Raw genomic sequence first — 71600 nt, 5'->3', positions numbered from 1 at the left:
CAGGCCCCGCAGCTGACTCAGGTCGGGACGCACCGGCCAACACGGGGACTCGTGCGCTGCAGGCAGCTGAGCTTGGGCTGGGAACTGGATGTGCTCATCTCAGCCTCCCGAGCACGCCGCCCGGTCCTGATGCCTGGGGTGGGCAATCCTGCTTCGGAAGGTCATAGGGATGAATGAAGACTTGGTAAGTTCGTGGACATGCTGGGACTGAAGGTCACAGACAGAGGCTCCGATGTGGCCTCTTCCTCCTGCGCTCACAGGCAAGGTTCCTGCAGAAGCACAGAAGGTCACCTCAACTCACATGAGCCTCACATGAACCAGCCATGAGACGTGGCTGATGAAACAATTTTAATGCAACCTCAAGACTGAGTTAGCAGCAGTCCAATGCTAGAGGGAAAGCCAGCTGATATGGGATTCTTCCTGCTGCAACCATGTCTCCAACATCCCAAAGGCCATGCCCAATTCCAAGGGAAGTGATCTTTCCCACACAGAGCCTCTCCCTTTTGTTCTGTTGACAGGGTTTTCTTCCACCACAAAAATTCTTCCCATCTCCACTGTCCTCCTGGGGATCCTCCCTGTCCCACGTGCCAGCCCCCTCAACCCCAACATATTTCTATTTCCCCCAAATCCCTATTACAATATATTGTACTTACATTTTTTACCCAATATTTTCATTATTTATTTACATGTCTTATTTATCAAAAGAATGTCAGCTGCAAAGCACTGATCAGAGGCAAGTGGTTTTCATGATTTTTGTTGTACTTGCTTCCTTGCACATTTCACAGGCTTCGATTATCATCTTCTAAAGGCCAGTAAGAGACCAAAGTTGTTTCTTTTCTTTCCTCTGACATTATGCACTACGCCCAGCTAGTTGCTCTGGGAAAAGAGCAGAAGTCACTTGTCCACGGCTGACTCAGACATGTACAAGCCACAACAGGAGGAAGGAGACAGACTGGCAAGGAGCAGGAGCCAGCATGCTCTCCAGGCCAGGGGCTGGGCATTGAAACAACTCTGAGTATATAGATTCATGTACATAGCTCGCATGAGAATTAAGCAACCAAAAATATAAACAAATAATTTCCCAGAACAGGAAATACAAATGCCCAAGAAAATAACCAAAGCTGTGCCATCTCCCTTAATAGGAAGGAAAATGCAAATTGAGCAAAATGAGCCTCCATTGCTCATTTATCACCCTAGCAAAAGACAAACAGGTCATGTTCAGTGTTGGCAAGAGGAGGAACATAAATTTTAAAATGCATTTTACAATACTGATCAGAATTTTTGAAACATATATGCCCTAAGTACTCACATTTCTAAGAATATGCTCCTCAAAATTACTCTTTCCATGTTGCCAGGATATTGGCTGAAGGATGCTCACAGTGCCATGAATTTTTATTAGTAGAAATCAGAGATGACCTACATCTCTGTCAAAATAAGTATATTTACATAAACAACATCTATGCTCTGGTGCTTCATAGTCATCACACAGATGAAGTATATCTCTTTCTGTGGATATGGAAAAATAACCCACAATATATTGTCAAATTTAAAAAGCAAGTTGCAAAACAGTAACTAGGGTATAATTCCTTTTTTCTGTGGAAAAAAAAAGACATATGTTCTAGGTTTCCACATTCATATAAATGCACATGCAAATTTCTACATAACTACATGTGCAAAGACAAAAACAAACATACAAACAAAAACAGGTCTGAGGGGCAGCCCCAGTGGCCCAGCGGTTTAGCGCCACCTTCGGCCCGAGGTGTGATCCTGGAGACCCAGGATCGAGTCCCACATCAGGCTCCCTGCATGGAGCCTGCTTCTCTCTCTACACCCCCCTCTCTCTCTGTCTGTCATGAATAAATAAATAAAATCTTCAAAAAAATAAAATAAAATATTTAAAAAAAAAAACAGATCTGAGAAGAAAACCCCCCACACCTGTGGTTTCCCCTAGGGAGGTAAAACAGGAAGGGACTTTTTACGCACCTCTATGTATTGTTTAAATTTCCTTTCAGCCTTTATGTAAAACTTATGGCTTTTTTTCAAATAGAAAATAAGCCCAACAAAAGTAGAGGCTTTTAAAAGTTGTTATAAAATGTTTGAGTATTTGCGGAAGCAGTCATCAAACTTCAGAGACTGCATGCATGAATAATCTATTTTAAGTATTCTTTAGAACTCTATGCTCACAAAATTATTCACATATATTTGTGTCAGTTACAGAAACCTGAAATCCTGTGTGGTTGCCCAGAACAGTCACTTCCATGTTGTAGATGCGATAAGAAAGGAACTAAAAGAAAAATAAATGTCTCTGACACTTTGCTTTTAAAAAATCGACACCCCAAGCATAGGGCTCTCAAAACAATTCACCTGATGGCTGATTGATGCTCTAGGAGTTGCACATTCAAGTGCCACTGGACAGGGAAGTAACCAGGTGAGAAGATTGGTGCAGCCAGTTAGAATGAGCAGGTGAGCAGGTGAGCACCCTGGGATGTTGGGAGGTGTGCTGCCCACAGCTAAGAGCTCTTCCCGCCTCCAGCCTGACTGACAGGACAGGCGGGTTATCCTGGATCTCCTAGCATTTCTAGAGAAAGCAGACATCAGAATTTTTCGTTGCAATGCCCCCAACTTTTACATTTTAACAACTAATTATTTAAAATAGTAAGTGCTATGCTGGTAAATTGCAAAGGCCAAACAAGACCTGTCTCCCACAGGATTTGGCCAGCTGGATTTCCCACTTGCCATATTTGGGTTCCACTGTCCTCACAGAGTTTCAGGGGACTCATTCCAACACATCTTAATGACCCACATCAGTCCACTCTTCTTTCATCAGCCTTTGGCCATGGGACTCTAGGACATCAGAGTTCAGAGATGGTTTAAAAATATCTCATTGGAAAAAAAAAAAAAAAAAGAAATATCTCATTGGGGGCACCTGGCTCAGTGTGTTAAGTTTTTTACTTCAGCTCAGGTCACAACCCCGGGGTCCTGGGATTGAGCCACAGGTAGTGTGAGTCTGCTTCTCCCTCTCCTGCTGCCCCTCCCCTGCTTATGATCTCTCTCACAAAAAAAAAAAAAAAAAAAAATTTAAAAAGAAATATCTCATTAAAAATATTGAATTAATCTATTCTCTCATTAAAAATCATTTTGGGGAACACCCATGTGGCTCAGTGGTTGAGCATCTGCCTTCAGCTCAGGTCATGATCCTGGGATCCTGGGATTGAGTCCCACAATGGCTTCCCTGAAAGGAGCCTGCTTCTCCCTCTGCCTGTGTCTGCCTCTCTCTGTGTCTCTCATGAATAAATAAATAAAACCTTTTTTAAAAATCTCTCATTTTTCATTGTAGTCAAATATAACATAAAACAATTTTATGTGTACAATGCAGTGGCATTAATTACATTCACAGGGTTGTACAACCATCACTACCAGCTATTTCCAAAATTTTTTAATACCCCAACAGAAACTCTGTATTCCTTACACCCCCCAGCACCTTGTAACCTCCAGCCTGTTCCAAGCACCTCAACTGTTTGCAATCACCTATTTGCCTTTTGCATCTGGCTTATTTCACATCACATGATGTTTCCAGAGTCCATCCACATGGTACCATGCATCATAGCTTCATTCCCTTTGCTGGCTGAAGCATACTCCACTGTATACCGTCTATTGTGATTTTTTTTTTTTAGGTGGGCTCCACGCTCAATGTGGAGCTTGAACTCATGACCCCAAGATTGAGAGTCACACGCTCCACCAATTGAGCCAGCCAGGTGCCCCAGTATTGTGGTTATAGTAAGAAACAAACATATATTTGGTCTTCATTTCCCTTTCAGGCATGAGAGCTTCTAAAACCTCAGAATTTCCCAAACTGTGAGAACAGTCAAGGTGTCTTTTGTTATGTTAGTGAGTGGCTTTTGGGTAAGCCCCTTGGTCACCTGAGGATGAGAACTAGTTGCCAGGGCAACCAACCAGGAGATTTGGGGTTGGAAATTGCAGTCCCACCCCCTGATGTCAGGGAGAGAGGGTCTGTAGGACCTGTAGGTAAAAATGCCCACCTGCGGCCAATGGTTACATCAACCATGCCTACGTAATGAAGTATAAAGTATCCATCAATAACCAAAGAGGACAGGTTCATAGAGCATCCAGGGTGACACTGTGGGGATCAGGGCGATAGCCATGTCCCGAGATGGTATAGCTCCGTGCCCTCCCCCACCCCATTCCCACTGATCCTGAGTTCTGTCCTTTTATAATAAGCCAATAATTCAGTGAGTAAAAGGGTTTCCTGAGTTTAGTGAGCCAGTCTAGCAAATTAATCCAACCCAAGGACAGGCCACGGGAACCTCTGGTTCACAGCCAGTGGGTCAAAAGCACAGCTAAGCTGACTGGCAGCTGGCCTCTGAAGTGTGTGTTTGTTGGGAAGCTGGGACTGAGCCCTTACCTGTGCAGTCTGATGTTCTCTCCCCATAGGCAATGTCAGAAGTGAGTTAAATTGGACCCCCCGCTGGTGTCTGAGCACTGCTTGTTGGTGTCGGAAATTGAGCTTAGAACATTTTCTACGTGTCTACCACGTTTGGTTTATCTGTTCCTCTGTTGATGGGTTGTTTCCACTTTTCAATGCTGTCAAAAATGCTATGAATATTGGCTTAAAAATATCTGAGTCCATTTTTTATTCCTTCAGTCTATACCTAACAGTAAAATTGTTGGATTATAGGATAATTCTATATTTAACTTTTTGAGGAACTGCCAACCTGTTTCCCACCATTGGTACCATTTTACAAACCCACCAGCAATGCATGTAAATCCCTTATTTTAAAGGTGAAGAAATCAAGGGTAAAACTGGTTAAATAACTTGACCATATTTGACAGAAAGTCAACTGTAGAGCAGATTCCAGAAACAAATAACTTGAGTCCCAATACAATCCTCTTTCCAAGGTTAACACCGCTGAGATGTAAGTCAGATGATTAGGCAAATGGCAGTGATGTCTGCACAAAGACTGGACCATTGGAAAGAGACTCTTTAAAAAAATTTTTTTTCAAATAAAAAAGAAAGGAAAGAGACTTCTTGGTATATTTGGGGAAAGAATTTGAATAAGCTCTAGATTTTGTTCCTCATATAGAATTTTTAGTCTCTTCTTCCTCAGGTCTAAGCTCTAAGAGAAGATTAAATCATGCTTGTCTCTTGCCTAGTACCTAACTGTAGTCATAGGCACATATTTTATCATTATTACATTTACAGTTCTAAAATAAGGGCTTAAAATATTAATTTAAATGCAATAAGTATTCGTTTTAGAAAAAATGGCAAATTTACAAAAGTGGGGAAAAAAAAGATTACATAGAGAACCATCTATCAGAAAAATTACTACTAAAGCCTGAGTACTTTTTCCGTTTTTTTTTCCCTAAAAATGGTGTTTTTGTTTGATATATATGGTTGGAATTGCAAACTCTTAAAGTTTAAGAAAATTATTGCAATATGGGGGAGGCACGCTTAAAAAATAGATTAAGGAAAAATAGATACTCAGTTCTAGGAAAGGGCCCGATATACCACTAGTGGTTCCTCCTACCAACTCAGCAGCCCTCCTAGTCTTTTGGCATCCCTTTTGGTGGTATGTTATTACTTAACTGTTTATAGAAAAGTTTTATTTATCCAAATATAAGAGCCTCATAAGCTTGGCCATATCTTATACTATTTTGTTCCTTCCTCCATGCTACAACTACAGTTGGTGCTCAGCAAAGAAGTTTTGGATGATTTTCACTGATTTCATATCACCCTCAAGGTGCAACATTCCTCTGAGTCTTCAGTAAGGGGTAACCCAACCCAGGCCCTACAGGGCTTCCCACTCCACATTCAAAAATTAGTTCAGCCATCAAAGGCCATTTAAATATCGTTTGAGGGGCACCTGAGTCACTTAGTCAATTGGGCATCTGACTTTTTATCTCAACTCAGGTCATGACCTCGGAGTCCTGAGAGTGAGCCCTGCATCAAGCCCTGCATCCAGCTCCAAACTTAGCAGGAGTATACTTGAGGTTCTCCCTCTCCCTCTGCCCCTCCTCCTGCTTGCTCACACACTCTCTCTCTCTCTCTCTCTAAAATGAATAAATCTTCAAATGTCATGTGAATCTTTTGTTTGCCTAACTTGAAGAATACTGAATGGGATTCAACACATAACCCATAATAACACTTCTCCCCCCAGGCCCCAGCTCCCTCTCTCCAAGTCTCAAGGCTACAGGGGACTCAAAGCCCAGTCTCAAAATTATCGCCAAAAATTCTCTCTGAACTCCATCCTTTGTGGTTTTTGGTCTCACTTTTCTTTCCTATTCCTTTGATTTCTATTGCTTCTTCCTTCTAGCCATTAAAGACAGCCCTTTGAGTCTTGGTATGCATTCTTGCTCTTCCGGGTGACCCCCACTCTTCTGGGCCACTGATCATGTGTTATGAGAGCCTGGGCATGGCGGTGGCACACTCAGCCACCCTCTTGGCTAGAGACACAGGAGTTAGGACTCGGGGGAATATGGGAGGGACTGGGAAAAATCACAAATGCCTGTAATGTATTATCCTGACTTTATTCTCATTACACGATGGAATTCTCACACATTATTTATTTGAGGTGGACTACAGAAAGGTCTTTGGAAAAAATTACTTGGCAAACTATAAGGGTAAGATGATGAGTTTTCTTTGAGGAAGAAGGTTCCTGCATATGTGTCCTCTGCTCTTCAGAGTGTCCACCTTGAGGACACAGCAGACTTGATACAAATGGTTTAACCCTTTGATCTTACCACGCAAAGTCTTGGGCCTTCTGACCCTTGAAACTAAAAACTTCCTCTGGAGTCAGCTCAGAGGTCCGTCTCTTGTGGGTATAATGAGGCCACCACAAGGTACACTCTCTTGTCTTCCACACAGAGAAGTTTTCATTTTCCTCTCTTCTACTTTCTGAATAATTTGTGTGAAATTCTCTCCAAATTTTGTAGTCACTTTAGCTCACATCCATGTTATCACTGATAATACTTGCCCAATATTGAAATCATGTTGATATAGAGGGGTCTTTTGTTGCACTCTTTCGGCTTTATTTCCCCAACACTCCAAGGATCCTCCAAAAAACCAGTTTCATCTCTTCAACTATATTTCTTATTTTCTTCTCTGTCCAGTCAGGTAATAGCCACAGTGCACGACTTGTAGGTGAGAGGGCACTTCAGTAACACCCAGAGCCACTCAGTGACCTCCTTGACCCAGGAAGACACCAACACAGGATCATGGAAATCTTTGGTTCCACCGGGGGGGCTCTCTGTGTGCCTTCTGGAGGGAGGCTGCTCTGAGGGGCTCAGAAATGACAGAGGGACAGTGAGATAGAGTTCAGAAAGTACGTGTGAATATTCTGGGCCACAGGGTGTGGAGCTACTGCCCACCCACTTACTGAAGCCACAAACTGAAGGCTCAGCCTTAATATCTCTTTCCCTCAAGTACCGCATCCAGTTGAATCCACACCCCTAACCCATTTGCTGCTTCCATTGTCATTACATACATAACAGGCTCCTGACCAGACTCCTCGTTTCTACTCTTGCTCCTCAAGAGCAGCCCGTGTAACCTTTCCTAAAAATATAAATCGTAATGTGTCACTTTGTCAGTTCTCCAATGGCTTTCCATCTGCCCCGGTTCACTGGGCTTTGGCCACAGTGGCTTCCTTTCTTGTGCCTCAACACACCAAGCTTGGTTGAAATGTACTACCCCTGGTTTTTTCACATGGCTCCTTTTAAGGACTCAAGACTGTAAGTGTCCCCATTACCTCCTTAGAGAAGACTTCCTTGACTACTTATCCTGAACAACTACCCTGATGTTCTGCGTCACACTATGGAGCACTCACTCCCAGCGCTTCCTTGTGGGGCTGGGTTCACTCAATGGCTCTAACTCCTGTTGAGCTAGTGGAGCATGAGCCCTCTTCCTCCCCTTCGAGATGGGAGGCAGGAAATACCCAGCAGGGATCAAGACGACAAGACCTTTATATCAGATCTTTTTGTACTTCCCCATAATGGCTCTTTTATCTTTTGTCGCTATGATTAGCCATGAGTCTTGCTACAGAATGTGCTCGTGGTCCAGGGCAGCTAGTGCTGCCGGGGACTTGCAGCCAGCTCCATAGGAAGGCTCACAGAAGTGAGGACGCTGCGGGGGAGTAGGGGGCAGGTGGCTTTCACTGACCGGGTCCCTGCAGCCTCCTCCAGAGAAGAGCTGAGGGTGAAACCAGGAGCTGACCTATAGCCTGGCACTAACAGCAGTGGAAGAGCCCAGCACCTTGGCCTTGGCCCCTGGGGCTTGTCTTCCTCCCATCCTCAAGGTACAACATAATCCTGTCCAGGTCACATATGGGAAACTAACCACCCCCCAACTCCCCCACCTCCATCACCCTCACCTCCCCCCTCTCCTGCCAAATCCTTTGGATTCAGACACAGCTCTCTACTCCTTTTTTGTGAAGCCCTTCCTTAGTAGTCCAGGCGGAACTCTCTCTAATCTGACTTCCTTGTTTGGGGAGGAAACTCCACCTGTGTAGGCGTCCATTGTTCCTGCTGGATCTTCACCGTGAATTGTTTCTGGCTTGTTGTATTTTTCTTATGCTGTTGCCTTAATGTGAGAATCCTACAGAGCACTGAATACAAAATCAATACCCAGTAATCTTTTTGGATTACTGGTACTCTGAGGGAAGAAACAAGAAGGAAAAACAAGGAGCAGAGGGAAGAAGGCCTGAGAAAAGCCGGGGCTTCCAAGCACAGGGAGAGGAAGCAGAGGTGCAGGAGAGGGGGGAAACCCAAGGAATCAGCTTTCACTGGGAACTCATAATCACCATGCATGACATGCTGCCCATCTGCCAGAGTGGAAGGCGACAGGAAATTGGCAGGAACAGGGAAATGGCCACAGACCAACTCACACTTTCCTTACATCCTCCCGCTGCCTTGTCATGCTTGCTGCTCCCTCACGATCCCAAAGTCCCGCAAATTCTGATTCCTTCCTCTTGCAAATACTGACTTATCAACAGACCGGCGTGTACGTGGCTAGACCTGTGCACATCTAACCAGATGACCATTCCCTTATCACCTCTTGTTCTTTTGATGAATAAAAACTTACTGTGGGATATAAGCAAGTTTCAGTGATAAAACATGGAATCTCTATCTCTCTATCTCCTGTACAGTCATAACAGATGCATCATCTGCCACTCTTACCTCCCTCAATGGGATCTATCATTTCATGGGGCAGGTAAATCTGTATTATTTGCTATTTCCCAGCACCTAGCATCATGCCTGGTGTATGACATGTGTTCGATAAATTTTTGGATATCGATTACTTGAATGGATGATGGTTCTAGTCTCTGCTTCATGTTCGGGTGACCTTCAGTCTAAGACACAGACGTGTGGGAAATACAGAATGGACAGAACAGAACTGCTGAGCGAGAAGAGTAACAGAGGTTGGCTCTGCCTCTGTCTACCCAAAAACCCACACATGTAAATTGAGTGCCTTCAATGTGATGGGACTTGTGTTAGATTCTCAGACAGAGCCCTGCTTTTCCATGATCGCATCGTAGTGTCCATCACACTCTGTCAGCCACTAGACTGTAAACTCTGGCAGGACATTGGCCATTGTGTTGTAAGTGCTCAGTAGTTGACAAGGCACCTAAATGGACGTGATAGCCTTCTGGGGGAAGAAGACATATCCCATTGTATAGAGTCAGGATCCTTAGTTGAGAGAAGAAAAGCTGACTGTTGCGGATGTAGCAGAGAAGGAGGGCGTTGAAGATACTGGGTGGCTCTCTAGATTGTTGGAAGTTGTAGAGAATCATGACCAAAGCTAAGTCCCCAACCCGGCAAAACTAGTCCAGTGAGAGACAGTTTCTACGGCAGCTCCCAGTCAATACTACACCTGCATCAGAAACTCAATCTTACCTCCACTGAGAAACTGCTGTTGCTGGGAGCACTGCCAACCAAGCCAGTCACCTCTGCTGCTATCCACATCAGCAACACAAGCAACTGCAGACAGGGCCTGTGTCCTCACTCAAACCCAGATTTAAGTTTCACGTGGATGAGCAGGATTGGCACAGCCTAGGTCACCTTCTGGAGCCCAGCTGCAAGGGAGGCTGGGGATTTGAGATCTAAAGCAAGACAAGCTATTCCAACAGTGATGAGTGACCAAAAATATGACCAGTGTCCACTGTATTACAGCAGTACAGATAGGAGAGAAATCTGAAATATGCTCTCAGAGATAGTGTCTGGTTCTCAGGGAACTTGCATCCTTGAGGAAGAGACTAACAATAAGCATATAAATGACCCTAATGACGGATAGTGCTAGATGCTACAAAGACACATAAAACTGTAAGGTGGGTGTCTAAGACAAGCTTTTCTGAGCTGAGCAAACACCTACATGGCATGAGGGGCAGCCAGCAGAGTCCCTGAGGTAGGAACTGATTTGTCATTTCTAAAAAAAACAAAGGCAGCTGGGGCTAAGTAAGTGAACAGGGAGAGGGTAGAAAACAGGGCTGGAAGAGCACTGGGGCCATATGGTGTAGGGCCACGATTCTGGCCTCTGGAAAGTGGCAGGGGAACAGCATGATCGTTCAGTATTCTAGAACGATCATGCTGGCTGGCTGCTGTGAGAAGAGGGTGGAATCAGGTGAGCAAACAATCAAAGTACGGGCAAGTGGATCAGGTCCACCTGATTTCTGGGGAGAAGTGAGACATGGAGAGAATTTCGAGAGATGAGTGAAAAGTACCCAGGAAAGGAGGTCAGGACGCATCCTGGCAAAGGGAAGAGCAGGAGCAAATGCACAACAGCATGGAAGGCCCTGGAATATTTGCAGAATGCTGAGGAGCCTGGTGAGGTTCCAGAGACAATAGACATCTAGGTCTCCTAGACTGCCAAAGCCTCCAGTGCTGCTCTATGTGAGTAACTCCTCACTCACCAAAGTAAAGTGCAGTGATGGGGGCAGAGCCAGACACGAAGCTGGGGACAGATCTTCCCCAGGGAGTCCAGGCGTCCCCTAGGACTTCCTACAAGTGCAGGAGGGTCATAGTTCCTTGTCCTTCTACCACTCCCTCCTTAGACTGGAGGAAACTGTGGGCCAACCCAGTCGTGTGCCATTACCATCAAAGCAAAGCTGGTAGTGTGGAAATCAGATAACAGGCAAGATCTAAGGGTGTCAATGTCATTCCCAGGAGAAAATGCCAAGTGACATCTTGTCTTCTATACTTTCTCATCTCTCTTCTGGAGGCAAGTTATGTTCCAGTCCAGACTCCCAGGGACACATACCCTGAGCCCTAAAGGAAGCATTCGAAGTAGGCTGACCAGAAGAATAAGAGGAGAGTATTTCAGAAGAGAGAACAATACGCAAGTGCCCAGGAACCAGAAGCACCCGAATCCACGGTCAGGCGAACCAGGGCTAGAAAGGCCGGTTGGACTCAGGTTGTGAAATCCTTGGCTGATGGGCTAGACAATCACCTGAGCAACTGATTCTCAAGCCAGATTCCCCACTTGGGTAAAGAAATCAAAACCTCAATGTGCAGTGTATGCTTTAGTCTGCGTGGATGCCAGGGAGTATGTGCTGGCTGGCTCCCGTCCACAGATGGAAATCTTCAGATTGAGGGCAGATTGCCCCATTTAGTCTCTACCATCAGTCCTGTTCTTACTGGTAGACTTATCTGAGGCCTGAAAGTCCTATCTGTCCTCACAGTTTTGGGAATTTAGCTGCAATGATGTGGCCTTTATATCATAAAATCTGGGTCAGATGTCAAAGATCTGCACATGTAGAGAGAGGGTTGCAGGCAGGGGCTCACCGCCATTTCAAGCACCCTGGACCCTCTGTCCTTCCGCCCAAAGCGGGACCTGGGCTGCTCTGCACCTCAGCTGTGGGTGTCTCACGTCCCTCCCCGGGTCTGAGCAAGAACCAAACGCGGGCCTGGGAAGTACTGCAAGTGAGCAGGGGCTGCGAGGGCTTCGGAGGGACTTGGCCAAGCACTACCCAGGTCAGGTTCTGCCATGCGCGCAGGGCCCCGGGAAGGAGGCCCAGGTGCAGGAGCCGGCGCCGGGCATCAGGTGCACTGTGGGGTACAGGTGCCACTCTGCGGGCCACCCCCCCCCCCCGTCTGCCCTCAGCGGACAGCGGGTAAAAAAAATAACTGTGTATGTGTATGGGCTGTGTATGGGCACAGTGTCAGCCTCCCAACACCTTTAAGGAAACACCTACATCCATGCCCTCCAGCTCTTTTCCTGCAAGCAGATTCCTCGGGGGCGTTTGTTAGCAGGACGGGCCTTTCCCGAAAGCATATGGCCGAGCGGGCTTCCCCAGAGGGGCCCACGGCTGTGCTCCGCGTGCATCTGAGCGCTTACCGTGCACATCCCCCGCCCCAACGCGGCCTGGGTCACACAGGGCTCCCGCGACCCCTGCGACCCTGCACAAGTCCCGCCCATCCGAGCTCTGCTCCTCTCAGCCCCGGCCCTCCCGCCACGATCAAAGACTGACTTCCGGGCCTCGCGAGGCCCATCCCCAGGGCCGGGAGAGGCCGGGCTCCGGCTCTGCTCAGCTGCAACAGGACCGCGGCTTCCGACCAGAAAAGAAACCCGCCACCCGCCGGGGGCCCGTCAGTCAGCCAGCCAGGCCCCGCCCCTTCCGGGCCCGGCCCTCCTCTCGGCCCCGCCCCGCCCCGCCCGCTTCCCGGGCAAGTCCCGCCCCCGCCTCCTGGCCACGCCCCTCGCATAGGCCAAGCCCCGCCTCCTCGCGCCGGCTCCTCCTTCCCCCGCCCCGCGCGCCGCTTTGCCGCCCCACCTCAGCCGCGGCCCACGCCGGCCCCGCCCCCTCGCCCGGCCCCGCCCCTCGCCCGGCCCCGCCCCCTCGCCCGGCCCCGCCCCGCCCGTCGCCCCAGGCCGGCTCCCGCGCCCTATTTGGGCATCGGGGGGCCGGCGGCGGGAGGCGGCGCGGCGGACGCTGGGTCGGGGAGCCGCGAGGCCGCCGCGTCCTGCCGTCGGAACAATGGGAGTGGGCGCGCGCGGGGCCTGGGCGGCGCTGGTCCTGGGCGTGCTGCTGATGCTGGCGCTGCTCAAGGCGGCTGTGGACAGCTCGGGCCTGGACGGTAGGTGCGGGCGGGCGGGCGGGCGGGGAACCCGAGGCTCCGGCGGGCAGGGCGCGCCACCTGCGGGTCCGCAGGCGCGGGGCGGGGCGGGGCGGGCCCCCTCTCTAGACCCGCGTGTGGACCCGGGCCGGGAGCCTCGGATGGGCCCCGTGGAGCCCGGACGCCCCAGACGCGGGAAGGGGGAGCTGTGGGGCACTCCCCGCCCCGCCACGGGGGCACCTGCCGCGGCGCACCTGCGGCGCACCTGGGGTGGCGGCTGCCGGGTGTGCGCCCCGCGCGGTGGTGCTGCGGTTCCGGGAGGCGGGGGGGGGGGGGGCGGGGGGCGGGGGTGTCTGGAAAGTCCCGGAGGAAGAGTCTGGGGGCGGGAGGGGCTCGGGGAAGAGCCCGGGGGCGGGCGGCTCGGGGAACAGTCTGGGGGGGCTGGGAACCTCACTTCCTTTGGTCAGCGATTGGAGCTGCTGGTCACCATAATGGCCGGTAAACTACGGTAAGTTATTTTCAGTGACTCGAGTTTTCCCTACTTTTAAGTTCTGTCCACTGGCTGTTTGTTGGACCTTAGAGGAGTTTTATCCAGGAAAAGATAAAGACCTCAGTTCAGGCACAGCACCTGCTTTGCTTAGAATAATCGGGGTGAAAGAGACAACAATTTTCCTTTGTTTTGCTCATTTTGTTGTTCTTTGGCTTTGCTGAATTGTGCACGTCAGAAGTCGGCTTTGCAGACCCGATTCTGAAATTATTTAAGAAAACAATGATAAGCAAATCACATCTATCCTATTTTCAACAGATTGTAAGGTGAACAATCTGGAACCAAATCAGTCTATTTTGGTGCTAAGTTTAAACCAATATTTTTAGGGGAAAGTCTCCCTTTTTTGTTATTTTGTGAAAGTAAACCTTTTTCTTGTCTCTCTGATGAATTACTGATTAGAGAAACTAAGTGTCCTTGCTTTACTTTTTTTTTCCCTAATAACACAGATTTTTTTTTTGCCCTATTTTAATACTCACTGTTATGTTTATTAAAGTCTCGCTAGAAGTTAATGCTATTTGGAAATCTTGGAATGAATGCTCCATTATAGGAGAGCCTTCATTTCATGAACGAATATAGCCAACAAGAGCTGGAATCCGTTTCTACCAACTCTAATGTCACTTTGAAATTAGAATAGAAGGTTCTGTAGAGAATTTCTCAAAACAAGTATCATTATGAAATTCAGTAACTTTTAACAATAATACAAGAGCTTATACAGTATTTTTTACTAGACACCCTTCCTGTGTATTCCCCATTATGCTAATTTAGGCCCACATATCATGCCATTGGATCCTTGCAGTATTATTCTCACTTTATAAATGGAAAAAACTGAGGCTTAAAAAATTGCCTAACTTTTTCAATGTAAAACAGCTATTACATGTTTGATTTCAGAGATTAAAATTCCCAACTCTCAATTTGCCATTTTGCCACTCAAGCCATTTTAGGTGGTGTTGGCTATTCAAGTAGATAATGCTTAAATGTATAATCTGCTATTGCCCAGAATATTGTAGGAGAAGATAAGAACATGGAGATTCTTTTTTTTTTTTTTTTAAATATCCTGCACAGTCTGCTGTGTAGCTTCAAAAATATCCTTAGCTGGAGGAGTGAGGGAGGTGATGAGCAGGTGAGCAAAGCAGTGAGCAGGATTGATATTGGCAGTGCAGGAAGACATGGTGTGGGGGTGGGGTTATTCAATCAGGACCTTTGGTAGCAAGTGGCCAAAACCCACCTGGAACAACCTTAGTGGAAAGCAGGGACTTTACTTGGTCTGCCACTGGAAGTCTAGGGTGACTTCAGAAATGCACTACCAAGTGTTGCAATAGGGCACCAGGAAAAAGTCATTTCCACTCCCTTGATTACACCTGTCAGCTCCCAGGGGAGCTGAGCCATTGTTCAAGTGTTGTCAGCCTGTTGGTGGGGATGATAGTAGGGTTCAGGGAGGGACTTCAAGTAGCAGGGACTTTCTAAAGTGAGTCCCAGGCGCCAGGCACCATCACAGTGGGCAGTTAGGAGAGTAAATTAATCTCTAGTCGGTGCCACTTCATGAATGTAAGTTTCTTCTCTTCCATTTAGTGCATCGTTGTATGTTAATACTTAGTCTCTGTCAAGTAAAGCATCATCCTCTTTAGAGTTGGATGTCCTGGTATTGTCTCCTAGGATACAAAACCAGTGCCTACCTATCGTAATTGATTTGAAAAGGAGAAAGGCTCTAAAAGAAGAAAGGTCCTAGAGCTACAAAGATCATCAGCTTTTGTCTCCTTTTTCAAGCAAAAAAGGTTGCTGGGACATAATATATCCTGAGTGATGACAGCAGGGAGAGAGAAAGAGGAGGCTCCTGCTGTGGTCTAGGCAGAGGGCTGTGGCACATTGGCCCGTGTATAAGTGCATGGATTCCTTTTGTGTTTGGCGGGGGGGGGAGGGGTGGTGACACTGAACAATCACCTGCGAACGGACTGGAGGAGAGAATGGGGACACACAGGAATCGAGGATGACCTCTTGGTGTGGGGACTGAACAGTTGGTAATTCCACCACCGAGAAGCCTGGGAGAGAAGCAAGTTTATAGTAGAAAATCAGCCCTTTCTTTTGGCACTTCCACATATAGGCTTTGTAGTCAAACAGCTTGGTCCAAGTCCAGGCTCTGCCACATACTAGCCAGGTGGCCTTCTCTGGGCCTCACTTTCCTGTCACTGCAAAGTGGTATATTCCTGTCTCAGAATTGTTGGCCAGGCTAAGTGAGCTAGTGCAAGTTACATGCTCCCCAGGAGGCCTGGTGTGGTGGAAGCTCTTTATAATACTGGCAAGTACTTGATGCCAGCTGTTGCATACAGCAGGTATGCACTCGATGCCAGCTGCTGCATATAGCAGGTATACACTCGATGCCTGCTTCTGCCTCCAGTAGGCTGGTACACAAAGCCTAGAGTCATCCCTTCACGAATCCCTAAAGTAAGGGTTGCCCTTAGAGGCATCAGTAAAGGGTCATCTCATTCTAGCAGAGTCATGACCTTGATCTTCTTCATGTTTAATCTTCACACCACATCCTTTGTGATAAATGGAATAATTGCATTAAGAGGAAGAAATTTGCACAGGGTAAAGATAGGTCCTTCAAAGTTGTTATTTCTTACGTTGTAGTTTGAGAGGCTTTTGGGTTAGGGAGTGCTACCTTTGTGAATAATACACTTATTCTCTTCCCATATGCTGCATATATTCAATATCCCATTATACAAAGACCCAGATTGAGTAAACCACTCTGAAAAGTTGCTTAACTGGGGCATAGAATTCTTCTGAAGTTTTTCCAAATCTTAAGGTACTAATCAAAAATTAAAAGAATCCTACTTCTATAAAAAGGCTTGCAATTAAAAATGAAAATATATAATGAATATATATTACGTATAAAGAATATAACATCACCATCAGGAAAATGAAAATCGAAACCACAAGGAAATATCATTTCACACCTGTCAAAATGCTAGAATAAACAAGAAACAACAGGTGTTGGTGAGGATGTGGAGAAAGAGGAACTCTCTTACACTGTTAGGAATGCAGTGGTGCAGCCACTGTGGAGAACAGTGTGGAGGGTTCTCAGAAATAGAGCTACCTTGTGATCCGGCAGTTCTACTTCTGGATGTGTATTCAAAGAAAATGAGGACAGTTATTTGAAATGATATGTACACCCATGTTTATTGCAGCCACCGAGTGTCCCCTGGTAGGTGAGGGGGTCAGGGAACATTACTGGATTATAAAAGGACTGAAATCCTGCCATTTGCAACAATGTGGCTAGAGCTAAAGAGTATTATGCTAAGTGAAATAAGTCAGAGAAAGACAAACACCAGATGATTTCACTCAGATGTGGAGTTTAAGGAAAAATGAACAAACAGAGAAACAAACTCTAAAGTATAGAGAACAAACTAGTGGTTGCCAGAGGGGAAGTAGGAAAGCAACAGAAAGTCCTACCCACTCATCTTGTGTCCATGGTATGAAGATAAGGGTCTCCGTGGTAAGAGGCCCCGGGTGCTGAGCGTAGAAGGGGCCCTCACAGGCGGTCGGCTGTGCTCCCGAGAGCGTGTCCTTGCGTGGGCGAGCGCACTGCAGTAGCCAGCCCACGGTCAGTACCACGTAGGCCCCGTGTGTTCTGCCCTGAAAACCCCGGTGAGATAGTCCCGTGCTCCCTGGCAGTTGAAGGTGTTTCCCAGCAGCAGTGGCCGAGGCAGAACCTGCGTGCAATGCTGTGCCTTCCCGCACGCCCCACCACACCCAGCGGCCGGCGTCCTTAGATGTTGGATGCTTTTTCATCACAGGATGTGTTTTGTTTTTATAGGATCTCTAAACACAAAGAATTCAATGCCTTCAGGAAACCACAGTGCTAACCCAACAGGTGAGTTTAAGAAGGTTTGAGCAATAGATGTCACCTGTCTAGGATGCAGCAGGTCGAAGGGGCTGGGCAGGTACAGGAAGCTGTGCCCCGACCTGTGGGCACCATGGCTGCTGCTTCCCGAAGCCCTGCGGCTTCCGTCCGGGTGGCCGTCCCAGGCATTGTAAGAGCGGCTGCCGCGTGGATCATCGTTCTCCGCCTCACCCAGTGTGAGTAACGCTGAGTCTTTCCGTCTGAGCATCCTGGGCTTCCACCCTGAGTTTCCAAGCCCATTTTTAGGCGCAAAGGCTTTGTCCGCCGCATGTAGATTAGGAATAGGACTCCCGGCATCTGCCGGCCTATGGGTGGGACAGGCCACCCTCACTGGTCAGCGGGGGCCACCTCCAGGGAGCCTGCCAGAGTTTCGCCTACCGCGTGGCTCCCCTGCCTGCACAGTCTGGGACAGAGGGTGTCCCCTCGGGGGGCCTGAGGCCACAGGGGGAAGGAGGTCCGCAGTCAGCCACCGCATGCGTCTGCTCATCTCCTTCTCTGGGTGCTGAGTTGGACGTGAGGAAACGGCACATGCACCTGTCACCAGCCCTGTTTGTCTGCCCGACACTCACCAAGTGTCCCCCATGTGCCGAGGCATTGTAGGGCTGAGGTACCAAGTTGTCCTGGCCTGGCTCCTGGGAGTCGTCATGGGCTTTTTGTCTTATTTCTCTGTGGGAGAGTACACACAGCAGGACACCAGCCAGGGAGCCTTCCGCAGTGCACATTTGGGCGGCAAGAGCACTCACAGTCCTGTGCCCCCTGTGCCGCATTGTTGGCAGCATCTCACGCTCTGCCCACCTCACATTCTCACCCTCATCCCCACTTCTCAGCGTCTCTGCCGTGGCTCCTGGCTTCCATCTGAATCGAGAACCTTCTATTTCAGCTTTCCTGATTCTGCAGCAAAGTTTTCATTTGGGGAGAAGAGACTAGAGCGGTTGCTGCAAACTGTAATAATGATTATTGCCAGGCACATAAGGGAGGGTTTTTAAAAACATCTTGTTAGATTATTAGGTGTCTTTTACTGAGAGCCTACAATGTGGGAGAAACTTCTCACACGTTTGCTAACTGAGCAGTGCTGAGCTGGGGATGGTTCTGCATCTCACGGATGGAGCGAGCAGACACCCAGACTGGTTAGGACCCTGCCCAACATCACACAGCATGCTCGGGATCTGATTCCAAACCTGTGCCCCTTCACCGCGTTTCCTGAAACTGTGGTGTGGTCTTACCTTTGGAAATGCTTTTCAGTGGAGAAGTCCCACTGCTAGCCGTTGTCAACAGTTGTCAGAGATTAACACGGTACTTTGAGATCACCTCCAGGGTCCATGTGATGATTCCAGATGCCCCGTCTAGCACTTGGAAATTCACAGGAAAAAAAAAAAAAAGAAAGCATTGCCTCAAAACGTTTTCCTAAAAACATCAGATAATACAGTAATAAAAACTTCGTGTAACACTTCCCACAACCGTTACAGTATTCTTCTTATATCCTCTTTGAATCTTGAAAATTCTTAGGTAACATGTTGAATGTGCGTATTTTTGTAGGACATTATGCTTAGTATTTTGTCTTTTGTGGTAACAGGCCCTTCTCATGTGGAAACACTGTTTTTGAACATTACCAGTTTTTTTGGTGCTGTTGGTCTAATGTGGTTTATTTGGCGTCACTTCCAAAATGATAGTCACATTTTTCTTTGGCAAACTCCTGTGTTCTGTTACTGGAGGCATACGGGCCTGGGAAGCATGCAAACCGCCCACAGTCCTGCTGGCAGCATTGTTGCCTATTGCTTTTATAGGGCTCACCACGTTGGGTTCGGCAAATGTTCTTTCCCTGTTTTGTTTAGTTTTTGGTCTCTATCTAATTTCCTTGAGAGTGGGACCCATGACTTACTCATCCTAACACCGGGCCTGGTACACAGGAAGGAATGCACGTGTTGGTTAAGCTGAACTGAGGAACCAAGTACATATTTTACTCCCAACTCACTTTATGGTCGAGCCACTGTGTGTGGTTTGCAGACATACCTGGTCCATGCTCCAGTGTGACCCATTATTACAGCTGTTTTGTTGTCGTCATTGTTTGAACAGTGGGATGGATACTTGAGGTCAGAGAAGCAGGAGTTGAGGTCACCCTCCCGTTGTACCACTCTGTTATATGTAAGCGTTGTGTTTCCTTTTATGCCCTAATCGTTATCTGAGGATAGCCATATCTTTGACCTTCTATGCGGGGCCTTATTTAGTTTTAGTAATTATACAGAAATTTTTTCACTTGGGGGGTGGACAAAAAGACTACAGGATTACCCAAAATGTAATCATGATTATTGTTGGGTAGTTGAGAGGAGTTTTTTAAAAATGTGTTTTACTAGATCATTTGCATATTTTCAGCTTATAGAGAAAATAATTTTTCCCACTTTAGATGTAGTCAGAGGGCTTCGATTTTAGGGTCTGTGGATGGATGAATTTATTTTTTACGGTGTAAGGATGTCACATACCCAGATTTTTTTTCATAACAGATTTGGGCAAAGATACAAGAGAATGTGACATGGTTCAGAATGGACAGCATTTCCCATCCGTAGCCAGAACTCTGAGCCAGTAGCTCAAATGCCCTCTCCTTGACCTCTTATTACTGATGCTTCCCAAGAAGAGGAATCCGAGAGGTGGAAGGGATGACTGTCTGGGGGGAAGGCCCTCTTCTCGGGCATAATTTGAACCAGGCCAGTTTCAGAGCAGTCCATTACCCTCAATGTCCCATGTGTACAGAATGGCTTCTGGCGTGGTAGCCCACCCTTGGTTCCACCATTTTGGCCTCTTGTTGGTGTGGTTTTATCCACAGATGTGGCAGGACTATAGCAATTTTGAGCAGATGGACTTGGCTTGGGCTCAGATTTCAGCAGCTTCCCTAACTGCTCTGAAAAACTCGCTTGTTCTTACAGAACCACATCCGTTTCTCCAGGACTGGTTATTGTGTCAACACATGTTTCTGGGATGGCATTTGAAAATGAATGGTAACTTTTAACATCATCAGATGTTGTCTTAAGGAATGCAGAGTGGAAAATCTTGCAATATTATGTTCATTGAACAGATGTTTGTTTTGTCTGCCCACTGCACCAGGCGCTGTTTTAGTCTTGGGCAGGAAGTGGTGAATAAGACAGGTGAGTCCCTACTCCCATAAAGGGTACCACACCAGCAGATACAGACTAAGGAGAGAAACAACTAAGGAACTCGGGGTCAGGTGGTGATTGACAAAAATAAATGGCGTAGACTGAATATATACACAAGTCAACTGGGAAACGTGGCAAAAGCTTGGGAAGGGCTACTTCAGATGAGGCTGTTGGGGAGGAGCCGCCATCTGACAAGACTATGATGGGAAGGGGATCCCTGGGTGGCGCAGCGGTTTGGCGCCTGCCTTTGGTCCAGGACGGGATCCTGGAGACCCGGGATCGAATCCTATGTCGGGCTCCCGGTGCATGGAGCCTGCTTCTCCCTCTGCCTGTGTCTCTGCCTCTCTCTCTCTCTCTCTGTGACTATCATAAGTAAGTAAAAATTAAAAAAAAAAAAAAAAAGACTATGATGGGAGGGAGGACAGCCCTGTGGATACGGAGTGGAGGGCACTGCAGGTAGACAGGTGCCCTGAAACAGGACTCGTGTGCAGGGACATGGGCAGGTCATGGGCTGGCACAGTGGTGGCACGAGTTACATCATTACATGTAGGAGAGGAGGAAGTGGAAACCATGTTTCAGATGCACTATGATATTTTGAGATGTCAAAAATATAGTAGAGCAGGGGTGCCTTGGTGGCACCGTCGGTTCAGCGTCTGACTCCTGTGACTCTTGATTTCAGCTCAGGTTGTGATCTCAGGGTCCTGGGATTGAGTCCTGCATTGGACTCCCTCTCAGTACAGTCAGCTTGGGACTCTCTCCCTCTCTTTCTCTGCCCCTCCCCCATCTCATGCATGCTCACTCTCGCTCTTTCTCTGAAATGAATAAATAAATCTTAAATGTGTGTGTGTGTGTGTGTGTGTGTGTGTGTGTGTGTGTAGTAGAGGAGACCAGAAATGTGGATTCTGGCCACTATGTTCACTTTTCTGAGTCTTTCTTGTGCGAGGGGTAGTAGGGTGGTTAGCTCTCAGGCATTAAAATGCTCCAGTGTTTCTGGATCACTGTGCACCCCAAAGACTGCAGGTGCAATGGTGAGTTGGAACACTCTTGGTGTTTTCTTCACTGAAGCATGCCTCTGTCCTAAACTAGTTGTAGGAGCCAAATGAGATGCTCCCAGTTCACATCAGAAAGTGCTGCTCTATTTTATTGTGATGTGAATAAGAGAAAAAGAACAGTTTGAGGAATATTAGAATGCAAAGGCAGGAAGAACAAAAGACGGTATAGAAGACAAACTTGCACTTGTCTACCCTCCCAGCACCTGCCCCATGAAAGGGTTGACCCTGGGCAGAAGGCTGGCTCCCAGACTGCAGTGTCCCATCTGTAATGCCCGTGAAAGTCAGGGTCCTGTACACTGGGGTGCAGGAGGGCCCTTCCAAGCCTGAGCTTGGGGATCCAGCCCATGGGACTCATTTTACCTTTTTTGATCCATAGAAAGCTGGTAGGCTTGCTCCGGGCTCCCCCGACATCTGTCAGACTCGTTGATGGCTCCCACCTCGTGTGTGGCAGTACAAGGGGATTTCTCAAAAATGTTCCCAGGTGTACAAAGGTGTCTCTTCCAGAGACATGGATATGCTTCCTAGAGTGTCCCAGAGGGGTGTCGGGCACTTACTTGGTCTTTGGCATCTCACCCTTTTGTTCATCTATTATCTTACTTTTTCTCACTATGTAATTTCTTCACAACTAATTATAAAATACAAGAAAGGCACATACGTGATGAAAAATTTCATGCAGTGCGTAAACATACGCAATACGTGCTTCCAGCCTTCCTGTGGACACTGAGCCCCACCCAGCCCTATTCCCAGGTGCGCTGTTACAGCTCAAAGCTCAATTCCTTACTTTCACCCAGAGATCTTCTCCTGTGTTTATCCCCGTTAATGGAACCACCATCATATGGTGTCTATAGCCAGAAATGTCACCAGTTTCACATGGATCCTTCCAAAAATTCATGCAAGCATAATTCATCTATAGTATAGACGCTTGTTATTAACATAAATGTGTAATGCTGAGTGTACTATGCTCTGCCCAGCTGGTCTCACCTAAACCTCATTGCTCCTCAAGGCTGATTGCTCTTCCTCATCCTCAGCCACGTGCTCTTCCATGGAACAGATGCAGCATAACGCACTCACCCAGCCCCCTGTTGATGCACATATAGGTTATTTGCAGCCTTTGCTGTGTCGAGTGGGGCTGCAGTGAGTGTCCTCCCTGGTCCACCTTGGTATACCTCTGCAAGGGCTCTTTTCTAGTGGTGGAGTTGCTGAGTCACATGGTGTATTATTTTAACTGGGTATGTTGCTAAATTTTCTTCCAAGAACATAACACATGTTTACTCCCACTGGCAGTATAAGGGACCTGTTTGCTACAGACTCAGTGGCACTGGGAAATAGCAAGCATTTTACTGTTTGCTAAACTGAGATGTGATTAATAAACATGTCCTGTTTGGAGTTAGTCTCAACTCAGTTGAAGGAATCTATTTTCATATTGATTTGGAGGGCTTTTGGGGGGTTCTTTTAAAAAAACACTTCTTTAAGATATATTTCACATACTGTACAATTTCAGATGTACAATTTGGTGGTTTGCGGTATATTCACAGATATGTACGGCCATCATCACAGCCCATTTTAGAGCATTTTCATGTCTCAGAGACAGATCCTATAGTGGTGACCCCCTCATCCACCAGCCGAACCCCTGCCCTAAGCAACCACTGATCTGCCTCTGTCTCTGGATTTCCTCCCAGACTTTGATGGGTGTGGAATCCTGTGGTATGTGTCTTCAGTGGGCAAAGTTTCCAAGGTTCATCCAAGTTGTAGTGCATCTTGTATGGCCGACTGCTATTGCTCCTGCATTCATTTGTCGATGGACACGTGGGCTATTTCTGCATTTCAGCTGTTGTGACACAGCTATAAACGTTGGTGGACATGTTTTGGTGGAAGTCTGTGCATGGGTGTGTCACTTGGGAGAGTTGATGGGTCACAGGAAAGTACTGTGCTTAAGGACCTGCCAGGCTGTGCCCACCACTGCCGCTGCACCTTCAGTTGCGCCGGCAGCGAATGACAATGTTGCGATGGTTTGAGTCTGCCTGTCCTCGTGGGTATGGGCGATACTGAGATTTGTAAGAAACATGTATTGGGTCATTCAGATGGCCAGAATATATTCCCCATGTGTATTGGTCATCGTCTGTGGTTCCTGGCGGCCAGCTTCTAAACCCATGGAGTTTCCTAGAGTTTCCTAAGCCTTAAGAGTGGTCAGGTTGTTTTTTGTTACACTAATGAGGTGATCCTAGGGCACAGGGCAAAGGGGGGGCTGGACCAGCCACTGGGTTAAATGGTTGGTGCTCCGCCCACCCACAGCCCTCCAGACTCTGGGGAGCATGGGGGAGCTGGAGATTCAGTGGCCCATAGCTAATGACTTGGGCACAACTGTGTGGTGAAGCCTCCATAAAAACCCAGACAGCTTGGGGAGAGCTTCTCATTGGTCAACAGGTAGGGATGCGGGGAGAGTGGCACCTGCTGAGGGCCTGGAGGCTCTGCCCCTTCCCCCTGACTCATCCTTGTCCTCCAGCCCTCCTCCCCCCCCATTCCCCGCACCTGTTCTACACTTCCTCTGGCTGCTGCTTCATGTCCTTAGTCCCTGAGCTGTGAGCCACTAGCAAAGGAAGGTAACCTGAGGTCATTGGAACCTCTCAGCTGCAGCAGGTGCTCAGAAGCACAATGACTGGGGCACAGGAGGGGGCTTGTGGGTGTTGTGGGGGGCCATGCCTTTAGCCCTGGGATCTGATGCTGTCTCCATGTAGGTAAGTGAGGACAGTTCTCAGACACCCCGCTGCTGTCCCAACAGTTATAGGGACCCTCTCACCCTGAGTTGGGATTGGGAACCCCATGTTATTAGGAAAGCACATCTCATTGTGGCTCTAATGGGCTTCTCCTCATGGACTAGTGGGGGTGAGCATCTTCTCACATGTTCATTGGTCAGTGGTACATCATGGAGAGAAGTCTGTTCCCATCCTTGCCCACTAGTTAACTAGGTTGTCCTTTCAGTACCTTGTCTGTGCTGCCTCATTTTTTTATGACTGTGAAAATAGCACATAGTTTGGAAATATATTTTTTAAATCATTTAAATTAGTCTCACCGAGTGTTTTTAGTTTTTTTAGAATTCAAACTTAACTACATGGACATCGTTTCTTAAAGAGGGAACTAACCCTCTTGTATAAAACCCATCACTGGGGAACAACTAGTTAAAAAATGACAAACTGAGTGTATTCCAAGTTTGGTTAAGAACTGGTTTGACTGCTTTCACCCTACAGTGAATTTGATTTGCTGGAGTTTTGTGCCCCCACCTCCTGGTTACATGTGCTCTCTGACATTTTGTGACATTTTGAAGAAGACAGAATTATTGCTTTCCTCTTCAGTGAACTCGGGCCAGTTATTTAACCTTTTTATGCCTCACTTCCTTCTAGAGGAAAAAAAGCTGGTAAAATACAGGTGTTTCCTGGGACAAATGAGATAATAGGTAGAGCACCTGCCTTTCATACAGCCCCTGGCACAAACTAAAAACTAAATGTGCTCCTCCTTGCTCTCTGGTCACAATGACCTTTTGTTGGTCCCTCCAGTGTCCACCTTCTCTGCCAAGGGGCCTTTGCACATGCTCTTCTGGTTCTCTGAAGAGCTCTTCCCTCTTGCCTCTGCCTGGTTAACACCCATTCAGCTTCCCATTTCTGTGCAAGCTTCTCTGGGTTCCAGACCCACAGAGGACCCTCTCTACCTGATGGTTTTAGTCTGCCTCAGCAAACAAGTCAGCTTTGCCAGGGGCTTGCTGGCTTCAGGTACCATCTTGTTCCCAGTGCTCTGTGTTTGCTGAAACAAGGAGAAACATGCTCGGGGAGGAGGAAGTCAGTTTCCAGTCTCCAGCCTCACCTGTGAGATTCCTGGAAGCTCCTTTGTCAAGGTAAATCATGCCCAGCACTCCCCCCAGTGTGCTGGGAATTGGAAGCAGGGCCTTTCCCTCCACGGTGACGAGGAACAGGGCTTCAGTGTTAATGGGAGACTTGCTGCACTTGTGTAACTGTGACCCAGGGGAATGCTGTTTTCTTGGCTTGTGTTCTGATGAAGCCTCCCAGCAAAGCCTGATGTGATGTGCAGGGAAGTGGTCAGATGGGCCGCTCAGATCGAAGAGGATGGCAGGGACCTGGCCTGGCTTACCAGGGCCGTGATGCTGAGCTGGGGGTACTGGGGTTCAGCCCGGTGACCTTGTGGCTGTGCCCTGACCTGAAGGAGTGGCATGAAGGTGATGTGGGGGCTGGGGGTTTGGGGTTTAATAGCGCCGTGGGAAGCCACTGCAGGTTTTGAAACAAATCTGCCCAAGTGGGATACAGGTCTGGATAGCAGTGACAGAGATGGAGAGGAGGTGCTGGCTGGCTGGACGCAGCAGGTGTGCAGAGGGGGCAGCTGGCAGCTGGGTATTGGGGTTGGTGCTCAAGTGGCTTTTTGGCCAGTAAAACCAGACACCTGGCACTGTGGGCCTCAGGATTATCACAGGTGGAGAAGTGAGGCCTGAGGACAGCAGAGAGATGCCTGCAGGATGGAAGGGGGGGGGCAGTATCCCAGTGGGGACGGCCTCGTGAGGATGACAGGCCGCAGGACTGCACTTAGGTCATGTGGGGAGTGAGAGGATGCCCCCGTATTGTGCTTCCTGGTCCCAGAGCAAGATGGTGTGTCAGTGTGGAAATCCTGCAGTTTGAATGGTCGGCAGCCCACTTATCAGATATAAATCTGGGGGAATAAATCTCAGACATGGTCATCTGTTGGTTACATTATTCCATTTTTATTTTATTTATTTTTCTCATTAAACTTTTGTTTTAGTGGGTCTCAAAATTCTGTGACAGATTTTTGGTCAAATTGTTTCCATTAAAAAGTACTGATTTAAAAAACTAATAACTTAAAACTGCCACACATGCACAGAAAAAAACAAATGGGCCACAAAACATTCTCCTTTCCTTCCGAAGGTTTTACGATGCATTATCATTAACCAGTCTTTACTATTAAACTTAAATGGCCAATTGACACACAGTTCTTTTTTTTTTTTTTAATTTTTTGAAGAGTTTATTTATTTATTCATGAGAGACACAGAGCCATAGGCAGAGGGAGAAGCAGGCTTCATGGAGGGAGCCCTATGTGGGACTCGATCCTGGGACTCCAGGATCACACCCTGCGCCAAAGGCAGATGCTCAACCACTGAGCCACCCAGGTGTCCCTTGACACACAGTTCTGAGACCGTTCTTCCACCACTGATTAAGACTGGGGTGGCAGGTATTGGGGATAATATTCACTCAGCCTTCTGAGCTTTCTGGGCAGGCTTGGTGACTTTGCCAGCTCCAGCTGCCTTCCAGTCCACTGCTTTGATGACACCCACAGCAACCGTCTGTCTCACATCACGAACAGCAAAACGGCCCAGAGGAGGATAGTCAGAGAAGCTCTCAACACACATAGGTTTGCCAGGAACCATATCAGCAATGGCAGCATCCCTAGATTTCAAGAACTTGGGACCATCTTCCAGCTTTTTTCCAGAACGACGATCTATCTTCTCCTTCAGCTCAGCAAGCTTGCAAGCCATGAGCTGTGACAATCCAGCACAGGTGCGTATCCAGCACTGATTTGGCCTGGATGGTTCAGGATACTCACCTGGGCCGTGAAGCCAGCTGCTTCCATTGGTGGGTCATTTTTGCTGTCACCAGACACGTTGCCACGACAAACATCCTTGACAGATACGTTCTTGACATTGAAGCCCACATTGTCCCCAGGAAGAGCCTCACTCAAAGCTTCATGGTTCAGCGTTAAAGCACACTGTCATCTCAAGGGGATTGATTAATCTCCGTTAACTCTGTTTACCCCATAGTCTGATAAAGAGAAAACCAGCAGTAGCTTTATAGGTAACGGAATCATTATTGTGAATCATTTATGACTTTCTCCAGAGAAAACAGACTTAACACTGTGTCCTACAGAAACTCCGGTAGCTTTTACCATAGAAGTGTATGTATTAAGATCGCCTGTTTCACAGAGACATGAGGACACTTTTTTAAAAATAATTGTAATGCTAGTACTACACTTAAAAGTTAACTTTTTTATGGCTTTAATGAGGAAAAATTGACATTGTGTAAATTTAAGGTGTGAGCATAACTGCTTGACTTACACTGTGAGGTGATGGCCACTCAACACCCATCATCTCATAGATAGAAAAAAAAAAGGAAATAATAAAAAGAAAAAATGCTTTTTTTGTTCATATGAAAGAACTTTGAGGATTTCCTCTTAATTTTCCTGCATCTCATACTGTGGTGTTAACCAAGGTACTGTGTGGTGCATTACATCTCTGGTACTTACCTTACACCTGGAAGTCTCCTCCTGGCACACCTTCATTCACCTCCCCCTCCCTCACTCCTGCCATGACCACAAAGCCGATTTCTTTTTCTGTGAACTTGGTTGGTTTCTTTGTCTTAAATTCCACGTGTAAGTGAGATCATGTAGTATGTGGCTTTGTCTCAGTTTTCTTAACATGATGCCTTCAAGGGCTATTCATGTTGCTGAAAATGGTGGGAATTCTTCCTTTTTTATGGTTGGTAATACTCCATTGTGTATATTAGCTCGCTCATCCACTGATGGGCGTAGATAATGCTGCTGTAAACATGGGGCACAGGTATCTCTTGGGCACAGTGATCTCATTTCCTTTGCATAAATATCCAGCAGTGGACTTGCTGGATCTCATGGTACACCTATTCTTCATTTTTTGAGGAATCTCCATACTGTTTCTCCAGTGGCTGCACCACTTCACAGTTCTGCCAACAGCGCTCAAGATTTCCCTTTTATCCACATCCATGTCTTTTTGATCTTACCCATTTTAACAAGCATGAGAGGACGCCTCCTCACAGTTTGATTTGCATTTTATTTTACTGAGTGATTATGAATATCTTTTAATGTACTTGCTGACCATTTGTATATCTGGTTTGGAAAAATGCCACTTTTAATTGGATTAAAGATGTTCTGCTATGGAGTTGTAGGAGTTCTTTTAATCTTTTTTTTTTTTTTTAATCTTTTTAAAACGATAGTTGGCATACAAACTTAGCTTCAGGTGTCCGACATAGTGATTTGACAGTCATGTACATTACAAACTGCTCACCACAGTAAGTCTGGTTACCATCTGTCATCAGTTATTACCTTATTCACTATACTCCCTCTGCTGTACTTTAAATCTCTGTGACTTCTTTATTTTATAGCTGGAAACTTGAACGTTTTAATCCCCTTCACCTGTTTTACCCATCTTCCCATCCTCCACCCTGATGGCAATCACGAGCTCTTATATTTGAGTCTCTTTTGTTTTTTCATTTGGTTTTTTAGATTCCACATTTAAGTGAGATCGTAAGGGATTTCATTTCTCTTTCTCTGACTTACTTCATTTAACATAGTACCACTAAGGCCATCCATGTGGTGGTGGATGGCAAAGTTTCACTCCTTATGGGCAAGCAGTATTCCACTGAACAATCTATGCTCATTATATATCCTCTATTCATTGATCTATTAATGGACACGTAGGCTGCTTCCTTAATCTTGGCTGTTGTAAATACTGTGGCAGTAAATAGGGATGCAGTACCTTTTTGAGTTATGGTTTGCATCTTCTTCAGATAAATACCTGTAAGTGGAATTGCTAGATCATATGGTAGTTTTACTTCTACTGTTTTGAGGGACCTCTGTACTGTTTTCCAGAGTGGCTGCACCAATTTACATTACTAGCAATAGTGCATGAGGTTTGCTTTTCTCCATATCCCCACCAACACTTTCAATTCTTTTTGGTAATAGCCATCCTGACAAGGATGAGGTGATAGTTCATCGTGGTTTTGATTTGCATTTGCCTGATAATAAGTGACGTTGAGCATCTTTTCATGTGTGTTTTGGCCATTTCTATGTCTTCCGTGGGGAAAAAAGTTTTTTCAAGTCCTCTGCCCATTTTTTACTCAGATTGTTTTTTGTGTTGAATTGAACAAGTTCTTTATATATGTTAGATATTAGCTCTGTACCAGAGATATCATTTACAAATGTCTTCTCCCATTGATGGTTTTCTTTGCTGTATAAAAGCAAATATTTTGGTACAGCCATGATTGATTGTTTTTGCTTTTTTTTATCCTTGCCTGAGGAGACAAATACAGAAAATACTACTAAGACTGTTTTCTCCTGGGAGTTTTATGATCTCAGGCCTTATATTTAGGTTTTTAATCCAGTTTGAGTTTATTTTTATCTGTGTAAGAAAGTGGTCTAGTTTCATTTTTTTGCAGGTAGCTGTCCAGTTTTCCAAATACCATTTATTGAGGAGATATCTTTTCCCCATTGTATATTTGCCTACTTTATCTTAGATTAATGGATCATTTAAGCTTTTTTTTTTTTTTTTTCTGGGCTCTGTGTTGGGCTCCACTGATCTATGTCTGTCTATATTCTGCCATACTGTTTTGATTGCTGTAGCTTTGTCATATAGGTTGAAATCTGAATGTGGTACATCCAGCTTTATTCTTAGGATTGCTTCGGCTTTTCAGGGTCTTTTATGGTTCCCTACACATTTTAGGATTATTCTAGTTCTATGGAAGATGTCACTGGTATTTGATAGGGATTGCATTAAATCCATAGTTTGCTTCCGGCTGTTTGAGTATCTTAACAATGCAGTATACATCAGAAGATTGCAGGTTTGCAGACCATCGCAGTAAAGCAAGTCATGAATTTTATGGTTTCCCAGTACATGTAAAGTTGTTTACACTATAGTCTATTAAGTGTGCAATTGGATTATGTCTTTAAAAATGTACATACCTTAATTTAAAAATATTTTATTACAAAAAGAATGCTAACCATTATGAGCTTTCCAGGAGTTTTAATCATGGATCACTGTAACAACAACAACAACAACAAAAAGAGAATGTTTTAACTATTCTGAGAATAACCAAAATGTGACAGACACGAAGTGAGCCAGTGCTATTGGAAAAATGGCACCAGTGGAATTACTTGATGATATAGTATTGCCACAACCTTCACTTTGTGGAAAAAATTCATTATCTGTGAAGTAGATAAAGCAAAGTGCAGTAAGACAAGATATAAATTATTCCCTTCCATGAGCATGGCATATCTTTCCATTTATTTGTGTCATATTTAGTTTCTTCCATTATTGTCTTTGGTTTTCAGAGTACAGTGATTTGGTTAAAGTGATAGTTTATTCTTTTTTTATTAGTAGGATTGTTTCGCTTTTCCATTTATAACTGCTGTATAGGTACACAACCAATTCAGGAATACGAATTTTGTATCCCGCAACTTTATTGAATTCATTTATTTTAATAGTTCCTGGGTAGATTCTTTAGACTTTTCTAAGGATAGTATCCTGTCATCTGCAAATAGTGAAAGTTTACTTCTTCATTACCACTTTGGATGCCTTTTATTTCTTGCCTGACTGCCATGACTAGGGCTTCTCCTACTAGTTGAATGAAAGTAGTGAGAGTGGGCCTCTTTATCTTGTTCCAGATCTTAAAAAGCTCTTAGCTTTTTTACCCGTCAGTGTGATGTTAGCTGTGAGTTAGTCATATATGGCCAATATTACATTGAGATTTGCTCCCTTATTACCACTTTGTTGAGAATTTTTTATCATGAATGGATGTTGATTTTTTTTTTTGTCCAGTGCTTTTTCTGCATTTGTTGAGATATTTTTATCGATCATTTTGTTAATGTAGTGTACCACGTTGATTTGTAGGTAGGGAAACATCCTTGTATCCCTGGAATAAATCTCACTTTGTTGTGGAGAATGATCCTTTTGACGTATTGCTGAATGCTGTTTGCTCATATTTTGTGGAGGATTTTTGCATCCATGTTCATTAGAAATATTGGCCTGTAGTTCTCTTTTTTTTTTTTTTTTTTTTGTAGTTCTCTTTTTTATTGGTGTCTTTGGCTTTAGGATCAGGGTAATGCTGGCTTTATTGAATGATATTACAAACATAACTGCCTCTGCAGTTTTTTGGACTAGTTGGTAGGGTGGGTATTAATATATTTTCAGATGTTTGGTAGAATTGGCCTGTGAATCCCTCTGGTCCTAGACTTTAGTTTGTTGGGAGTTTTTTACTGCCAGCTCAACTTCTTTTCTAGTCATTGGTTTGTTCAAATTTTTCATTTTCTTCTTGGTTTCTAGGTTGCCCAGTTTGTTGGCATAATTATTCACAGGGGTCTCTTACCTCTTGTGGTTTTGTACTATTGGTTGTAACTTGTCCTGAGTTTCTGATTTTGACTTCTTCCTTTTTCTTGATGAATCTGGCTAAAGGTTTTCAAAGAATTGTTCTTGGTTTCAGTGATTTTCTTTTGGTATTTTTTGTTTTTCAGCTTCTCTAAGTATCTGTGTTGATTTGAAATTTCTCCTGCATCTTGAGGTAGGCCTGTATCACTGTAAGCTTCCCCCTTAGAACAGTGTTGACTGTGCCACAGATTTGGGGATGTTTTCCTTTGCATTTGCCTCAGGGTGTTTTTTTATTGCATCTTAGATTTCTTCCTTGACCCACTGATTGTAGTGACATGTTGCTGAGCCTCTACCTGTGTTGTTTCCAGTTTTTCTTGTAATTGACTTCTGGTTTCATACTCTTGTGTTTGGAAAAGGTGCTTGATAGGATTTGTCTTAAACTTACTGAGACTTGTTTTGTGACCCCACATGTGCTCTGTTTCCTGTGCCCTTGAAAGACAGTGTGTCTTCTGTTGTGTTTGGCTGGAAGGTTCTGCCCATATCTGTCCGGCCCATCCATCTGGTGTGTCGTTTACAGCTACTGCTTCCTTGACGATAGTCTGTCTGGGCAATTGATGTAAATGGGGTTTGAAAGTCCCCTGCTGTTGCCAGTTTCTCCTTTATTTATCTCAGGAATGTGGATACTAAAATTGCTATAGCCCCTTATGGAGTTGATGCCTTTATCATTATGTAACACCTTTCTTTTGTGTAACACCTTTCTTTTCTTTCAAAGTCTGTTTTGTGTGATATGAGTATTGTTTCCCCAGCTTTCTTGTTATTTCCATTTGTGAGGACTATCTTTTCCCACCCTCATGCGCTCAATGTGTGTGTGTGTCATTGAGTCTGCAGTGAGTCTCTGAAAGGCAACATGTCTTTCAGAGGAGACATGGATGGGTCTCTTCTCCCTTCAGTCACCCTGTCTTTGGACTAGAGCGTTAAGTCCATTTACATTTAAGGAAATTATTGATATGGCAGTACTTGCTGCCATTTGGTTGTTTCCTGATTTTTGTAGTTCTTTTTTCCTTTTTTCTCTTGCTCTTCCCTTGTGATTTGATGAATTTCTTCAGTATTTGGATTTCTTTTTCTTTGGTTTTTGTGAACCGGCATACCTTGAAGATATAGCAGTTTCAATTTCAGTCTGCCACAATAAAACGAGTTAAATTAATATTTTCATTTCCCAGTGTACTTAAAAGTTATGTTTACACTGTAGTCTATTAAGTATGTAATAATATTATGTCTAAAAAACTACATATCTTAATTGTAAAAGGCTTATTGGTTAAAATACTAGTATCATCTGAGCCTGCAGTGAATCCCGATCCTCTTGCTAGTGGAGGGTCCTGCCTCAATGTTGGTGGCTGCCAATGGGTTAGTGTGGGGCTGCTGAAGGTTGGGGTGGCTGTGGATTTGTTAAATTAAGAAAACAGGGGGATCCCTGGGTGGCTCAGCGGTTTAGCGCCTGCCTTTGGTCCAGGGCGTGATCCTGGAGTCCCGGGATCAAGTCCCACATCGGGCTCCCTGCATGGAGCCTGCTTCTCCCTCTGCCTGTCTCTCTCTCTCTCTCTCTCTCTCTCTCATATGAATAAATAAAATCTTTAAAAAAAATAAAATAAGAAAACAAATTTTGCCAAATTGTTTGACTTTTTTTGCATGAATGATTTCTGTGCCATGCAATGCATTAGATAGCTTTTTATACATATTATACTTTTTAAAAGTGGAATCAGTCCTCCCAAACTTTCTGTTGCTTTATCAACCAAGTTTATGTGATACTCTGAGTTATTCTGAATGTAATATTCTGAAATATTCTGTAATACTTTGTTGTCATTTCAACAGTCTTCACACCATCTTCATCAGGAGTAGATTCTATCTCAAGAAACCACTTCCTTTGCTAAGAGGCAACCCCTCCTCCATTCAAGTTTGATCATGAGATTGCAGCCCATCAGCCCCATCCTCAGGCTCCACTTACTTCTGATTCTCGTTCTGCAGCTGTTTCCACCCTATCTGCACTGACTTCCTCCCCTGAGGTCCTGAACCCCTCAGGGTGCTCTGAAACTCTTCTTAATGTTGGTATTTTGACTTCTTTCCATGAGTCAGTACTCTTATTGGCATCTAGAATGAGAATCCTTTCCAGAAGGTTTTCAGTTTACTTTGCCCATATCCATCAGAGGAATCCATGTCTGGCATAGCCATGGCCTTGTGAAATATATTTCTTAAGTAATAAGGCTTGAAAATAGAAGTTTGTTCTTGATCCATAGGGTGCAAGGTGTATATTGTATTAATAGGTATAAGAACATTAATCTCACTGGACATCTGCATTGGAGCTCTTGGATGACCAGATATATTGTAAATGAATATTTTTTTTAAAGATTTTATTTTTAAGTAATCTTTACACCCAATATGGGGCTTGAACTTACAACACCAAGTTTAAGAGTCGCATGCTCTGCCAACTGAGACAATCAGGTGCTCTAGCACCAATATTTTTAAAGAAAATGATTTTTCTGAACACAAGATCTCAGCAGTGCACTTAAAAGAATACAACATGGCCTTTGGATCTGTTCCCCCATCTTCCAGTCATTCACCAAGATGACCAGCACAAAGGAAAAGAGAAGAGGCACCTGCTGTGTATTCTCTAGGCCTCTTAGAAAACATGGCATTGTTCCTTTAGCCACATACATGTGAGTCTTCAGGAAGGGGATGCTGTTGATGGGGAGGGAATGGGCACAGTTCAAACAGGAGCACCCCACAGTGTTAGCAACACAAAACTGGAAGAGCCTACAGAGGCTCTTGCTGCTGGTGCTGCTGAGAATAGGCACGTTAAGGGAAGATTCTTGCCAAGAGAAGTAATGTACATACTGAATGGAGACAACTTCCTGAAGTGAGTGAAGGGAAATTGTCAGGGAAAAGGAGGAGGCCAAAGAGCAGGGTGTCTGGGTTCAACCATAGCACCAGCCTGCTCCACTCTGAAAAGAACACTTTGCAAAAACCAGTAGAATGGAGCCTGAGCTGCTAGAACCAGTTCCCTATGAATTCATGGCATAATAGGGGTTAAAAAAAAAAAAAAGACCTAGACTATCAAAGAATTTTAAGACTTAAAAATTAAAAGGGTGCCTGGGAGGCTCAGTCAGTGAAGCATCTGCCTTCAGCTCAGGTCATGATCTCAGGGTCCTGTGATCAAGCCCTATGTCAGGGTCCCTGACCAGTGAGGAGTCTGCTTCTCCCTCTCCCTCTGTCCCTCCCTGCTTGTGCTTGCTTGTGCTTTCTCAAATAAATAAAAATCTTAAAAAATAAAAAAAAATTTTAATGATGTTTTAAAGAGTTGTGTTCTCATCTAGGCTTTGTTCAACTTCTAGAGTACATGCAGAGTAGATAGAGGATAATTTTCAAGGGCTGGGGATTTTCCCAATCCTCAATGAGCATTGGCCTCAACATAGCCTCACCTTTGCCTTTGTCTTAACAAAAGTGGCAGCCTGTCCTTTCAAGCTCTAAAGCCCAGCATGATCTCTCTCCAGCTGTGAAAGTTCTGGATGGGGTCTTCAGTAAAGGCCATTTGTCTATACTGATAATCTGTTTTGTTCAGTGTAGCGGTCTCCATCAGTTATCTTAGGCAGATTTTCTGAGTAACTTGCACAGCTTTGACATCTGTGCCTGCTGCTCTGCCTGGACTCAGATGCTATGGAGATGGCTTCTTTCCCGAAGCCTCACCAGCCCACCTCTTCCAGCCTCCAATTTCTGCACCTTCCTCAGCTCTCAGACTTTGGATTAGCCTTTGACTTACAGGAGCATTGTGGCTGGTTTGATCTTCCCTTCACACCCCTAGAACTTTCTCCATATTGACGATGAGATTGCCTTGCTGACTTTCTTACTCATGAGCTCGCTAGAGGAACACTTGTTACTTCTCTGGGGAACTTTCCCTTTGCATTCACAATGTCACTGTGAGGCTGAAAGTAAGGCGTCTTGTGCCAGTCTCCACTTTCAATATTCTTTCCTCATAAGGTGTAGTCACTTCTAGCTTTGGATTTAAAGTGTGAGACCTGAGACCCTTCCTTGCACTTGAACACTTCAGAGCTGTTAGGCAGCAAGAACATTCTGTCTCCTTGAGGTTATTCTAGCTAGAGTGAGAACCAAGTGGACCAGAGATGGATTAACAGGAAATCACATTCAATAACGTCCATATGAAGAATCCACACAGATGGGGAAGTTCCCAGACTGGCACAATGAGGCATACATGTCCTCCTCAACTAAGGAGAAAGGAGTGGGGGGTCTCAGTCTTCAAAGGAATGAATGCCATCCTCTGAAAAGGGAAAGTGTGCTGGGCCCCTGCCAGTCCACCATCCCTTGTTCATACCAACATGTAAGCATCTCTGGTGACTGCTCTCTTCCCTAAATGGGCCCTCCAGGTGGATTCTTCTGGCAGTTATGGAGGAGGTCGAGAGCTTTTCCTGCATCTGCTGAGTCTTGATGGCTTTTAACACAAAATAGGCTTCATGGCAGAGCGGCCCATCTTGGGGCAGCTGCCCTGGGGCCCTACAAGGCCACTGTAGTGTTACAAACTGGTCTACTGCCAATACTGTTGTGTCTCAGGGAAGAGGGAGGTTGAGGGGAGGGAGCGATAAGGACAGCCAGTCAGTGCAGCAGTCAGCCAACACACAGGTGCACTCTGTGGTGTCCGAAAAGAGCTAAGACGTAACCTCAAAGATGATCACCATAACAAATATATGGAAGTGTGAAATAATGTGAGAATTACCCATGTGTGGCACAGACACACAGCGACTGTGTTGGAAAAATGGGACTTAATAGGCTTGTTTGGTGCAGGGTTGCTGTAAACCTTCATTTTGTAAAAAAATAAAAATAAAAATAAAATAAAAGTAACACTTATAAAGCACAGTAAAGTGAGGTACAATAAAGGAGGCTTGCCTGCCTTTGTTAGAGGTTCTGGAAGTTCATGTATAAGACCATGAGTGTAGAACAGTCAGTTTCTAGTTGATGGTCTCTGAAGTTGGAACACATTTGAAAAACACTACATTTTTACTCCCTCCACATTTTACATATTTCACATTGTATCTTACATCTTTTGTTTTATATACCTTTGGACTATCCTAGGGTTTATTTTACTACTTTTCTCTATTAATCTTCATGCTAGCTTTTGAAGCAGTTAATTCACTACCTTTATTCTATGTGTGCTTTTGCCAGTGAGGTGTTCTTATTCTGAACTTTTCTCTAGTTATGGCCTTTCCATTCCTGCTTTCAAAAGTCTCTTTAACATTTCTTATAAGGTTGGTTTAGTGGTGATGAACTCCTCTAAAAAAGGTTTTCATATGAGAAACTCATGATCTCTGCTTCAGTTCTGAATAATAATCTTTCTAGGTGGAGTATTCTTGTAGTTTTTCTTAAAGCACTTTGAATATATTCCTCTCCCTTGTGACCTGAAAAGTTTGTGCTGAAAAATCAGCTGGTGGTTTTTGGAGTATTCCCTTTTATGTGACTAGTTGCTTTACTTTTCCTACTTTGAAGATTTCCCTCTTTATCTTTAAATTTTGACATTTTAATTACTTGTCTTAATGTGGACCTCTTTGAGTTTATCTTGTTTGGGGCTTTCTGTGTTTCCTGGGCCTGGATATCTGTTTCCTCCCCCAGAATAGAAAACTTAATTATTTCCTCAAATATATTTTCTGCCCTTTCTGTCTCTGGGACCCCTGTAATGCAAATGTTGGTGTACTTGATGCTGTCCCAGAAGTCACTTAAACTGTCCTCATTTTTATAATTCCTTTTTGCTATTGAGCTTGAGTGATTACCACCACCCTGTCTTCCAGATCTCTGATCCATTCTTAGCTCTGATTGGTCCTATATTTTCATATTTTCTGTTTCTTTGAAGTTCTCTGTGTGTTCATCCAATCTCCTAATTTTGGTGATTATCTTTTGACTCTCACTTTGAACTCTCAGATGGATTGCTCATCTGTTTCATTTAGTTATTCTTCCTGAGGTTCGGTCTTGTTCTTTTGCTTAGAACATATTCCTGCATGTCCTAATTTTGCCTAACTCTGTGTTTACTGCTTGTATTAGGTCAATTAGGTACATCCCCTGATTCTGAGGGAGTGGCCTTATGGAGAAGGCATCCTCAGGGCCCAGAAGCACAATGTGTCAGGCTGTCAAAACCAGGCCCTCCAGAGCTATCCTCTGTGTGGGCCTCATGTACTGCCCCCACTGTGGCTGGGGGTGAGCTGATGGGCAAGGCTCCCACCCCCACCCCAAGGCAGGAGCTGCTTTGGAGGCTACTGGTCCCAAGGCCCCCTGCTGTCTGTGATGGGTGGGGGACACCCTGAGAGGGTGCTGGTCCTGTCTGAAGCCGTGCACTGATGCCTATTACTTCATTACATTCCCTAAAAATAGTCAGCAAACTTCCTGCATGTAGAGCCGGGTGCTTTTCAAAGTGTTGCTTCTGTGCAAGGTCTCCAGATGAGTAAGTCTGAGTGCAGGCTCCTTAAGAGTGGAGTCTTGATTTCCTTTCACCCTCTGCTCTCCTGGGGTTAAGCCCTGCTGATTTTCAGAGCTCCCAGAGTAAAGCCCCCCATTCTGCAAAGCCAGACGTGACTGGGCCTCCCTCTCTTGCTGCAGGCCCCCAGGGCCCTGCCAGTGCAGGGCTGCCATCCTTGATCTCAGGAAGAACATCTGCATCTGTGACCTCTCCTGTTTGGTGGTTGCCACACAAGGGTTGTGAGTTCTGACCAGACTGTGTGTCTCTGTCCCATTTCCCTTTTTCAACATTTCAACTTTTTAAATGTTATTTTTTTATCTTTAGATGCGAAAGAAGTGTTCTGCTTCTCTTTGGGTTGTTCTCAGAGAGTTACTCTATATCTAGCTGCAGCCTTGGTCTGTCTGTGGGAGGAGGTCAGTTCAGGAGCCCTGTACTCTGCCATCTTCATTGGGATCCCTAAGTAGTATTTATTTTTGAATAGTAAACCTTTATCAGATATTTGGTGGCACATATTTTTTTTTCCCATTACACAGATTGTTTTTCATTTTGTTGTTTCCTTTTTGTACAAGGTTTCTAAAAAAAGATTTTATTTATTTGAGAGAGAGGAAGCACAAGCAGGGCAGAGGGAGATGAAGAAGCAGACTCCCTGCTGAGCAGGGAGCCTGACGTGGGGGCTCGATCCCAGGGCCCTGAGCCGATGGCAGATGCTTAACCGACTGAGCCACCCAGGCGCCTCTATTTCTTTGTTTCTTAATGTAGACATTTATTGCTATAAACTTTCCTCTTTGAAATGCTTTTGTTGTATCCCATAAGTTTTGATACACTGTAGTTCCATTTTCATTTGTATACTTAACTGTTTCCCCTTTAATTTCTTCTTTGATCTATTAGTTGTTCCGGAGAGTGTTGTTTAATTTCATTTCTTCATGAATTTTTTAGTTTTACTGTTGTTATTTATTTGTAATTTCATTGCTTTATGGAAAGAGAAGATGCCTGTAGCTTTTGTCTTCTTGAATTTGCTAAGAGTTGCTTTGTGGCTTACCATACGGTTTATGCTAGAAAATGTGCATTTGCTTTTGAGAAGAACATGTATTTTTGTTGTCAGAATGTTTTGTACATGTCTGTCGGGTCCCTTTGGTGTATCATGTTCAAATCTGCTGCTACTTTGTTCAATCCATCTGATCTATCCCTTATTGAAAGGTGGGGAATTAGAATCTTCCACTACTGTATTACTGTTTCTCCTTCTGCCTGTTAGTTTTGCTTTATATTTTCAGGTGCCCTGATGTTTGGTATGTAAATTATTACAACTGTTATATCTTTTTAATGGACTGACCCTTTTATCATTACCTAATGGCTTTCTTTTTGTATTTTTACAACTTTTGGTTTATTTATTTATTTTTAAAGATTTATTTATTTAATTCATGAGAGACACAGAGAGAGAAGCAGAGACACAGGCAGAGGGAGAAGCAGGCTCTGTGCAGGGAGCCGGATGTGGGACTTGATCCTGGGACTCCAGGATCATGCCCTGAGCCAAAGGCAGATGCTCAACCGCTGAGCCACCCAGGCCACCCTACAACTTTCAGTTTAAAGTGTATTTTTGTTTACTATAAGTGTAGTAACACCACTAATTATTTGTATACCACTGGCTTGAAATAACTTTTCTCATCCTTTCACTTTCAGTGGGTGTGTTGTAAGCAGCATATCACAGATCTTGGATTTTTTAAATCCATTCAGCCATTCTGTGTCTTCTGATTGGAGAATTTAATGCATTTCTATTAAAAGTTTATTACTAGGTAAAGATTTACTTTTGCCTTTTCGTTGATTTCTAGCTGTTTTGTAGATCCATTGTTTTTTCATTTCCTGCTTTTCTTTGTTGTGTTTCTTGGTGTCACATATGCTTTGACTTCTTTATCATGTTCTTTTGTGTAATTATAGGTTTTACTTTGTAGTTATTATGAGGCTTACATAAAATATCTTACAATTTAACACCCTGTTTTGAACTGATACAACTTCAATAGAATTCCTAAACTTTACAATTCTACTTCTGCTGCCTCTTATATTTGAGGTTATTAATGTTAGTTTACATATGTTTTTTGCATGGTGTAACTTGTAACAGATCTATGGAGTTTTTTGGTGAATTTTTAGAGTAGGATTCTAAATGAATTATGCATCACCCTTACCACAATATAGAATACAATGGCCTATGTTTATTGTCAGATTCTATAAGCATAGACCATTATCATTGAGTTTAATGCTACTTTATGTTTTGGTGATACCTAGCATCTTTTAAATTCCACTTGAACTCCCTTTAGCATTCCTCACAAGATAGGTCTAGGAGTAATGAATTTGCCAAGCTTTTGTTTGTTCTAGAAATCTTTCTCTCTCCTTCATTAATAAAGGTCCACTCTACCAGGTATAGAATTCTTGGTTGACAGCTTGGTTTTTTTTTTTTTTCTATCAATATTTTGAATATGTCATCCTCTTCCCTCCTGACCTGAAACACCATTGTTGAGAAACCTGCCTGCAATCCTGTGGGCGTTCCTTTGTATCTAATTTCTCTTTTCCTTTGTTTTTGTTTTTTGTGTTTTTTTTTTTTTTAAGATTTTGTTTATTTATTCATGAGAGACAGAGAGAGGGGCAGAGACATAGGCAGAGGGAGAAGCAGACTCCTCACAGGGAGCCTGATGCAGGACTCAATCCTGGAACCCTGGGATCATGCCCTGAGGTAAAAACCGACTCTCACCCACTGAACCACTCAGGCGTCCCTCCTTTGTTTTTTTAAAGAAATCATTCTTTATCTTAGACTTTTGACAACTTAATTAAAGTGTATCTTGGTATAGCCCTGTTAGAGTTTGACCTTTTAGGGCTCCCCAGGGCCTCGTGAAACTGGATATTCACTTGTCTCCTCAGGTTTGGAAAGTTTGAAAGCTGTTATTTTGTTTCCTTTGGTGACAAATCAGTAGATTTTTCATGATTCTTGATTTTTTACATGGGTTCTGTGCATTTCAGCCAACAGTCTCCTCTCCTAGTCTTTGCAGGTTGGCAGAGACAACTCCTGATCATTCAGCTCCATCTAGGTTTGTGGAGGCATCTGCTATTAACCTGCCTTGGGCAGGTGGGACTTGCTGCCTGGGTCTGCCGTGGGTGGGGCCACTGCCCTGGTTCTGCTGTCTTAGAAGGCCATGTGCCTCTGGTGAGGACAAATGGACAGGACTGCCCCTGGGTTCCCTTCCCAGGTGAGGCCACGGTGGGACAGGCTCTGTAGGCGCCTGGCTACTCTGGGTTCTGGGCAGCTTACTGTCTATGCTGATGGTGTAAGCAGCAGTAGATGGGGCTCCAGGCTAGTTTCTCTGCCCTGGGTGTGGTAGCAGGACCGTCTCCAGGGCCTATGCTGAATCAGGCAGGTCACGGAGTGCCCTCACCCGAAGGGGCCAGTTTTTCTCTACAGGCAGGTGAAACCACCAGCCTTACTTTTTCCTAGCACCCCTGGAAGCAAGGCCTTTGCAGGGATGATGCAGCTTCCTGTGTCTTCTGTCTGATGTCCCAGGGCAGGTGCACACGGCTATGAGTTCATGTTCCAAACTAGTAGAGAACTAGCTCTACTGCCAGTGAGGCTCTTGTCCTGGTTCACGGTGGCCTGTGTCCCAAGCTTTCTGGTTGAACGGGGCCACTGCTTCATCTGCTGCTATGCAGATTCCTGGCGTTCTTGTAAGCCTGTTTGGGCTGCCAGGGCTGTGCTGTGACTCGGCTCCGCCGCCTCAGCAGGACCGGAGTACCAGTCCCGGGCTGCCCGCAGGAGCCTCCGGCTGCACTGCACAGCACCCTGGGGTAGGACCCTGCTTCCTTGCCCTGGAGGCAGAGCAGGCTCTAGGGCCAGCCAGGGTCTTCATTTGAGGATCCAGAGAAGGCAGAGCTGTACACAGCACATCCCCTGGGGGTACCCTGACTGCTGGAAGTGACCACCTGGAGGTGGGTAAGCTACAGGGAGCCTGCAGATAGGAAATCAGCTTGCCAAGATGCCTGCTAGGCAGAACCTGGGTGGGGGTCCCAGAAAACCCCCTACAAAGCCGGGGAGCTAGATATCCACCCTGGGTCCTTTCCTGCCTGTGGGAGCCTGTGCGGGCCTGGGATGGGGTGATGCACTTGGCTCGTGGTCACTTCTCTTGCCTGTGTCCTGGGCTCCGCCATAGGCTGTGGTGCAGGGGCTGCTTCGGCCTCACTCTAGTGTTCTAGACTCTGGCAGTGGTGTTTTGTATGTGAACAGTTGTTAGTGGTCGTTCTGGGGGAGCAGTCAGAAGGCCCCTGCCGCCACCCTGGAACCCTTGTTCCATAATTTCACACACACAGACACACGGGCAGTGCTGTTTGAATTACTTTTCTGCGATCTGTACTTTAGAAATTTTAGGAAAAGGAGTAATACAAGTATTTATAAGTAAAGGAGTAGATTTCGGAAGTCTTTAAAAGGAGAATGTCCCTGATCTACCTCCTTTCTTGATGAGAATCCCTGTTTGATTGAGTAAAGTAATATGTGGCTCCGGCTCCTGTGCAGAAGGAATAGCGGTGGGCTCGTGACATAGCATTGAAGGCCCTCTGAATTCTGGGAATCTGGCTGTGTCTGACATTTGTGCCAGTCACGGGCCCCGGGTAGAACGTGAAACTTCTACCTCCGAGAATGCTTTGATTTTCACAGTTTATTTTTGAACCAAAAATACTCTAGTTGGCTTCAGTATAGTAACACGGCAGCAAATAGACATGGGCATTTATGTTTGCATGCTTATTAGTTTGAGGAAATGTCTTCTCAGGGCCAGAGTGAAAGATTCATGGAGGAGTGTGACCATTTCCAGGAGAGACATCTCACGTTAGAAGCTGCACGCATCTGTCCTGCGGGCATAGTTGAAACATGCATTCTTTTGGAAGGAAAAATGTTTTAAAAACTGAAGAGAAACCATAAACATGATGACAAAGAACAGGAAAACAAGAAGAAAGTAGACCTCACCCGAGTTATGATGGTTAGGGTCAGGAAAGAACCGAATATCTCTTGGTGCCTTTTACTCAGATTCCCAGGAGGCCCCGACTGGCCTGGCTGTAGTTCCAATGCCCCACGCTGAGCAGTGAGCAAAGGAGGTCCCTGCAGGAGGGAGAGGGAGACAAAGTGGCCATTCAGGGCTCGGCTTACACGGCTGTGGGCGCAGCAGGGACTCTGTCTGGCCTGGAGCTGGTGGTTCCCAGCTGCTGGCCTTCACTCCTTTGCACATGAGCAGCCAAGTCATTGGTGCGCTTCAGGCTGGTGATCGGTCACGTCCCATGAACCCAGAATGTCTCTTTCAGTAGCTTTGTGAACTGTCTTGATAACCAAGAGTTTCCCACTTGGGGCAAACACGCAAGAATGAGCAGCCCATCCCCCCATGAGTGTGTTCCCTGGAAACACTAGCTCTCAGCAGCTGTGTGTGCACCTTACATGTCAGCAGAGATCGTCCCTATCTTCCTGCTGAGCTGGCAGGACCGCTGTATCTCACATCTCCTGAGAACCCACTGCCCTGTGGCAACTCTGTGACAGCCATGGGCCGGTGCCAGCCACCTCCTGTGAAACCCCCATTGTCTGCAGAAGCCGGCGAACAACACCTGACTTAAGTGTGTGTGGGAATGGAGGCTGCATCTGACGCGAGAAGACCTGCGTCAGTCTCTGGGCTGCCCCACGGCCACGAGTGCCTGCAAGAGCGAGGGCGTGCCCAAGGCCAGCAAGTGTGCAACACAGCCCAGGGCTGCAGAACCTCCAGTAGGTGCAGGACGCCTGGGGCCAGCAGGGGCTCCAGGGATGGGGGCACCCTCGAGTGCGCCGGGGAAGGGTGGGAACACATATCCGCGTGGAGGAAGAGGGAGGAGCCGCCACTGGGGAAGGAGCACCCAGCAAGGAGGAGCCTCCCTCTCCGTGCATAGGAAGGTCTTCCCAGGGAACAGGAAGGAACGTCCTTCAGGAAATTTTAAAAAGCCAGTCATGAACAATAGTGTTGGTCAGTGAGTTACTGGATGGCAGGGGTGGATACATGTGAGTTCCCACCACACAGAACGGTTGTAAACAGAACACATAAAACAAAACCACCAGACCCTGGCCACTGAACTCTAGGGCTCCATCCCATGCTGGATGGTGAAGCGTTGGCTCCTGGAAGACTCCATGGTGCCTCCTCGGGGAGGGTGCATCAGGGCCTGTGAGGGACATCCCTGACACCCTGGAGGGCTGCAATGCCAGCAGGTCAAACATAAGTTCTTGAATGGTGACTGGGGTCACTTGTCTAGGACTCGATCAGGAAACGAGGAACCAAACTGCCTCTGTCCCCGGGAGGCCACGTGCTCATTCCATCTTGATGTTTGTGGTGAATGAGTCTGCTTTCACGGGACACAGCAGTGACAAGAGACCCTGAAATCCCTGCCCGTCTCATTAATTGTGAACTGGCTGATTTTTCCATGATTATGAAGTTAAGACACTTTGTATAACTTCCCTGAGTAGCTGAAACTTCTGAAGTTTTCCTTTTTCGGGAGAAAGCTGACATAAAGAATTGACCCTAAGTCACCTTGCACCCAAAACACAGTTTTACTTAGATAGGTTTTTTGCTTTGCTTCTTTAAAATCCTCTTGTATTCAGTTTGTTAACGTGCTAGTTAGTGCAAAGCAGCATCCAGCAGGCAGAGCCTTGGAGAAGCTGCCACCCACAGTGCCAGCGGTGCTGGATTAGAGTAGGGGGCAGGTCATGGCCGGCAGCAGGAACTTCTTTTCCTGGGGGCTAAGCATGAATAGCCATTAAAACACGAATGGGGGTGGGGGGACAATAAAACAGGCCTGATTTTAACCCACACGGATTTTATGAAGTTTTTGGGGGCAAACTGTAGAGTGTTGTGATGCTTGGTGACTCATCCCATGCCCTGATGGCATGTTCAGACCATTGGCTCCCATGGACTGCTGTGAGCTTCCTCAGCCTGCTTATCTTACATGGTTCATATGAGCTGACACACGTCCGTGCCTCAGTTTCCCTGCCAAAGCACACAGGTGGCAGTGTGGGGGGCTGCACACATGCACATCACAGGTGCTGTGTGAGCACCTGGGGCCTGCAGGTGCTCAGCCTATGCCCAGGAACATCGATGGAACTGGGCCCAGGGGAGGCCAATTTCAGTGAAAAGGCAACAAGAACAGAAGCAGCTCTAATGGACAGTGAGCATGCTGGCTGCAGAGCCTGCAGGGTGCTCAGAGCGGGAGGGGGCTTCCAGCTAGTGGGTAGCTGAAGGATGAGGGGAAGGGATGTGGTAGTCAGAGACAGGGCAAGGGAGGCCAGACGTGTCACCGGAGTCGCAGTGTGAGGACAGGAGTCAAGAGGAACTGGGTCTGTGCTACAGAGGAGGGGCAGGCCGTCCTTACATGCATGTCCTCTGGGAAATGGCAGGGACGGGGGGGCCATGTTGGCGGTGGGTTCGATGCTTAGGCCAGGCCTGGGATGGGCACTGCCCATGTTCCTGACCACCATGCAGAAACCGATGCAGGCTCATGTCTTCACTCCCACCTGGGCTCAGCAAACACACTTCGTGCCTCCAGCATTTGCCAGAAACCTGAGTTTCTGAGAAGAGAACTCATGAGCACAGAGCAGAGCCGGGCGGCTCCACACTCACCTTCACCCTGTTCCATGTAAGCTGGAGGGTGCAATCCGATGACCAAGTCTGAATTCCGAGCACGGGATTCAAGGTCTTCTGTGCCCCAGGTTTGTTTCCAAATCTGTAAAATTACAGTAAAAATATTGCATAGGTCTCCAGGTTTCTTGTGGGTAAAAAAATATTGTCTGTGGAATACTTAGCTTATACACGCTGGCTTATACACGCTATACTCATAATCCCAGTCCTGTGAAGCCGTTACATCCTCAGGGGCTTCTAGTCACATGGGGGGCTTTGCTCATAGGCTTGTGGGCTCCGTTGGCTATGCTCTGATGGCCTGGATGGTGGGTCTTACGTTGGCATCAGGCCTCCCTCCAGGGGCCCCACCTCCCTCCATCTGCTGCTTTGAATCAGCAGTCAGCTAGAAAACCACATAACAACTTGTTACCAGTGTGTCTAAAATTAAAGAAATTTTCTTCTGTAGGGGCTGAGAAGTTTTTTTAATCTCAATTGATTCAAGTTTTTTAATTTTTCTTTTGTTGTGAATGGGCTTTGAAAAAAAAATGCAGAATAGGTGCACATAGTCTTTCAAGCAGCGTAGGAGCACATAAAATTTAAAGACGAATCTGGTCCCTTCCTTCCTAGTAATTCCCCAGGAATATTACTAGTGCACATATACCAACAAGTATATACATAGAGTCCAGAAGCTTGCTTCTGTGACTAGAAGGCAGATGTATTGTGTGGTACTGGTTATTGCTGCAGACAGAGCCTGGACTCCGTGCACAGAGACCATGCTGTTCCTGGCCCCTGCGTCAGGAGTTGGGCAGTAGCCAGGTGCTTCTCTGGGGTGGGCCTGGGGTGGCAGTCAAGAGGACGTGAGCAGGGCTCAGGGACTTTCTCCTTAGGTGGCTCCAGGGAGTCAGGCTGGCTGTTGGCAGGCCTCTGTTCCTCTCCTTCTCGTGTTGTTGGAACATCTTCATGACATGGGGGCACACGTCCCCTAAAGTGAGCAATACCAGAGATCCCTAAATCCTTAAGAGCCAGACAGAAGCTCTCCTTCACTTAGAAAGAGATCCCTAAGTCAGGTCTCTGTGCAAGGGAAGTGGAGTGGGCCTCACCTTGCAAAAGAAGACCCATCGGAGAACCGCGGATGCACGGTAACACCATCACGTGTGCAGCCCATGTCTTTCGTGCCCATCTTTGCTATGTTTCATGAATAGATGTACCGTGACCTTCTCAGCCCTGCCCTCCTCAGCATGCACCTCCTTGTGATAAGTCTGCAGTGAATGCACACTTGCTGGGGTGGCCAGATTCTCGGACACCGAATGGTGGGCTCATCATGGGCTTCCATGTGAGGCCCACGAAGATGGACTCTCACACTCGAGAGCCTGGACACACTCTGCCCTTGAGCCTTGTTCTGGGCAGACTGGAGTTAGTCCTTGCACATCATCAAGCACAGAGACAGCATTGCCAAACTAAAGTCCTAAGGCAAAGTTAAATCCTGCAAGAAATGAAGCAGAGGAGTAGGTCTCCGTGAGAATGGACCAGTTAACTTAGTGTTGAGTACAGAAAGCAAGAGCAGAGCCTCTGGCCTGAGGCCACTGGTAGAAAACTTAGACACATGGTCAACTGTGTGACATGGCTCAGAAATCATGTGAAGTGAGAACATGAAGAAACCAGGACACATTCAGGATAGTGGTGACTCCAGGGATCGCATCCAGGAGAGCGCTCCTTTCGGGAATCCCTCAGTCAGCAGATTTTCATTCATCAGTTCATCAGGATGGTGAGGATGCAGATGGTCCTGTTGTTACCTGTAGCTTTTTGCATGCCTTAGTTTTAGTTACTTAGCTTCTTGCTTGCTTGTTTGCAAGCTTGTTTGCTTAAAAAAATTAAGAGGCCATTTGGTATTAAATACAAAGGTGTGTTTATTGATAGTGATTCAGTGCTGCGAGAGTGGTTGGTGGTGGAACAACTGAGGGAAATGCAGGGCTGGGGTTCTAATGGATCCTCATCAGGGAATGAGGCACGAATGCCAATGGAAAGGTCACCATGGCCCTGCGAAGGTTTGCTCACTGCCTCCTGCAGCAATTTGGGGCATTTCCCTCACCTTGGAGTCCATGTTCTCCTCTGTGAATTGCAGGGAACAAACCTACTTTTTGGTGCTCTTATACAGGTCACATGATATTTTTAAAAAATTAAACCTGTGCAAAGCACCTGCACGCAGTGACTGGATGCCACAAATGTTCAGCATTTTCTCCCTGTTCAGTTACTGCCTTGGTCACAAGGCCATATCTAGCATTTGAACAAATAGGTATTTTTAATAAGTGCAAAGTTGATGTTTTCCTTTAGTCTTGCAAGAAAAAAAATGTTCATATTAAATATTTTCGAATGCCTTTCTCCAGTGAATTAAAATTATTTGCTAGTGGCTAGTGGACTGTAAGGTTGTCATGTCTGGAAATTTCTTTTTGCTGACATTTGAGCAGATCACTTTTTCACTCCATGAATCAATCTCTCTTTGTGGTTGCACCTTAAGCTCATTAATGACCAGATTCTCTTGTGGAAGCTGCACATTACAGGTGCATGTTCTCCGTGTTTAGAGAGTAAATCTTCCATAACAATGACAGCACCACTGCACAGCATTCTGGGACTGCAAATAAGGTCATTTCAGAATATTTCAGACAAGGAAATGATTCATCTGGGTGCAAGAAGCTTGTGACCATGACGTGTGTTGATGATGGGGATGTGCTGGTGCTGTGTCCTGGCTGTCAGCTTGTAGGTCAGAACATCAGGACTATTTGGTGCGTGCCCAGCTGAGGATGGTTAAATATGTGGAGAATTCTGAGAATGTTATTTTTCTGTCTATGATCTATTTGCCAGCATGCTCTTCACCAGCTACTTGATGAAGGCCAACAGCGAGGCAGGGACAGTTACTGACCCTGACCGAAGATTTTCGACTTGGTGACACTGCTTTCCATGGCTGGCAGCCAAACACAGGGGCCAAGAGAACCGACTCGTAAGCTGGGCTGTCCAAGTCCCAGTCGTCGTGGCCTCTCTCCCTAGTTATGCTCACACTACTGAACCTGTGTGCCTCAGTTTACATCTGCCTCCTGCAGGAATTAGGACTGTGCCCGTTCAGAACGAATACTGGTACATACGCTCTCGAGCTCACACACTGGGCTCAGCTTGGAGAGCTGATTCCCGGTTGGATCCGTGCCCACATAGCGAAGGGGGAATACAAAACAGTAGCATATGATGCTTTCTTTCTCTTTGACCAAACCAGAAGCTGTGGAGCCGAGGCGCCTCGTGTAGCTCCGAGGGCCTTCTCAGGGCAGAGAGTAGGCAGGAGACCCTGGGGACAGGATCTGGAGGGACAGGCAAGCACTATCCATCACAGGTACTGAGCCAGTGTCTTCAGGTGTATTTATATATAGTGCACACATGATATGTATTCCTGTACTTATTTCTATATAAAATTATTCTCTTCCTATAAATGTTTTCTAAGTTACTACAGAAAGAAATTTAATTTTGGCACTTAACTGGGAGGAAAAATAAAATGATCGTGGTCACTTAAAATGATTGGAGTTGGTCTGATGCTCAGACGGGAATGTGCGCGTGTGACACAGGCGTGCCTCTCGCCCCATACTCCCCTTTGCTCTTCTCACTCTGTGCCTTCCTCACTTTGCACCAAGTGGGAGGAGGTAGATGTATGCTTCCCACTCCAGCACACAGACGTGTGACACCTGCAGGTCCACCTTGCAGCTAGCTCGTCTCAGGCTTGGGGGGAGGGAGTACCATTACGCCCCCAAGGCTGGACCCGCTGCAGGTGCTTGCCTGAGGAAGAACGTTGACAGCCAGCATGTCCATTCTAACAAAACAGGTCACCGTCGTGCTTTATGGTGTGAAAGCATGAGTTCTCCTGTTAGTGCCTTCACAAACTGTTAACACTTAATGGACCAAGAAGCAATGTGCAGAGTTAGAGCCTGTGTCCCACGGGGGGCCAGAGTAAGTACTCGGGCTTCAGAACTGCTCGGTGTCTCTCTGTGCTCTGCTCGCTGTGTCCCCCGTGCGCTGGCAGCCACACACAGCACGGAGACAGACATGTGGCCACATTCCAGGCACACTTGGCTTACAGAATAGGTGGCTGGCTGATGGTGGCCTGTGAGCCACTCGTCCACGGGGTTTCTGAGCAGGGAATTAAGCCTCTAGAGTGCAGTGTCCAGTGGGGCAGCAGATCCCAGGAGTGCTCACAGGTGCCTGGGGATACTGGGGCCCTATGAGGGGTCACCTTCTCCCTTCCCCTGCCCCACCACCTGAGCCCTCACCTCCCAAGCCTTCTGTCCCTGGTGTGTCCTAAATGCTGCTCATGGCACAGCCACTCCCTACCCAGGAAAGCAGGTCCTCCGTGCGGTGACCCCGAACCACCTGTGCGGCCCCCCCATCCACGGTGTCAGCACACATCCTGCACTCCACTGTGTACTCTGCGCACGTGTGTCCTGGTGCACACCCCCCGCCCCCATCCCAGGAATAACCTGCTCAGTGCTTGCGTCCTCCTGCCCCAGACCCGGTGAACATCCCTCCTTCCTGCCCTCCCTTCTTTCACACTTGAGCTCTTTCTGTTCCCACTGCATCTGTTCTCTGTAGAATAAAATATCGTCCATACTGTGTTTGAATAATAGAATAATAGAAATACATATCTGTATTTTCTATTTAACCTAGTATTTCGTACTAAGTTAAATGTCCTTAGAGGAGTTTTTCTTTGTAACACTTGTAATATTTACCATGTCTTATATAAAACAGGCAACCAGTAAACACGCATGTTATTCTATAATTTGTAATTATTCTATAATTAGGCAAAATTTGTAGACTCAAATATTGCCGAATTGAACTGAATTCAGCTTTAAGTAAATAGCATTCTGTTCCTTTATTTTAGGGCTCACTATGAAAGGCTCATTTGTAGCCACTGGTCTGTCTGTCCACCTGACCAGTCCACCTGACCATACGCTTGGGAAATGTATTAGCGTGTGTCAGTGCCCAATGCATAGTAGGATGCTCAATGTTCAGTGAATGAGTGGGTGATTGAAATTCTGTAGGAATGCGTGAAGATCAAAGTGGTTTTTTCGTATGATGTATACTTTAATTTTTAAGAACAATGAACAAGAAAGCTGAAAAAGCCATCGACTTGAATGCACAAACTTACAATAAACTGTGTCTAGAAGAACCATCTTGAGATGCTTTTCACAGCCGAGCTGTAATGAAGCTGGGTGTCCCCAGGTTCATTCTCCTGGTCCAGGTGAGCACCTGCCTTGCAGGAAGCCTCTGGAAGTAGACTTTCAACTTTGCAACCTTCTGAAGTTCTTATGGTCCCCCCCCCCCCCACAAAGGAGACATCTGGGGAAGTTCCTGCAAGGTTGTGTGTGCTCTGAGCTGATGAAATCTCAGAAGTCTGTGTGAACCTACATTCCTTTAATGGGTTGCGTTTCAATGGCAAACTCCTCTCGGTGCATCCCTTGAGTTTAGCTCACAAGGTGTGACATACCATAGGTTCATTATCAAAAAGTTTTAAATTTTATATTGTGATTTTTAAAATTTAATCTGTGGGTAATTGGTAAGTGTAAATTTTCTAATGTTTTAGGAACTGGCTATCTTCTTAATGTTGATTTTAGCTTAAATTCACAATGGCCAGAATTCATATTCTAATTCTTAAATCCTTGAAAGTCATTGACTCTTGTTTTGTGATGAAAGTCAGGTTCCTATGTGCTAAATGAACCCTGTGCTCTTGAAAAGTGCATGAATTTTAGTTAGATAGAAATGTATGTATTGATTAAGTCAAATTTGTTAGTATTATAAATTCTTACTGATTTTTTAAAAAAATCTGCTCATTCTTTTCCCTCAAGTTGTCAAATTCCAGGTCCATAGATTGTTTTTCCCTATTGGGTCATTCATTTTTTGCTTCATATATTTTTTCTGATATATATAAAATACACATCCTGCTAGGCTGACCCTTCTATGAAATGTCCTTTCTTAAAACATTTCTGGTTATGACTTAAAGACTATTGCATATGATTATTTATAGTTTCATCACTGTATTTTTTTTTTTTTACGATAGTCACACAGAGAGAGAGAGAGAGAGAGAGAGATTGGCAGAGACATAGGCAGAGGGAGAAGCAGGCTCCATGCACCGGGAGCCCGACGTGGGATTCGATCCCGGGTCTCCAGGATCGCGCCCTGAGCCAAAGGCAGGCGCTAAACCGCTGCGCCACCCAGGGATCCCTCATCACTGTATTTTGAAGTATAATTGGTAAACATTATTTGCAGGTGTAGAGTGCAAATTTGCAGGTGTAGAGTGCAAATTTGGTATTTGTACAGTGAAATGATCACAATGACTCTCGTTAACATTTGCCATCATTAAAAAAAAAAAAAAAAACATTTGCCATCATTTGTAATTAAAAATTCTCATCCCAAGAGGAAACTGTAAGATTGAGTCTTGCACCTTTCAGATATTCAGTACAGTATTAACTGCAGCTGCCATGCTGTGCATCACATCCCCTTGACTTCCTTACTTTATAACTGGAAGTTTGTACCATTTGACCCCCTTCATTCATTTTGCCTCCCAAACTCCACTCCTGCCTCTTGCAGCCACCAAAGTATCATGTCTGTGAGCTTAATTTTTTCAATTTCACATGTAAGTGAAATCATACAGTATTGTCAAAAGGCAAGATTTTATTTCTGTTGGCTGAGAAATATTCCATTGCATGTATGGACCACATCTTCCTTATTCATTCCTCTGTCCATGGACACTTAGGTTACCTCCATATCTTGGCTACTATCAATAATGCTGTGATAAATACAGCAGTGCAGATAGTTTTCAAGGTAGTGTTTTTGTTATCTTAAGATAAATAACCAGAAATGGAATTTCTGGATTATAGGATATTTCTACTTTTAATTTTCTGAGGAACTTTCATATTGTTCTCCAGAGTGGCTGCACCTGTTTGCATTCCCACCAGCAGTGCACGAGGGTTCCACTTTCTCCTCATCCTTGCCAACATGTGTTGTTTCCTGACTTATTGATTTTATAGCCATTCTGACAGGTGTGAGGTGGTATCTCATTGTGGTTTTGATTTGCATTTCCCTGATGGTTGGCAATGTTGAGTGTCTTTTCTTTTCATGTGTCCGTTGGCCTGTCTATGTCTATGGAAAATTGACTCTTCAGATCCTCTGTTTTTTTAAGTGGATTCCTTCAGCTTTTCCTTCCTGCTGCTTCTTCTGCTGTTGAGTTGAATGACTTCTTTACATATTTTTAATGTTAACCCCTTATCAGGTGATCTGCAAGTACCTTCTCCCATTCATCAGGTTGCCTTTTCATTTTGTTGAAAGTACTTTGCTGTGCAGAGGCTTTTTAGTTTGATGTAGTCCCATTTGTTTATTTTTGCTTTTTTGTTGTCTTTGCTATTGGTGTCAAATCAAAAAAAAAAAAAAAAAAGCTGTGACTAACATCAGGAAGCTTACTGCCTGTGTTTTCTGCTAGGCATTTTATGATTTAAGTCTTAACATTTAAGTCATTAATCCATTTCAAGTGAATTTTTATGTGTGATGTAAAACACTGGTTCAGTTTGCCCAGCACCATTTATGGAAGACTCTGTTTTCCCTGTTGTATAATCTTGAATTCTTTGTCATAAGTTAATTGACTGCATGTACATGGGCTTATTTCTGGGCTATCTCTTCAATTGATCTGTGTGTCTGCTTTTTTTTTAATGTTTTATTATTTTTTTAAGATTTATTTATTTACTTATGATAGAGAGAGAAAGGCAGAGACACAGGTAGAGGGAGAAGCAGGCTCCATTGGGAGCCCGACATGGGAGCCCGACGTGGGATTCCATCCCGGGACTCCAGGATCGTGCCCTGGGCCAAAGGCAGGCACCAAACCGCTGAGCCACCCAGGGATCCCCACGTGTGTCTGCTTTTATGACAGTAACCTACTGTCTGGATTAGTACGGATTTGTAATATAGTTGGAAATTAGGGAGCATGATGTCTCCAACTTTGTTCCTTTTATCAAGATTACTTTGCCTATTTGAGGTCTTTTGTGATTCCATACTAATTTCAGAATTTCCTATCTCTGTGAGGCTTTTGATTGGGATTGTACTGAATTATAGGAAGCTTTAGGTGGTATGGATTTTTAGGAGTATTAATTCTTCCAGCACATGAGCATGGAATATTTTTCCATTTGTGTCCTCTTCAATTACTTTTGCCAGTGTTTTAAGGTTTCCAATTTACAGGTCATTCATTTTCTTGGTTAAGTTTATTCCCAGGTATTTTATTTTTCTTGATGCATTGTAAATAGGATTGTTTTCTTAACCTTGTTTTCTGCAGGTTCCTTATGAGTGTTCAGAAATACAACAAATTTTGTATACTGATGTCTATATCCTGAAACTTAATTGATTTCATTTATTAGTTCCAACAGTTGATTTGGTGGCGTCTTTAGGATTTTCTGTGTATATTATCTTGTCATTTGTAGATGGCAACAGTTTTACTTTTTACTTTTCAATTTGTATTTTATTTTTCTTGCCTTATTGCTATGGCTGGGACTAGTAATACTATGTTGAAGAAAAGTGGCAAGAGGCGGTATCCTTGCTTTGTTCCTGAGCTTATAGGAATAGTTTTCAGTTTTTCACCATTGAATAGGATGCTTGCTCTGGGTTTGTCATATACAGCCTTTATTATGTTTAGCTGTATTCCCTCCAAATCCACTTTGTTGAGAGTTTTTATTGTGAACAGATACTGAATTTTATCAAGTGTGTTTTCTGCATTTGTTGAGGTATGATCATAAGATTTCTAACCTTTGTTTTGTTCATGTGGTGGATAACACTGACTTGCAGATGCTGAACCATCCTTGCATCCTTGGAATAAATCCCCCTTGATCATGGTAAAGGATGCTTTTAATAGATGGATGAATAAAGTTTGTTAATACTGTGTTGGGGATTTTTGCATCTATGTTCATCAAGGATATTGGGCATTACATTTCTTTGCTTGTGGCATCCTGATCTCATTCTGTTAATCAGGGTAATGCTGGCCTGGTAAAATGTGTCTAGAAGTGTTCCCTTCTCTTCTATTTCTGAAAGAGTTTGAGAAAGATTGTTGTTATTTCTTTGAATGTTGAGCAGAGCTTACCAGTGAAGCTATCTGGTCGTGGACTTTGGTTTATTGGAAGGTTTTTGTTTACTGATTCAATCTCCTTAGAAATAATAGACCTAGTCTGTTCCGATTCTCTTATTTCTTCATGATTCAGTCTTAGAAAGTTGTATGTTTTTAGGAATTTATCCATTTATTTCAGGTTGGCATATAATTGTTCTTAGTATTCTCTCATGGTGATTTGTAATTTTGTGGTATATATTGTGACATTTTTTTTCATTTCTGATTTTCAGTTCTTTTTCTCTTGGTGATTCTAGCTAAAGATTCTAGCTAAAGATTTGTCCATTTTGTTCATCCCTTCAAAAAATTAGTTCTTTGTTTCATTGATCTTTTGGGTTTCTTTCATTTTTTATTTCCACTATGATCCTTGTTGTTTCCATTTTTCTATTAACTTGGGGCATTTTCTCTAGTTTCTTGAGGTATAAGGTTAGGTTGTTTGAGATACTTCTATTGGATGTGGAGCCTACTTTAAAAAAAATCCAGTGAAGTCTATTTTGTCTGATAGAAGTATTGCTCTCCTGGCCCTCTTTTGCTTCCCATTTACATAAAGTATCTTTCCACCCTATCACTCCGAATCTGTGTCTTTGGGTCTGAAGTCTCTTTTGGCAACATATGGATGGGTCTTGTTATTTTATCCATATAGTCACTCTTTTCTTTTGTAGAATTCAGTCCACTTGCATTTAAAGTAATTATTGATAGGGGTGTACTTACTGCCATTTTTCTCATTTTTTTTTCCTGGCTGTTTTGCTGTTCCTCTATTCCTTTCTTCTCCTAAACATACCATGGTGTGATGAGTTTTAGTGGTGTGCTTAGATTCCTTTCTCATTGTGTCTGTGCATCTGCTATAGGCTGCTGCTTTGTGGTTACCATGAGACTTGGATAGGATATAACAACTTATATTTATGACAGTCTTTTTTAAGTTGATGACATAGTTTGAATAAATTCTAAAGCTCTACATTTTTATTCTCCCTTCCCCCAGTGCTTTATGACTTCATCATATTACATTTTCTATATCATATACCCCTTAATTACTATAGTTATACTTTTACTGCTTTTGTATTTTTTTTAAAGATTTTATTTATTTATTTAACAGAACATGAAGCAAGCACGAGCAGGGGAACAGCAGAGGGAGAAGGAGAAGCAGGTTCTGTCCCAGGATTCTGAGATCATGACCTGAGCTGCAGGCAGACGCTTCACTGACTGAGGCACCCAGGCGCCCCATATTGCTTTTGTCTTTTAACCTTTGTATGCCTTTATAAGTGATGAATCTACCACCTTTACAACATTAGATTCATCTGAATTGTACCTTTATTCTTTCGTATGTTTGCCTGTTACTCATCAGCACCTTCTTCTTTTGGCTTAAAAAATCCCTTTAATATTTCTTGTGGCCATTCTGACTGTGATGAACTACTTGAACTTATGCTTTTCTGGAAAACTCTTCATTTCCAAATGACAACTTTGCCAGATGGAGTATTCCTGTTTGAAAGTTTTTCTTTGAGCACTTAGAATAGATTGTGCCACTCTCTTCCGGCCTGCAGAGTTTATACTGAAAAAATCTGATCATCTCATGGGGGCTTCTCTTGATCATAAGCAGTTGTTTTTCTCTTCCTGCTCTTAAGATTCTTTCCTTTCTCTAATGTTTCATGTTTTAATTATAATTTGTCTTGGTGTGGATCTCTGTGGTTTCATCTTATTTGGAGCTCTGTATGCTTCCTAAACCTGGATGTTTGTTTCCTACCCCAGGTTAGGGAAGTTTTCAGCCATGATTTCTTCCAGTTTTCTCTCCTTTCTCTCTCTGTCCTGGGGTTCCTGTAATGTCAGTGTTGCTCGTTTGATGTTGCCCCATGAGTCCCTTAAGCTGTCTTCACTTTTTTCCATTCTTTTGTGTTTTTGCTGCTCTAATGGGGTGAGTTCCATTGATCTGTCTCCTGCTCAATCTAGTTGGCTGTTGAGCCCCATCTGGTGCATTGTTCAGACCACTTGCTGTGTTCTTCAGCATTTTGGATTCTTCCTGGCACTTTATTATATTCTTTCTCCGTTGAAGTTCCCACTGTGTTCATCCATTCCTCTGCCAAGTTCAGGGAGCATCTTTTTAGTATATGTGCTGCCGAAGCGAGCACAGGGAGCATCTTTTTGACCATTATTGTGAACTTTTTATCAGGTAAATTATCTCTATTCCATTAAGAACTTTTTCTGAGGTTTTCTTGTTTAATTTGGAGTATCTTCCTATTTCTTCATTTTCCTTTACTTTCTGTGTCGGTCTATGCATTAGATGAAACAGGCACCTCTTATTCTTGAATGGGTGGCCTAATGTAGCAGAAGAACCGTACCATCTATCCTGCCCTAGCCTGGTTGTCTTTCATAACTCTGATTATTAAGCACCATATTTTATGTCTAAAGACTCCCAGGAATTGAGAATGTGCCAAGCCCTGTCAGTGTAGGGGATAGTCCCAGCACCTGGACTCGGGCTGATTATAAGCCATGTCCTCAGGTACCAGCATTGGAAGCATGCCGGCACACACAGGGACTGTATGCATAAGTCCTGCTGCCCACCAGTCAGGCCATCTGGAGGTGTCCCCTGGGCAACAATTTCAAAAATGTGGGAGCCAGGCAAGTGTTCAAGTTCCTTTCCATGAGATGCCAGTGAGAGTGTGTGCCTGGAGAGAGGCACACAGTGTGTAAAGGTGCCTAAGCCCAAGGGAATGGGCCTCCCCCACAGAAGGATGAGTTGTGCTTCCATCTGCTATGTGTGCAGTGCCTGGGGGTGGCAGTCTGCCCAAAGTGCCTTTCCAGTTGTCACAGTCCATGGGACCCAGGAATGCAATCACCCTGGCCACCAGAGCCAGGCCAGCACCAGAAGGGCAGAGGCTCCTCCCCTGGAGATACTGGGGAGCTGGAGTGGGGCAGAGGGAGAGAGCAAAGATGCCCATATCCATCTCTAGAGAGGACCCGTCAGGCCCCTAGATGTGTGTTAAATTCCATGTCTGCCATTCAAGCCAACACCTGGACATTAGCAGAGGAGCCTCTGACATAAAGCATAGGCACCTATCACTTGGCTGCCTCTGTGCTTAGTCCCTGGAGTGAGCAAGACTGAGCACATGAGCCCCTTTCAGTCAGGTCCCTGTAGCCAGTGAGTCTGCTGGGCCTGAGCCCCGTCATGCTGGAGGGCCCATGGGCTCGTCTCCCAGGCATAGGTGTATAGGTGGGGGTATTTGATGTGTGGTTCAAGGAGAGGGCTGTGAGCTCCCTTGTGACTGTGGGTCATAGTGCTGGGGTGGAGTTTACGGTGGGATTGTGTGTCAGCCTCTCCCCCTGCTTCCCTGGGAAGGTTTCAGCTTTGCTCCATGTGTAGGCCTTGCTCTCCAAGGTAGTGGTTTCTTCCTGGAGGTCACTGCAGATCTGGTATTGTGGGAGGAGGTGACTGTAGGATCTGCTGCATTGCCATGCAGAGCCTGTTTTCTGGTCAGTAACTGGTTTGAGGTAACCTCTACGCTTTTGCCCTCTGTACTTTCCAAGTTTGCTGTGTCTCATATAAAGATAAGTCGCTTGTAAACAAAGCAGTTCATGGGGTTTTTCTTACTGTTGGATAATCTTCACCTTAATGTACCTTCAGTGTGACCTCTAGGCTGGGCCTTGAACAGAAACAGAACTTCACTAGACTGAGGTGGGGGGAGGCACTGTAGGTCTCAGGAAGGAGGAGCGACAAACACAGAAATGGACTGGCTGTGAGGGGCAAGGGAGCAAACGCCTCTGTTGCTGGACAGTCTAGAGCACAGGCCAGAAATGATTGTGTTCACCCACAACCATGCCTGGCACTATGAGTAAAATAAAAATCCAGGTGTGTAGTTTGCACAGTTAATAACCAGCTAAATGTTTTTTTCTATTGAAAAAACAAAATAAGGTACGTTAATTTGAGGGGGCACCTGAGTAGCTTAGTTGGTTAAGTGTCAAACTCTTGATTTCTGCTCAGGTCATGATCTTAGGGTCATGAGTTCGAGCCCCTGTTGGGCTCCCCACTCAGCAGGGAGCCTGCTTAAGATTCTCTCCCCCACTTCATGTGCATTCTCTCCTTAAAAAATAAAGATACACTAATTTTTATTTAATAATACAATGAAGAGTTCAAAATAAATGAAAACCAGATGTTTGATGAAAAGGGAAATGCCTGGGAAGGAATTGGAAGTGGAATAATGTGACTGTGCTGTTTGCATGTTGCTTGGACTGTGAGCTCCTTGCAGGTAAGAACTGCATTGTCTGTGTGTCTGCAGAGCCTGGGAGCATACTTTCAAGTGGGGCAGGAGTGCGTGGGGGGCAGGGAGCAGGTGTGCATGGGGCAGGTGTGCGGAGCCTGCACAAGCAAGGCTGGAGCATGCTGGGGACAGCAGGGAGTGAGTTCTGTGCTATGGAGAGCAAGAATCTTAGGGATGAGAGGCGTGGCCAGTTTTGAGCAACAAGAGAAGAAAGTTACTGTTCTTGCAGATGCCCTTGTGACCATGATCCAGGCCTTCTTTGTCATTAGCCAGGGTTACTAATTAATTGGGAGTTGAGCGTGTGGTAACAGAACAAAGTGGGCAGGAACTCAGGTGAAGGCACCGGCACAGCATGTCATAGTCTGGTGGCCAGGAAGGTGGCGCCCACTCCTGGCTCTGCTCAGCCCCCTGCAGCTCTGGGCCAAGCAGACCCTGGTGGAACTAAATGTATTGTGGTTATACGAGACCTTAGTCCAAACACCCTGGTTATTTTTCTGCATTTATATAGTTGGCTTTCCTTTTTGGAATTTTATTTTTTTTATTTTTTTATTTTTTCCTTTTTGGAATTTTAATTTTGAACTTAGATGTTTAGGAACTTGGCAAAATATATTGGATTTTCAGACAAAGCACAGTTCTTTATGATTATAATAGTTTTCGAATTTTTTTAAGGCCAGTTTCCTCTTAGATCCTGTTTTAATCTAGAGTTTTCAGTTCTGTGGATTTTTGGTCCTCGGGTCATGAGAATTCAGACTTTTAAGAACCAGTCTCCCGTGTGTGCACAGGGAGGGAAGACCTCTGCTCTCTAAGAGCACAGCCGGGAGAGAGCTGTGGTTTTGCTGTGTTCCAGAGGACAGAGGTTCTCCGGGGGCCACACGCACGGTTTTCTCATCATTGGCTCAGGCTGCGGGTCGTGTTCGGAATCCCACACACTCAGAGTAACGTATGGCACCACCAACTCATGACCGTAGCTTAAATAGCTCAGTATTTTTGGTAACTATCATAGGAAATGAAAAGGTACTCCTATCCTATTTAAAAATAACTGCGATTTAAAAAACCTCATGTGTATTTTCAACTCCAGTTTGAGCGTGTATTTGATGCCCTGATGAAAGAACTGTCACCTTTAACCTTGGAATTTTTAGGTTAAAGGGGAAAGCGGTGTTTTGGGGCTCGAGGCTATCGGGCAGGAAAGCTACTTAACACAGACCTGTAGCGAGCAGCAGGACTCTGCAGGGTCAGGACCTGTACTTGGTGTCGGGGAAACAGGCCTCGCTTCTTTGGAAAATCGCCTCAAAGAACCAAAGAACCGATGGGCACAGAGCCTGGTCTTCCCAGGGATGCCGCCGCGCTGACCTTGGGCCAGGAGAGCTGCCGGCACCTGCCCCTCAGCTTCCCTTGGGGACCTCCGGGTGCAGCTCCTGAGAGGAAGTGCATTTCCGAAAACTGCTGCTCTGGGAGGGAAGAAAAGTCACCGAAGGTCTCTGTGTGGCAGATGCTGTGTGGCATACACCGCCCCCTGGCTCTGTTTGCTAGCCGTGCCCAGGCGTTCCCAGTTTCTTTTTTCTTTTTTTAAAGATTTTATTTATTCATGAGAGAGACAGAGAGAGAGAGGCAGAGACACAGGCAGAGGGAGAAGCAGGCTCCACGCAGGGAGCCGGACGCGGGACTCGACCCCGGGTCTCCAGGATCATGCCCTGGGCTGAAGGTGGCGCTACACCACTGAGCCACCGGGATCCCCTCATTCCCACTTTCCAGAGGAGGCAGGAGCGTGAGTGTCCGCTTCAGTGAGGCGTGTGAGGAGTGTGAGGCGTGTGAGGAGTGTGAGGCGTGTGAGGTGTGTGAGGAGTGTGAGGCGTGTGAGGCGTGTGAGGTGTGTGAGGAGTGTGAGGTGTGTGAGGTGTGTGAGGAGTGTGAGGCGTGTGAGGAGTGTGAGGCGTGTGAGGAGTGTGAGGCGTGTGAGGTAACCCGCAGGGAAGGGGCTGAGCGCCCGAGGGGAGCGCAGTGCATGGCTCACCCAGACAACAGGCAGCACCCACCAGGTAGAGTCTCATCCCTTCTGAAAACTTTGTCCTGAGGGTCGTGCTCTCACCGCCACCCAGTGACCGAGGGCTGACGGCCCTGGCAAAGCGCACTCCTCTCAGGCGCCATCAGCGCCCCTGCCTTTCCCCTGCACTCGGCACCTGGCGGGAAGCCGAGTGCGTGGACCCGTCCCTGCCACCCCTCACCCGCCGTCCGCTCACCGTGTCCCCCGACAACAGCCGAGAATTTCTCGTGTCTGATTGAAGCCCTTCCGTGACCTCATTTCATCCGTGGGAGCTCCGCGTGTTTTTGGACAGATGCTCAGAGGAGCCGGCTCCGCCCGGGCGCCGCGTGAGTGTACGTGACTGCGGGTGGCCTGAACCCGGCCCCACTGGCTAGCATGCTGGCCCCAACGCGTCCTGCCCCCCTGCCCCCCGCCCCCCGTCCCCATCCCCTCTCCCTCCGTCCCCTCTCCCCCCTTCCCCTGCCCCCTCTGCCCCCCTGCCCATTTCCCTATCTGTAAGGTCCCTCCTGGTGACTCGTTTTAAGTTGATTCCTACGGAAAGATCCACCTCTCAGCTAACATCGCACCCTGAGGTAGTGGGGATACCTGGATTAGGATTGCAGCACGCGCCTGGAGGACGCAGTTCATCCCAGAACCTAAGCCCGACCGCTGTGTGGGCCACGCCCCTTCCCAGCAGCCAAGGTGCTGGGCTGCCTCAGGTCCACCTGCTGGAAGAGTCCTTGTAGGTCCGTCTGCTGCCCGGAATGATGCCGGACGCTGACACTCTGTGGTCACCCAAGCTCGGGGATCCTCCCCTCTGCCAGCCAGGGCCTGCTTCAGGATTGGAGGGTCGCTGTGGGCGTGCAGGTGTGGCCGTGGGGATGCGGGGTGGCAGTGGGGACACGGGTGTTCCCGGCTCCTTCCCGGCTCCTTCCCAGCTCTGCCCTGTCCCCCTCACTCCTGCTGATTCTGAGCTGACGGGCAGAGGGTCTGGGGGAGGAAAGCCAGTTGCAGGAAGGCTGGGACTACATGTGGCGTTGGCACACATGCGGTTCCCCCAAGTGATTCCTGGGGTTCCTGCAGCGGGAGCTTCCCCCCTGCCCACCCCCCTCACCCACCCAGCGCCCTGGTGTTGGGGATTGGCTCCCTGCTGGTCACCCTTCCGTGCAGAGCTATGTCCTGAGGCTGCGGACTTGGTGCGGGAAACATGTGCCTCTGCCATCTGCACGTGCAGCCCCGGACCCCTCCGAACGGCTTGTCAGGCCCCCGTCACTGGTGGTGTCCATTTCTTGTCACGTCCAGGGGCTCCGCATCCTGCTGCAACCTGAGGGCAGCCTCCTCTGTCCTCTGCAGACCCTCTCCAGGCACAGACTCTCTGTGCCTTGACAGTGGCTGCGAGCTTCTCGGTGACAGCACAGTGTCAGGTATTTGCACGAGTCAGCATTTGCATCGACTGAAGGACCACAAGGAGTCCAGTAAACACCGGGGACCGTCCTCGGCATAATTTTCCCTTCGTGATGACAACTTTTAAGTGTTACCCTCGGCCACCCTCATGCACTGTGGCATCGACTCCTTTCCCCTCGCCACCTGTTCCATCCCCCATGACTTGGGAAACCTGTACCTGTGGACCACCCCCACCCTGCCTCCTGCACCTGCACAGCACTGGTCCCCCAGGGACCCAACCCTCGGGGCCCAGACAAGGACGCTGATCTTGGGCACTTCCCGGGATTGCCGTGGACGCATTTACACCTTGTGACACTGTTTGATACAGAACTTGCCTGTTTGGTCAATTTATAGAAATGTTCAGCTGCTTGTTTCTCTAACACACCGGGATTTTCCTAGTTGGATGAACCCACTCCAGCTCCCTACCTCACCCCTGTAGCTCCGTCCAGTGTCTCTGACAAAGGGCAGGAAGCTCACGAGTGGGCTGCTGCCAGAAGCTGGACATGTTTGTTGTTTTACTCTGCGAAGCCCTCTCTTCTGAAGATGTGACATGGACACTGGTCCTTTGCTGTATTTAATTCCACTACAATAGCATTCGTGCACGACTTCTTCAAACAAAGGGGAATATTTCCACTCTAAGTGTATTACTTATCTCTACATGGAGAGCATTCAGAGTAGTTCATTTTTATCGTTTGTATCCTCTACTTGGAATAACTGTAATTTGTTGGTCTCTATAGTACAAAAGTTTTCATTTGGCCTTTATTAAAAATTACATAAGACTCTGTGGGTGAGACCACACAGCAGGGACCCAGAGTTGAGAAAATGTACTAGGAGTTGGAATGGTAAAAGCTGAGAGGCAAATAAGCAGCACCATTAAAATCAGCCTGTACAGTTAAACTGGAAAAAAAAAAAAAAAAAAAGTATTGTAAGTCTTCCAAGAAAAAGTCCAAAGTGACTAGAAGACGGGATGGGGATGTTGGTATAGGATGCAATGATTGCGGGTGCGGTACAGCACTGTGGGGGCCGAGACCCCCTGGGGAAGGGGAAGGCGGATGGAGTCACTCCTTCACCCAGAGGTACGGCGTCCCCAGGTGGTGGATGGGAGCAGGAAGCCTGCAGTAAGCTCGGAGCCTCAAGACAAATGCAGGAATCCATTCATTCCCAGGAAAAAGACCGAATGAGGGCAGCCTGGGTGGCTCAGCAGTTGAGCGCCACCTTCAGCCCAGGGCGTGATCCTGGAGACCGGTGCTCGGTCCCCCATCAGGCTCCCTGCATGGAGCCTGCTTCTCCCTCTGCCTGTGTCTCTCGTGATTAAATAAACAAAATCTTAAAAAAAAAAAAAAAAAAAAAGACCGAATGATAGCAGGACTTCAGTCCCTGGACAGCACATACTACAACAACTGGGGCTCCTGTGGGCTTCCAGGGAGGTCCCGTGGGAGGCAAGCAGGCGTAGTTAGAACCACAGCACAGTTCACGTATACACATGTCTAGCACAAGGCTTTTTCCGAATGGGAAACAAGCTTTTTTTTTTTTTAATAAATTTTTATTTATTTATGATAGTCACAGAGAGAGAGAGAGAGGCAGAGACACAGGCAGAGGGAGAAGCAGGCCCCATGCACCGGGAGCCCGACGTGGGATTCGATCCCGGGTCCCCAGGATCGCGCCCTGGGCCAAAGGCAGGCGCCAAACCGCTGCGCCACCCAGGGATCCCGGAAACAAGCTTTCTTGCTTGGCATTTTGGGGAGTAGTGACATGATGAGTACCTGCTCCTTTCCATGAGACCCCCATGTCAGGTGTGAACCGAGTTGCTGGTTCAGGTGTTGGATTTCTGAAGCCTTCAGAACCAGGTTTAGTAGAAGTGTCCCCCCTAATGATGGGAAATTCTTCCCAAGCAGCCACACTGGGCACCAGCAGGTGGCATCCTATCAAGGTGATAGCCTTCACCTCCCAAAGCAGTGTGGGCTCCTCCCCACATCCCACATGGGGGCTAAGGCACGGCTGCTGGGAACGAGGTAGCTAGAAACCGCATCTTTAAAATCCTTCCCTCCTCCACTCACCAGTCCCATCCTCCACTCACCAGTCCCATCCTCCACTCACCTGATCCTTGGGACAGGGCATAGGTATGAGGTTCAGACAGCATCAGTTTAAGACACAGTTCTTGTCCTGAAGGAACTCTGCCCTCGGGGGCCTTATTTCCTATCTTCACCAAGCTCTTAGCTTCACAGGCAGGCAGGCGGGATCCCACACAGTCGTTCATGGTCTGAGATACTGGCTGGCTGCCACGATGGGCTGGCTGGTGGTGGGCTCGGGATCTTCCATGCTGTTCCACCTGTCTGACCAGGAAGGCCACAAAGAGTGGGTACTAATTCCCTGAGTCACTGTTCAGGGGTAACATTTCTTGGATATTCCTGCAGAGAATGTCACCTTTGTGACCTCCAACTATACGAGCCAGTCCACCACCAGCTCCACGAAACCGCTGACCACGCCACTGTCTCCTATCTCCAAGACGGCCACAGCTACAGCCAGAATCACAACAGCTGGGGTCTCGGCCAACAGGATCTCTACCAGCTCAGGTTCCCAGAACACAACCCAGGCGACGCTGGCCACGGAGACCATCGCCCACAACAGTTCAGCCACAGCCCTTTCTTTATCAGTAACAAGTATGTATCAAAGCTGCCCTGTTTCTGTACTGAAAATAGGTGTCAAATGCCACATTTCTATTTTCCTGTTGTGCAAAAAATAGAAATGTGGACAGTGGTGTCATATTACACAATCCGTGGCATCAATCCTGGTGGTCTTGTTCTTGTAGAAAAATGAGTTTCTGATTTAATCAGGTCCATGAGGACTGTAAGGGATGTGCTTTGAAAATGTGTCCTGCTTGGAACTCCTGGTCCCTCGCCACAGACCAGAATTAGGCAGCCTCATCCACCAGGCTCTAAACCCCAATCACCAATTCATGGAGGTTTTACTTCCTTTCTGCTTCCAGTGGTATCAGAACCTGAACGTTAACTTTTAACATATTAAGAGTTCAGCTAGTGACTGCACATATCAACACAAAGAGCAGACTTCACAGTTTCCTCTGTTTTTGTAGGTTTCTCTCCATTGTTTTATTAATATGGTTTATGTTCTGAAATCAACTGTAATGTCTCCAGGGCTGTTGATGTGATAAAGGCAAAATAGTTTGAATCCCCTATTTATTCAAAAGGAGAAATTTCAGTTAGAACCATTCATTCAGACTGGATCCATCGTGCCAACACCTACCGTTAGGCCTGAACTCTCCCAGGACCAGCAAGGAAACAAATTCCCCAAATCCTGCGGCCTCGGAGGCTGTGGTCAAAGGTTGGGGTCCAGCAGTAGAAAGACCCTGAGATACTAAGGGGCAACCCTGGGGGTGGTGGGGGGCTGAGATGTGGGCCTGCAGGTCCTGGGCAGGGGGATCAGCCCCGGGGTTGGGGGTGGGGAGAGGACCTGCAGGTCCTGGGTTGGGGGGTCAGCCCTAGGGGCAGGGAGAAGACCTGCAGGTCCTGGAGGGGTCAGCCCTGGGGTGGGGAGACCTGCAGGTAGGTCCTGGGGGGGTGGTCAGCCCCAGGGTTGGGAGGGGAAGAAGACCTGCAGGTCCTGAGGGGGCAGTCAGCCCTGGGGTTGGGGGGGAAGAAGACCTGCCGGTGCTGGGGGTGGTCAGCCCTGGGCACAGGAGAGAAGTGCTGGATGGGCTAAGGGACCCAGAGCTCAGCAGTCACCCAGTGCAAAGCAGGCTTTTGGCTTTCTTAGATAGAAATTCAGATTGGCAGCTTATTATGATAATGTTGAAAAGCAACTAAAGCATATTTTTTGTTCTAGTCACACCAACTATTAATTCTAAAGGAAATCCAGGATCAAAATTTGATACTGGCAGCTTTCTTGGCGGTATTGTGTTGACACTGGGTGTCCTGTCGATTCTTTACATCGGATGCAGAATGTATTATTCAAGAAGAGGCATTCGATACAGAACCATGTGAGTTTTGCTGGCCAGCACTGGTTATTTCTGTTTTTCCTTAAATACCACAACAAAATGCCAGAACAGGGCCACAGGTTTATGAATTACATTCCCATTAATCCTCAGTGCCCAACATTACCTGCAAACACAAACAATGCCCATGCCTGTGAAAGTGCTGCACTGACTCATGTCCCTTTCACGTACCTCCAGCCATAAGCAGCACCTGTTCAGGAGGCTGTGGAGCTGGTACATCCGGCACTTGTCGGGAGCACGGAGGTACATCCTGGGTAGGAACATGGATTTACAGAAATTCTTCTGCAGTCTCATTTTCTCTGATAACTCATTGTATCAAATATCCTATCTTTCCAACAAGGCCCCTTTGTAGGCCTGTAGGTCCTATGCTGTTTGCAGGGGTCACCCCTAGCTTTTAGTCCTCAGAGGCCTTTGGGGGTTTTGACTCTTACTGGAGCACAAGAGCCAGTTTATTCTTTTGATTGTTGAGGTGTTGTAGGGTGACTCCTGTCCAGAGGACACACATGTGTGTCCCACATGGACCTGACATGTCAAGTGCATTTGAGCTGATTTAACAAACTGAAACAGAACAGGTTCCTTGACCACAGAAGTCACTAAGGCTTGGATATGTTGCTGCACATTGAGTTTCCAGAAGGGAACACAGCATGAAAGTATTTCTCAAATTTTTCATTGAACTGTGAAACTTTAATAAACTCACTTTCAAAGAATATCAAGGTTTTGCCAAACTAAAAGCATATTCAGAAACATTCTTTAGATCATGAAGGAAACAGACTAGAGTCAACTTTTTTTTGTTTTTGTTTTTGCTTTTTTAAAAAAAGATTTTATTTATTTATTCATGAGAGGGAGACAGAGAGAGGGAGAGAGAGACAGAGACACAGGCAGAGGGAGAAGCAGGCTCCATGCAGGGAGCCCAATGTGGGACTCAGTCCCTGGTCTCCAGGATCACACCCTGGGCTGAAGACGGCACTAAACCGCTGAGTCACCCAGGCTGCCCCTCAACTTGTTTTTGATACACTTCTGTGCTTCTAGAAATATTTATAGTGTGCTTTTGGTAAATTTCACCAGTTGAGCAGAAGGGATGTTTGATCAGTGTATTTTCATAGTTAATCAGTTTTCACTGATGTAAATGAGGCTATGAAATAGTGAAGCAGTTCCATTGTTTTCATTTTAGCTTGCCTTCACTACAGAGCATGCTGTCCTGTGTGTGCCTGTGGCATCCTGCTGCCTTCCCCTGGCTTCAGGGGCCCAGCAGCAACCCCTTGGCAAAGGGCGGCGGACCTAGGGGACCTAGGCCCCCACAGGCCCAGTACATGTGGCTCTTCCTGTTCCCCACATTTTAGCATGTCTGAAGTTAGGATGTATCTTAGTCTGTGAGCTGAAAAAAGTGTTGCAGTTTATTTGGCCGTTTTTCTTACTGCATCTGAAAGCCAGTAGTTGCTTTGAAGTTGTGAGGTTCCTATGCAGGACAGTATTTGATGTCTGGTGGTGAGCACTACCAGGTTATGCGGGGGCAGGCGGGTAGGGTCTGTGGGTGCAGGGATGCTGCTGACTCCGCATGGGACCTGCCTTGGCCCCTTGGCTTCTGGTCCCTGTGAAATGAGCTGATTAGATGAGACAGGCAGAGTCAACAGCACAGCACCTCATACATAGTCTGTGTTTGAGGAGTTGTGGGTGCGTGATTTAGCACAGCCACTAAGAGGCCAAGCAGAGGCTGTCTGAATCCTTAACCATATAGTAAACCAGGCACTTAAGATTTTACAGAAAGAAATGACAATGTGGATTCTAGGGCCTGACGTTATTTATTTAAAAATAAAAACCCAGGGATCCCTGGGTGGCGCAGCGGTTTGGCGCCTGCCTTTGGCCCAGGGCGCGATCCTGGAGACCGGGATCGAATCCCACGTCGGGCTCCCGGTGCATGGAGCCTGCTTCTCCCTCAGCCTGTGTCTCTGCCTCTCTCTCTCTCTCTCTCTGTGACTATCATAAGTAAATAAAAATTAAGAAAAAAAAAAAAAATAAGAACCCAAACTGTTTTGACATAAATACAAAACAAAGTAATTTTAACTTTTGATATATTACAGTGATGAACATGACGCCATCATCTAAGGAAGTCAAGGACCAATGGAAGAAGATTGATACAGCCCTGTCAATTAATTTCAGTTATTAGGCCATGCATATAATATACAATGTGCTGTATAAACATATAGAAATTCCTCCTGGTTACTAAAGGTAAAACAGGTTTGGTTTGGGTTTTTTAAAGGAGTATTTGGAACATATAGTTAATACAATGGTTATAGTCACTTTTAAAAAATGCACAGTAAGACAAGGCCTGCCCTTTCCTTGTATGGCACTGGTCACAGCGGGGGAGTAATTGGCAGACATGGTCCCTGATGGGCGCTGTGCCGTCCCAGCATACAAATAAGGGCCTCAGGATGGTAACAGAAATGCCACACAGCAAAAATTATAGGAGTTAACCAGCTCGCAAGCATAACTTTAAAGCTTTGTACCTGGTGCACTGCCCCCAGGCCCCAATCAAACTAGAAATGATATCTGGGCTTTGCCCTACTAGGGAGAGCCTGAACTGTCAATGATAGTTAATCTAAGTATTTTTTCCTCTGTGTATTTCAGTAAACTGCAACACTGAACAGTGTTTTAAAGATTTAGTTAGGTTATTGCTGCTGTGAGACTAGCGTCAACTACTGGAAATTGCTTTATTTCATATGGAACAGTTATTTTCTGTTTAGTGAATATTTTTAAGAGGTGTAAAGCTTTCTGTTCCTAGAATCGCTTAATGTCCTGTAAACTTCCCTAACATAGGCTCCTCCTGTGATTTCCAAACCCACCCCACAAGCTAAGGCCGTGCCAGTCCGTCCAGGGGCCGTAGGGCGGCACTACCTACACAACCCCTCAGGCTCCCACCTACATGACCAAATGCTGCATTTTTGTGCACTGTTGATTTTACTCAGATTTGGGGAAATAGCATTTTTATACTAAAAAAAACTTTGGATTAAATTTTTAAGACTTTTTAAGATAAGCTTTTATTATTCTTCAGGCCACTCGTCTCCTGGGGGCGGGCATGTGGCTATATTATGGTAGCAGAGAAAGCACCGTGTTGTAGGGACCCCAGGGCCGGTCAATGTAGTTCCTGTTACAAACAGCCAAAACTCAGTCATGTTTGGCAAAAAAAATGGTATTTAGTCTGACTGTATGACCATCTGAGAGAGTGTTTCTATCTTAGTAAATTTCTGCTAATCCAGAAATACACTAAAATGTCCTAATGTCCCTCATCTGCACTGAAAAGTATTTAAATGTGACTTGTGACCAGCTTTGGTGTTTCAGAGGATGCTAGGAATTTTTATGTAAAAGCATCACTTCTGCTCACTGTGCATTACAGCCTAGTCTGCTGAGGACCAGGTGATGCCGCAGGCCTGAGATGTGTATTGTAGAGGGAATCCAAGAAAGCCTGGGTGGGTGGAGTTAGTAACAGACCACATACTTGCCTGGTCAGGACCCCACCATTTCTATTTCTTTGCAAAATGATGTGTGTGGGGGGGGAGGTGTTTCAATTTTACCTTTTTCATCTCCTGTGTTCTTTGTGCTTCTCGGCTTGAGGTCCATTAGAACAACATAGGCAGGCCTGATTTTGAGCACTCGGAAGATAGGAAACCACTTCATGTCCCTGAATGCCTTTTCTGTGGCGCGAAGACTGTCTTCTCTGTGTAGAAGCTGCATTGCGCACTTCCCAGGCCAACCACTGCTCCCCCTAGTGCACATTTCACAGGCATAAACTCATACCCTTGTCCTGTTCACTTCGGCAAATACTTGCTTTTGTTTGCATTGAGAAATGTATTGACTTGAAGATACATTAGAACCCAATCCAGGACTTTAGATAATCCAAAACATGAATATTCCCATTCAGATAAATGAGAGTTGACAATATATTAGTGAGAATTTTGTATTTTTAAGGAGAAAAATTTAAAGCAAATTCCTTTAACTCTTTTTTCCTTTTATTATAATGACCAGCTTTTGGTATTTCATTGTCACTGAGATCTATTTTTAGAATAAAATTTTGTTCTTCATCTAAGAGTTTTGTGTGTGTGGTTTTGCTTCATTTCTTCAAACTCAAGAGAAATGAAAAACCCCAAATAAAGAGGCATATTTTAAGGGTAACACGACACTAGTTAAGTGTGGTTGGCTGGACCAGCAGTACCACTGGGAAACCTGGTGGAAGAGGAAATTCATCAACGCCACTCTAGACCTTCTGAATCAGTGTTTCAATGATCCTACCTGGGGATCCTTTAGAACATCACACCCCTTCTTTATTCTATTGGGTAGAATTATACAAATATCAGCCACAAATGCCTCAAAGTACAGACCAGCACAGTAACATGCTGAGGGCTCTCTCCCAAGCCCGCAGCCCCCCAGCATGGTCTGGACCCCTGGGAACCTATGACAGAGCAGCAGGAGACTTGAAAGAAACAGCTCTTGGTCTGAAGACATCAGACGGATGCTCTACCTGCAGTGCCCAAGCTGTTGTCCAACCAGCACCTCTGCTCGCCTACAGAAGCACAGGCAGCAGTGCTCTCTGTGCAGGGAACCAGCTGTACGTCCGCCTCGTTCTGATCTAGAAAAGAACCTCACCACCACAATCTGGCCAGAGCTAAGAAAAG

The 71600-nt window shown here is 46.0% G+C and overlaps 1 protein-coding gene across 1 annotated transcript; it reads left to right on the top strand.

Annotated features, from left to right (window-relative positions):
* Positions 1-12895: 12895 nt before the first annotated feature.
* TMEM123 (transmembrane protein 123) lies at positions 12896-71014 on the top strand. Its single transcript, XM_077893251.1, has 5 exons — positions 12896-13083; positions 17421-17477; positions 65339-65584; positions 66765-66918; positions 69012-71014. Exons 1-5 carry the CDS (start codon positions 12984-12986, stop codon positions 69034-69036), a joined length of 582 nt encoding a protein of 193 aa, XP_077749377.1. The 5' UTR covers positions 12896-12983; the 3' UTR covers positions 69037-71014.
* The last annotated feature ends 586 nt before the right edge of the window (positions 71015-71600 follow it).

Source organism: Canis aureus, chromosome 3 (genome assembly GCF_053574225.1).
Source record: "Canis aureus isolate CA01 chromosome 3, VMU_Caureus_v.1.0, whole genome shotgun sequence".
Lineage (NCBI taxonomy): Eukaryota > Metazoa > Chordata > Mammalia > Carnivora > Canidae > Canis > Canis aureus.
The sequence above is the reverse complement of the archived record's forward strand: the minus strand, read 5'-3'. Positions and strand labels throughout refer to the sequence as shown.

Excerpts from the sequence above, each read along its gene's own strand:
- TMEM123 (XM_077893251.1), top strand. The coding sequence starts at position 12,984 with ATGGGAGTGGGCGCGCGCGGGGCCTGGGCGGCGCTGGTCCTGGGCGTG. Across the intron at positions 13,084-17,420 it reads GGACAGCTCGGGCCTGGACG|GATCTCTAAACACAAAGAAT; the intron begins GTAGGTGCGGGC and ends TTGTTTTTATAG. Across the intron at positions 17,478-65,338 it reads CCACAGTGCTAACCCAACAG|AGAATGTCACCTTTGTGACC; the intron begins GTGAGTTTAAGA and ends ATATTCCTGCAG.